This window comes from Podarcis vaucheri (genome assembly GCF_965113315.1).
Source record: "Podarcis vaucheri genome assembly, chromosome: 15".
In the NCBI taxonomy this organism is placed as follows: domain Eukaryota; kingdom Metazoa; phylum Chordata; class Lepidosauria; order Squamata; family Lacertidae; genus Podarcis; species Podarcis vaucheri.
In genome coordinates, this window is record NC_138753.1 from 26,705,871 (window position 1) to 26,777,959 (window position 72,089).

Sequence of the window (72,089 nt, forward strand, 5' to 3'; positions counted from 1 at the left end):
CAGAGAGGTATGAAAACGCCAGCTACATATTGATGTCCTAATTGACTTATGGGGCAAAGGTCTGGATTTGAACCCAGTGAAATAAATAGCCTTAAACTAGAATTATTTGGGTGTAAAGCCAAAGGAATAACGTGGAGAGGCTTATTCCAAAATAAAAATGCAGAAAGAAAACAAAACACAGTCCGAGGACGTTTTTGTACTGAAGATCATCTTTAACTGGGATTTTATGGTTTGGCCTTTTAAGCATGCTGGGAGGTAAGGAAAGAGGGGGAGTATCTATTCCCCCAAGTCAAAACCATTAAAGTAAAAAATGGGTTTCGATAAAGCATGACATAAAAACAAGAAATAACTGTAAATGCAATAGAAAGTAAATGGCACCACCTCCCCCTCCTCCTCCCCCCCAAGTCAGAGCTGCCCGTTGTGACCGCATTTTTGTGGCTGCAACGTGATCGCAATCCGGACCTCATTTCAAGGAATTTACAGCTTATGGTAATATAAAAATGACTCTGCAAGCACACACAAGCATTTCTGTTTTGCCTGAAAAATTAAGCGTGAGAAGCTATTTGGCCTCGCTCCCACCTTGTTCTCAAGCTGAGCAATACTTTACTAAGCTGGGCAAAGTTGGGTATCATTTGTAGATCTAATTTGTTCCTTTTCTGGGTTGATCCGGGTGATTAGTTGAGGCAAACCCCCAAAGCAAAAACATTCGAATTTAAGAGAAAGCACCCTAATGATTCAGCCCAAGCTCCATGTTTCTAGACCACATTGTTTTCAACAGCCTCTGGGAAGCCTCTGGGAAGCTTGTGAACAGACATGCTATGCCAATACCAGCCCTGGGAGGGCATCCATTTTGCCTGCTCACTGTCCATTGGCTTGCTTCTCTTTCTGTGCCCAAACTTCAACACTTCCCAGAGAAATAGGGAGCAAGGCATGTGGAGGTTATGTCTCCCCCTCCTCACTCCTTTCACTGCTTTATGGGCAGGCAAGGCCCAGGAGGCTCCAGGGATTGGTGACTGGCACCGGGAGGGCACCAGGTCGGGTAGTGCTGGTGTAAGTCTCATTCACAATTTGACTGTTTTCTTTTGCATCGCAAAAATCCGTGGCTCTTCCTTTTCACTGAAACTCAGCCTGCTCCAGAGATCTGATGGATGAATAGGCTTCTTAATTTCTAAACTCAAGATGAGGCCCTATTCTGAATGAAGAGGCTGCATAATGAACCTCAAAATAAGTGATTGCCAAAATCCGAAAGCGGAAACACCATGCAAAAAAGGTGGAAAGGGAGAACAGGATAAAAAGAAGAAAGAACGATTTGATGTGCACAGTGGGGCTCTATTTCTTCAACAATGGATGGCAGCTCAACATCCCAGAATATTACTATGCGCCACTTAATATTTCAATGCAAAACTGTACAATTCAGTTCCTCCATTGCGAGAGTCACAGTTTCCTTCCAGGCTGTAATATATGTGAGCTCATCTCCATTGCTGTCACCCACTTGCTGCGGGAAAGGCTGATTGACAAGTGATAATCAGGAGGAAATAAGTTTGCATTTAATATTTTATTATTTCTGCTTGAGCAAATGTGTGGGGTGCTTCATGCTGTGCATAAACGTTCCTGCTTACAGCTGGTACACTGACGAGGGGCAGATGACCTGCTAGATCTGGACTTCAATAAAGGGACACTTTACAAGGCAACTGGGAATCTGCTGCTTTTAAATGGGGGTGGGAGTGATTATGTAGGAAACTCCCTTATATAGAGTCAGATTGTTGCTCCGTCGAGCTGAGTATTATCTACATTGACTGGCAGCAACTCTCTAGGGTTTCAGGCAATGCATATTCCCAGATTTACCAGGAGATGCTGATGGGGACTGGGCCTGGTGCATTCTGCACAGACCCTCCAAGTGTTCCTATTTTTACAGAAGCCACCTTGGCTTCTGGTTCGATCTCAGAATGTCCCACTTTTCCTTAGGACATCCTTGGAGAAATGTTGGAGGGTATGTACTGCATGCAAAGCAGACACTCTACCACTGATGGTCAGATACCCCTAAGGACCTCATTTTGTTTTATATGTTTTAAAATATTCCTAGGCTTCTCTATCAGGAAATACCTATCCAAAGTTGCTAGGCTCTGCCTCCACTGGTTCTGAATACGCTTCTGAATACCAGTTGCTGGAAACCACAGAAGAGGAAAGTGATCTTGTGGTTGGGTCCTATTTGCAGGCCAAGGGGTTTCCCACGGGTATCTGGTTGGCCATTGTGAGAATAGGATGCTGGACTAGACCAGCTTTCTGGTCTGATCCAGCAGCCATGCTCTTCTTACATTCTTGCGCCTTATCTAAACACGACCCCCATCTACCTGTGCTTGTGGCCCATTGTCTTTTGATGCATGTGGCAGCAGCAGCAAGACCCCACATTTGACAACCAGAGAGCCCTGTAGTGTTCCTTATTTAACATTCCAAGGCTCGCCAGCCACCGAACTTCCATACTTTGATGCCGTGCCAGTTCAGCAGAGTTATTTTTTCGGCTGCACGTCGAGTATTAATTTCCGTTAACACTTTGCCCTATTAATCACTTTAACAATCAAATTAAGACAATTATTTTAATGAGCTAATGGATAGTAAAGAGCGGAAGACACACATTTATGACCACTTACAGCCAGAAGACTTTGATAAAAGTCAGCCTTGTCAATAATATATTAGACCATAAATGTGCTCAGCCAGGGGCAGGAGGATGGGATGGTGACTGTGATGGATTTAAATACGAGGGTGCCTCTGTTGCCGCTGTAATGTTTATGGCCTCAGTGACTATTACAACCAAATGTCAGTCATGGGGAATATATATAGGCTGGGATTCGTTCCTCCCGGGCGCTTCGTTTATGAAGGCACATGGTCATACCACTCCTGTCCATCTGTGGCCACCTCTCCTAATTCCTGCTCCAAAACATGCAAGTTCTTACTTGGAAGGAAGGAAGAGATCTTTACTCAGGGAAATAGCAGTCCAGGCTCAGCAACAGACACAGTGCTCAGGAATCACAGCTCAAGAGTTCAAAAGCAAGGCAAGAAATGCAAAACCGGAGAGAAGTGACAAAGATGTCCCAACAAATTTCCACACCCCACCCACCAAGCTTTTGAATTTGAGGCATAGCATGCTCACTTGCAAGGCTCACTAACCTTACAGGAATGTTGGAATTGCAAATTATCACTCAGTCAGGTGGGGTGAATCTGCTTCCATCAGCAAAGGCAGCACCTTGTTATAGGCAACAAGGCTGAACCCCCATGTTGGTCTCCTGTTCAGCTGCTGCCACCTCCTGTTCCTCCTCCCGCTTGAGCCACTGGGTCTGACTCAGTGTAAGGCATGTTCCTATGTTCCTACTTGTAACGCACCTTAGAAGAATTTGTAGCCTCAAAGGTGGGCTGTAAGTAATTATAATGAAGACATAATACAGTGCTTTCCTTTTAAAAAAATAATAATAATATTTATTACTTTTCCAACAATTTAAACACAACAAAAGAAAAAGGGGAAAAAAGACAATACAATACAATACAATACAATACAATACAATACAAAAACACTACATAACACTAACACATTAAACTAACAAAGCAAAACAAAAACAGTTTAAAACACATCAAACAATTTCAATATCTTATCTTTCATTCACTTATTTCAACGACCTCCTCACACCTCCCTTTTTGTATTCCACTTCTGTTAATTGTTTCAGCAATTCCTTTCCATCTTCCTCTGTTTTCTATCCTATAATTATCTTGACACATTCTAACCTTATTTTTTCCTTTAATACTCTATTAATCTATTTATACTTGGTTCCTTATAACATTTCTATTAAAGCCATATAACTTCATTCCAACATTTTTCTAACCTTCATTAATTTTACAGTATTTCTGTAAATAGTCTTTAAACTTTTTCCAGTCTTCTTCCACTGACTCTTCTCCCTGGTCTCGGATTCTGCCAGTCATTTCCGCCAGTTCCATATAGTCCATCAACTTCACCTGCCATTCTTCCCGGGTGGGTAAATCTTGTGTCTTCCAATACTTCACAATAAGTATTCTTGCTGCTGTTGTTGCATACCTAAAAAAAGTTCTATCCTTCTTTGGCACCATTTGACCGACCATGCCCAGGAGAAAGGCCTCTGGTTTCTTCAGGAAGGTATATTTAAATATCTTTTTCATTTTGTTATAAATCATCTCCCAGAATGTCTTAATCCTTGGGCATGTCCACCAAAGGTAAAAGAATGTACCTTCAGTCTCATTACATTTCCAACATTTATTGTCGGGCAAATGGTAGATTTTTGCAAGCTTGACTAGTGTCATGTACCACCTATAAATCATTTTCATTAAATTTTCTCTTAAGGCATTACATGCCGTGAATTTCATACCTGTGGTCCATAACTGTTCCCAGTCAGCCATCATTATGTTATGTTCAACATCTTGTGCCCATTTAATCATAGCTGATTTCACCATTTCATCCTGAGTGTTCCATTTCAACAGCAAGTTATACATTCTTGACAAATTCTTGATTTTTGGATCTATCTAGCAATTCTGCTAGATAATACACTGCTTTCCACATGCTTGGGACAAAAGGGTTTCTTGTTGCAGTCAATGTCTCATTAGCAGCCATTGTGCCCCATCAATGATCAGGCAATACTAAAGATTAAAGGAGTAGTCACTCTGGAGAACAGAACTCTGGGGCTCACTATGCAACCTACAGTGTACCCAATGAATCACTTACCCTTTTGTAGAATCATGGAAGGGCTATCGAAGGTAATCTAGTCCAGTCCTCTTCTGATGCAAGAAATCCACTGCTATAGCATCCCTGATAGGTAATCATCCAGCTTCCACTTGAAAACCTCTAATGAAAGGGAGTCTATGTCCTTCCAAGGCCATCTGATCCACTGTCTCACAACTTGTACAGTCAAGAAGTTCTTCCTAAATCCATTTTCTTGTAACTTGAAGCCACTGAACACAAGACCATGAGAGGAAGAAGCTGGATCAAGCTTGTGACTCATCTAGTCCACCGTCCTGTTCTCACAGTGGCCAGCCAGGTGGCTATCTATGGGAAGCCTACAAACAGGACCTGAGCACCAGAGCACTCTCCCTTCCTGCAATTTCCAGCAACTGCTTTTCAGAGGCAGTAAAGGTAAAAGGTTAAGGGCCCCTGGATAGTTAAGTTCAGCCAAAGGCGACTATGGGGTGCGGCGCTCATCTCGCTTTCAGGCTGAGGGAGCTGGCGTTTGTCCACAGACAACTTTCTGGGTCATGTGGCCAGCATGACTAAACAGCTTCTGGCACAACGGAGGCCAGAGCGCATGGAAACACCGTTCATCCAACAGTGAAGATGGAACATAGCCATCCAGATTGGTAGCCATTGACATTCCTATCTTCCGTTAATTTGCTGGATCCCATTTTAAACTGGGTTTGGGTCCTACCACCTGAAGCAAGGAGAAAATACATCTTGTTCATGATACATGTAACAGTGCTTCAGATGGTATCTTCTTAATTATCTCTCCTCCAGGCTATTGTAGCTCGGCGGATGTATCTGAGCAGCCATGCAGGTGTTGCAGAAAGAATGAATGGCAGAAGCAAAGGAAGGTTGACATTGCCATCCAACCCAGACAGGGAAGCAGATGCTGGGATCCAAGAGGTGCATGCTGATTAGGAAGCATGGAGTGAAACCTCTTGCACCAAGAGTCTGGAGGAGAACCTGCCATCCATGGAGGACTCTTTCTTGCTCTGGGGGCTGGGTGAGAAGCCAAGCACACTTACGCTGGTCCTGGTGCCCTCTTCAGGGTCTTTGCAACCTTTGATGTATCGATGAATGGAATGCCATGAAATTATTTTGGGGAAAGGTGCATATTTAGTCTCTCTTACCCTACCCTTTCAGATACAGTAACTGAGGCAGAAATGATGGATGCCTTACCCAAGGGAACACAGCGAAACTGATAAACTGAGCTGAATATATAAGTCAAGAGCTGCAAATCCTTAGCCCACAACTTTGCTGTGAAAGCCTCAGAAATCATCTGGTGGATGACTGTTGGATAAAGACCACTGGGCAAAATAGGTCCTTGATCTGACTCTCTGCAAAATGTCCTGTGGCCTGTTTGCTGTTTTTGCAAGCAGAAATGTACAGCCAACGGGTTTCATCCAATGCTAGTCCGACTCAGAGTAGACCCTTTGAAATATATGAGCATGACTTAGGACCATTAAATTTAATGGGTCTGCTCTGAGTAGTAGCACAACATGTGCTTTGCATTTAGAAGGTTATATATTCAGGGCTGCAAATGTCCTCTGTCTGAAACCGTGGAGAGCTTCTGACCCAGTCAATCTAGACAAGGCTGAGCTAGGAGGGTGAACACTCTGGAAGCTTCCTGTGTTCCCTAAGAATCCCTTCCCATTAGCTTTCTTCCATTATTGCTTTGAGATCCATCTCACGATGAAATTTATTAACATTCATTTTTAAATTAAGCAACTGAAAGGACACTGTATCCTGGACTTCAGGTTTGTCGGCGGCTCGTGAGCAGAGAAAGTTCCTTCCTACCCATTAAGGGAATTCATTAAATCACATTCATGGAGGTGATGACTCTCCTGATGAACTAAGGACGGGAACTTCTCTTTCAAAGCAACTCCATACTTTTCATAATTTAAGCCCTAGCAGTGGAGTGAGCGGGGACTATAAAATGATTACATTTCAGGTACTTTTTTTGAATTTTCTGCTCAGAGTCTTTCACGCCAATTACAGTTTCAAATCTTGAAAACTTTAACCTTTTTTAAATAGCAAAGTCAATCCCCACCCTGCAGCAATATATAAATATATTGCATGTGTATATGAATTCATGACCACAGAATTCTCATTAATTCGGATCCAGTTTAAATGGAGAAGTTCAGGTGAATACTAGCGAATAGTTTTGTCTATTTTAGGTTGGCTGTTTTAAATTTTTAAGCGCTCAGCACTTTTTCCTACACTTTTGCCAACATTGAGAATTGCTGTGCTTTTTCTTGATCTTCCAGTTTTTGATAGCACTCCAGTATTTGTCTCTAAATGCAGGTCCTGACCCCCCACTGAAATGGATCAGTGTCTTTGCTTTTCTCATTTGATTGTCTTATAAAATGCAAATGTTGCTGGACTGTAAAACAAAAACAACCTCAAAGCAGTTTACAAAAAGAATAAAGCAATGAAATTATTGGTAAAAGTGATTAAAAACAATTATCTAAAACTTTTCAAAAAATACTTAAAATCAATAATAAGCTAAATACCTGATTAAAACACTCAGTGCTTTTTCCCCCTTAAAAAAATGTTTAGGGGTACTCTCATTTTGACTCAAGAAAATCACCATTTTATAGTTCAAATCGGGGGGGGGGAAATACAGTAATGGACAAAAGTACAAAGATTCACAAAATGTTTAGGGGTATGCGTAGCCCTGAGTCTCCCCAGAAAAAAGAACCGAAAACACATGTCAACATTTTACATACCTGGATAAACTTGCAAAACAAAAATGTTTGTAGCAGGCACAGAAAAGAGTACAGTGAAGACATCTGCCTGTTATGAATAGGCAGGAATTTCCATAGTGTGGGTGCTGCCACACTGAAAGCTTGATTTCTTACAAATGCAAAAGAAGTATTATGTGGAACATTTTCTCCCAAAGAATCCCAGGAACTGTAATTTACTCCTCACAGAGCTACAATTCCCAGTAGCCTTAACAAACTATTAGTACGGAAATTCTTGGGCAACGGTCTGATTTAAATGTATGGTGTGTACACAGCCCCAAAGTCTTCCAATTCCTGTTACGTGCTCTAGGATTGGGGGAATCAGGCCCAGCCCACCCACGAGGCCAGGTGAGGGGGCTGCCTCAGGTGGCAAGGTCCCCAGGGACAGCAAATCCCCTCCCTTGTTCCTGATATTGATCTTTACTCATCCCTTCTTCCCTGGTCAGGAAGGGGGTACCCTATTTTGGGGGTTGGCCTCAAGTGCCAAAGTGCCTCTGGCTAGTACTTGAGAGAACATATGCATCAGCTTTGGAATATATTAGATGGGAGGGATACCACCCTATACCATATTGGTCCAAATATCAGCCTCTTCGAATATAAGCCACAGCTTTAAAACTGATGGGGAGGTGGAGAAAAATACCCGAATATAAGCTGCTGCCTTCCTCACTGCTCCTGGCTGCATACTGGATGGGGGGGGGGAGCTGCGCTGTGTTGCTGGCGGCCTTTCCCCTTCCTTGATCTCTTCCTTCCTGGCCTTGGGGGAGAGGATGGGGGACTACACATGGTGCTGGCGCCGCTTCACTGTGCTCCTGGTGCTGTTTGCCCCCACACTCGTGGCTGCATACCTTAAGGTCGCGAATATAAGCCACACTTTAACTTTTCACAGTCGGAATTCATGGTGACAGCAGCAACGAAATTAAAAGATGCCTGCTCCTTGGGAGGAAGGCGATGGCAAACCTAGACAGTGTCTTAAAAAGCAGAGACATCACCTTGCCAACAAAGGTCCGTATAGTAAACACTATGGTTTTCCCAGTAGTGATGTATGGAAGTGAGAGCTGGACTATAAAGAAGGCTTATCGCCGAAGAATTGATGCTTTTGAATTATGGTGCTGGAGGAGACTCTTGAGAGTCCCATGGACTGCAAGAAGATCACACCTATCCATTCTGAAGGAAATCAGCCCTGAGTGCTCACTGGAAGGACAGATCGTGAAGCTGAGGCTCCAATACTTTGGCCACCTCGTGAGAAGAGAAGACTCCCTGGAAAAGACCCTGATGTTGAGAAAGATGGAGGGCACAAGGAGAAGGGGACGACAGAGGACGAGATGGTTGGACAGTGTTCTCGAAGCTACCAGCATGAGTTTGACTAAACTGCAGGAGGCAGTGGAAGACAGGAGTGCCTGGCGTGCTCTGGTCCATGGGGTCACGAAGAGTCGGACACGACTAAACGACTAAACAACAACAACAACAACATATTTGGGCCAATACAGTGGTACCTCAGGTTAAGAACTTAATTCGTTCTGGAAGTCCGTTCTTAACTTGAAACTGTTCTTAACCTGAGGTACCACTTTAGCCAATGGGGCCTCCCGCTGCCACAGCGTGATTTCTGTTCTCATCCTGAAGCAAAGTTCTTAACCTGAGGTACTATTTCTGGGTTAGCAGAGTCTGTAACCTGAAGCGTCTGTAACCTGCGGTGCCACTGTACGGTACTTCTACTCCATCCTTTCCACGTTGCTGTCATGTGCTCAGTAGTGCATTGTAAAATCCAGATCCTTTGCCTTTGGTTTCCTCAACACAATACACTAGTAGGATTGCTCTGTAAGAACTGCAGAATCATCTGGCACGAATTGTTTCTCTGCCCTGTACGCCATAGAACCTATGCCATGAGGCGCTCTGTCTGCCCCCCTCACCCCACATACGTATTATCTTCTCTGCTTGGTGCTGCTGCTTCCCCTGGTGGGAAAGGAAATTACGGTAACCCGTGTCGACCGTTGCTAGGCAACAGCTGAAGGACACTCTCCTCCATCATTTCTAGATCGATAGGGGGTGGTGAAGGAGCACATCCAGCAGGGTTCTAGCAACAGCTGTGTGTCTCGCCTGGCCCTTTTTGGGTGTAGGAGACATGAATAAAGTATACGCATTTATATTGGTGGGGGGCATCTCAGCAGCAGGCTCCTCCCCCTGACCCACATGCATGCTTAGAAGGTCTGCAGAGGGTCACCAGGGTTACAGTTGTGCATGCATAGAGTTATGGAAAGCGCATGAAGTTATGTGCAGTCGGGAAAAGGATTTGGCAAGTGAGCCAAGGAAGGGTGGTCAATAAAAGCAGGTCCATGAGTAGCAGAACAGAACTGGAAGCCAACCTCCAGCTCAACTCTGAACCAATGGCTCCTAAAAGTGTGACAAGTGGCACTCATGGTACCACTGATGAAACAGCTAAAAGCAAAAACAAGAGACTCTGATGATTGCTTTGGTCAGTAACATTTTTAAAATTCAGTATAACCAAAATAGCAAGAGTCCAAGGGCTCCACAGGCGACGCCAACAGTTGTGGGTAGATTTATTTAGATAATCATATATTAAGCTAAATGACATCTTGTGAACATTCAGCTATGCCTGATGTTTATATGCACATTAATTCAGATAATGAAACTGCTGGACACTCAAGCAGAAGGGAGAGACTGAATGGTACGAATTGTATTATTGTATGAATTGCATTCCTGAAAATCAGCGCATACTTTGAAGAAATAGAAGTAGGTGCAGATTCCATGTTTAAAAGAATTCAGGGAAGAAACCCTGCTAGAGCTCACTCTCAAAAAGAAAATTCAGGAAAGATGGAAAGTACAGAGAACAGAGTACTAATAATCATTATCACAATCGCCTATTTTAATGCACAGCAAAAGTGGAGCATTTTAATCTAGCTTTGTTGTCTTGAATGCAATATTATTGTATCAGATGCCACTTCTCTGTAAGTCAATACAGAGTAAATTGACGCTTTGTATTGAGAAGCACGATTGCAATTTCAAGGTCCCAACCCCCCCCCCTTCTGGATTTTTGCCCTGTGGGGGTGGAAGGGCCATCACATTGTTACATCAGGTTCTACTAATATAGTTTTCATTTTGAGTCTGACACCATTAGCTACCTGTGGCGTTGGCATTTCTGTGACTAGTGCACCTGTGTTTTTACATTAACTGCGCACATAGCCAGAGGCTATTCTTATTTCTGCCACTCTAGAGATACAAGGGACTCAGATATTCTCCTCCACTCTTCCTGCTTTCTCTCTGGTAAAAGCTTAATTTCAGTTCCAATTGGTTACAAACCTTGGGCTCATTTGTCTCAATGCTGGCTACCCAGAATCACAGAATTAGAATCTAGAAATTGGTGACAAGCTGCTTTGGTGTGTGTGTGTGTGTGTGTGTGTGTGTTTAAGAAACTGTAAAGGTAAAGGGACCCCTGACCATTAGGTCCAGTCGTGACCGACTCTGAGGTTGCGGTGCTCATCTCGCTTTATTGGCCAAGGGAGCTGGCGTACAGCTTCTGGGTCATGTGCCCAGAATGACTAAGCCGCTTCTGGCAAACCAGAGCAGTGCACAGAAACGCCGTTTACCTTCCCGCCGGAGTGGTACCTATTTATCTACTTGCACTTTGACATGCTTTCGAACTGCTAGGTTGGCAGGAGCAGGGACCGAGCAACAGGAGCTCACCCCATTGCAGGGATTCGAACCGCTGACCTTCTGATCGGCAACTCCTAGGCTCTGTGGTTTAACCCACAGCACCACCCACGTCCCTGTTTAAGAAACTGAGATGGAGCCAATTTCACTGGAACCAATTTCCCTTCATTTGTGTCTGTGTGTGCAACTTTGAGAGAACTTTCAGAGTAAGTGGGTACTCACAGCGGTGGGGCATGTTGAAAGTACCCATGGGTTCTCTCATTGCCCCACACCACCTGTGACTGATCTGTTGGCACTGCCTCTCGCTGACATCCCAGCACAACACTTGGGGAGGGCTGCTGAGGGGCAGCTGCATTGATTCCTGGCAGGGCTGATCACAGTTGCCTGACAGGGGAAGGCAGCCCTGAAACAACCTGAGATGCAGTGATCCCCAGTGGGTCCTGGCAGTGTTACAGGTCTCTCTGGCAGCTAAAGTATATGTGATAACCCTTTCCTCATCCAGTATATGAAGTCCCTGTCCTAGTTTTTGGTAGCTGAAAAGTTTTGCATTTCAGAATCTCAGAAATTACACACACACACACACACACACTTACTATTTTTAATAATGTACATTTTAAAAGTAATAGGAGAGATTCTGTGGTGAATTTTCAAATTGTAGAAACCCAGATTCAGCAGGTATATTGAAAAATCATTCTTGTATAATGCCCCCCAGTATTATATAAAACAATGCATTTGCTTTAAAAATATGTGTGTCACACAAAGAGATTGTAATTGTCATGGCCCTAGGAGTGGGTTCCCCCACTTCAGGGGATGGAATCAGGATGAGAGAGAGAATTGCCCTCAGGGCCAGTCCCAGATGGACATAACCAAGCAGAAGCAAGAGGATTCCATTGTGAGAAAACTTCTCCAGTCAGTCTCCTCTGACTCCAAGGATCCCTGCTCGGAAGCCCTCCTGGAACCACTATGTCCCACACTCCACTGGAGTCAATGATTACTGAAGCAGGCTGGGCCTTTTAAATAAAGAAGCTTCTCTAAGAGAAGGTGGAGTGAACTGCTTAGAGTTGCCACCCCTATTTAAGGCTCAGTGTAAGGAAGACTGATGCTAAAGCAACATTTGAGCTCTGCTCTTATGGGGTCTTTAGCCATAGCACTGCAAGGAGCTGTCCAGGGTGCTGCTGAAGCCTTGCCTCGACTCTGCTGCTGAGGCTTTTTCACCCAACAGAAAAACAAAATTATATTGATCCTAACAATAGTTAACTGAAGAACATTGTCTACTGGCTTGAATACTATTTCCTGTGCGAGCTACATTATCAGAGTTGCAAGGGGCAAAATGAAGAACTTGAATCCAAAGCCTGCTGAAATGTTAGTACCACCACTTGAATGTCAGTGTTACAGAATTTGGAGTTTCATTTTTGGAGATATTCCTTAACTAACCCAGGGCTTACTCATTTCCTAGTCAGCATCACATGCCTTTTTTTATATATTGAACAACCAGCATACAAGGCACAGAAGCAAAATACAAAGTTCCTACCCCAAGATAGTTACAATCTAAATTCACAGAACGTTGCTGATATAATTTACTCCTGAACTTCTACAGCAACAAGAAAACCACACCTCCTTTTCTTTTCTAAAAATAAATAAATAAATATTATTATTATTATTATTATTATTATTATTATTATTATTATGCATCAACGACACCATATTCCAGAGTTTTGGACTTTTCATCTAGCGGCCTTCTGGGGTGTGTGTATCTGTGTGTCATTTGATTTTTCAAACTACTTTTATTAAAAACCCATCTTTTCATAAACTCCAAGAATCCAATGAGGCTCACAGCAGGAGGAAATAATTCTGATTTAAACACTTTGGGGAATATAATTAAAGGAGGGGGAAAGGAAAGAAGATGAAAGAAGTAAGTCTCCTTTTAGGGAGGGGATGATTTCTTAGACATGAAAAGCTTCAGGCTCTAGCCCCCTCCTGCCTTTTGCCTCCACGGCACTTACCATGATTACAAATACAATACTCCACCTCTATAACATACCTCCTATTCCTTAGCTGATTCCCCCACTCTGAATAGTAAAGAACAGTCTGTAAAACACTATCTTTGATATTCTGTGTTAGAGAGCCCTGGGCTTCCACTGCATCTTATCAGGGACACTTCAGTGCAAAAATCACTCATGGAGGACAACCTTTCCAGCTAAAGACAGATTTCCCACTAGTAACAATATTATTTATTTACTTGTAGAGAGTGCCCAGCATTGCCTAGGAAATTGAAGAAACAAAAAATATGGTGATTTTGATATGAATAGGGTAATTTGAATAGGGTAAAAGCAGAGCCATCACCTTGCCAATGAAGGGCTGTATAGTTGAAGCCATGGTTTTCCCAGTAGTGATGTATGGAAGTGAGAGCTGGACCATAAAGAAGGCTGATCGCCAAAGAATTGATGCTTTTAAATTATGGTGCTGGAGGAGACTCTTGAGAGTCCCATGGACTGCAAGAAGAACAAACCTATCCATTCTGAAGGAAATCAGCCCTGAGTGCTCACTGGAAGGACAGATCGTGAAGCTGAGGCTCCAATACTTTGGCCACCTCATGAGAAGAGAAGACTCCCTGGAAAAGACCCTGATGTTAGGAAAGATGGAGGGCAGAAGGAGAAGAGGATGACAGAAGATGAGATGGTTGGATAGTGTTCTCGAAGCTACCAGCATGAGTTTGACCAAACTGCGGGAGGCAGTGGAAGACAGGAGGTCCTGGCGTGCTCTGGTCCATGAGGTCACGAAGAGTCGGACACGACTAAACGACTAAACAACAACAGGGTAATTTGGAGTTTGGGGGCTGTGCAGGCATACATGCAGGCACAAACAAACCTAAGGCTCCAGCCTGACCTGCAGAACACATGACCTTGCCCTGAATCAATTTGGGTGGGTGGGTGCTGATGTTTTGATATGGTTTCTTTGGTCTGCCATCTTGTTTCAAAATGGTGTGTGTTGTCCAAAAGTAGATGAAGATCATTGCCTCCACTCGGGAGCCCTTGTACCGAGTTGCGGAATGATACCTTCATAGGCCTCCGAACTGGTGCAAATTGGGCCCATCATGTCAAAAATTGGGTGAAGTCAAGCCCAAGTCATGTTTTCATGTCTGCCATCTTGATTCAAAATGGTAGTCGGTGTCCCAACAATGACAAAAACCACTGCCCCCACCTCAGGAACTCTCAAGCCAAGTTTGAAATCGGCACAGTTTGGACTTGTCGTGCCAGAAATTGTGTGAATTCATACCAAAATCACACTGACTTGATTCAAAATGGTGGCTAGTAACACAATATTGATGACAACCACTGACCCCCCACCTTGGGAACCCCTGTGCCCAGTTTGCCAAGGATGTCTCAAGAAGTGTCTGAACTCACAGAGAACAAACAAACAGCTTTCCAAAATATATAGTAGATTTGTATTTTTATTTAATATCCTGCCTTTCTCTCAGCACAGGACAATTGGAACAGTTTTCTCCAATATTAGCCAGTTGACACTGCCAGGTGCCCTCAAATATAACTTGGATGACTCAAATAAATGATCAGCCAGCTCTCACACTCCCTTCTGAAGTGCTCCATTAAGCAAATGAAATAGAAATGTTTGGCTTTGCTGCCCTTAAAAAAGAAAGAGAAAAAACTTCTTGGAGATTAACTGTGTAATAAAAATTAAATTAAGAGGGCATAAATTTTATACAAGGCATCTAAGTGACAGGCCATTATAATGACAACAATAAACACAGGTCATATTTCTGTTGGCTGTTGTATTACAGTGTGGTGCCACATCAATTTCATTCCCCAGAGAAACAGCCTCTCGTCTCAACAGTCTTTTAAGACCCCCCAAGAGATCTGTTTTCTTTCAGCTTGATAGGCTTGTCTGATGTGAAGATGGCACTAGATGCAGAACACATGGGGAAATAAGGCTTTAAAGATACAGCAATCCACACTCCATTGCAAATATGGTTGCCGGCATTTATTACGAAGGGCTCCTCTGCCCTTAAATGGCCATCATGTTATCTCCATGCCACAAAAAGCTTTGGAGTTCACACAGTCTGGATTTTGAGTACAAAACTGTATACCTGTAATCCTGTTGTTCAAGCTGTTTGATGGAAAGCTGGCGCTGTTTGCGGTTGGGTGTTTTTTGTTTGTTTGTTTTTTTTAAAATGAAACATCTTATCTGTTCAGTAAATGAGTTTGCACACTTAATGGGATCGGAGGAATAATCTACAATGTCATCCCATTAGGAATGAGGAGTAAAGCTCCATTTCCCCTCACTTCCCTTCCCCACACAACCTACTCTCTATTTTCATGTTAGCTGATAAAGACCAGGAGAATGTTCCGCTCTGTTTGTGGCTCATTGGGATCAAATTAAAAAAAAAAAAAACACAAACCCAGACCTAGAAAGACACTCTTCATTCTAAGCATTATTAAACCTGGTCAACACAGAAACCATCAAAGAACACGCTCTCTTAATGGGGCTGCAAACTTTAATTGATTAATTTGTTAAATTAATCAATTTAAAACCTTTTTTGCAGTGCGACCCTATGTGTGTTTACTCTGAAGTAGGCCCAATGAGCAGGGGCAGAGGAAGGGGGTGCGGTGGGTGTGGAACACCCCGGGTGTCACCACTGAGTGGGGTGACAAAATGCCGGGCGGAAATCACTGCAGGGCTTGCCGCATGCCTGAGCCACACATTTCTCCTGGGAGAGACGCAGTGGCTTGGGCACGTACAGGCTCCCCGCTGCCCAAATGGTCCACCAGCTGCCTCCCCCCCCCCAGCTGTAGGGCGGCTGAGTGGGAGGAGGCAGGCAGACTCTGGAGGCACTTCTCCCCATGGGCGCCCCAGGTGCCCGAGTGGCTTTCTCTGCCGCTGCCAATGAGTTCAATGAGGCTTACTCCCAGGAAAGTGTGTGCAGAACTGCAACCTTACACTGTACAATCCTACGCACATTACCTATTCAAAAGGAAGCCCTGCTGAATACAAAGATACATGGTGTCAGTGCTCAGAACAGCTGTCTGCAAGCACAGCATGCACTTAAGCTCTGTTCAAAGCTTTGGGTGAAATCATGGGGCTCAGGTTTGGGGGTGTCAGCTGACATTGCTGTTAGAATTCCTGATCTATGATTGCAATCACAGGATTGTTGTCTTTCACATGACTCCACAGAGTGGGATGTGAGGGAGACAGGACCTTTGTGTTACTGTGCTCTGTGAAGTGGGACTATTGTCCTTAGTTTCTTTTTCGCTTTGCTGTCTGATGCTAGAGAGAGAGGGAGCCATGTTGCAGTGCTCTGTGGGTGTTTATATGTAAATAAAGTAGATTAGCCAATATGCTGAGTTGCTGAGGTCTGTTACGCAAGTTGCACAAACTCTGCGGATCCCTAAGTGTGCCAGTGTCGGTTGGCATCGGTCGCTGTGATGTTCGGGCAGAAGAAAGCTTATGAAGCTCCCGAACGCTCAACTAGGAGGGAGGGAACATGCCAGTCGGGCATGTGTCTCTGCCAGGGTCCTACTCAAGTGTACGCTGAACTCCTGACAATTGTATCCCTCTCGTGTCTTTGCATTCGTATCCTCAGGTATGCTATATGCTTCTTCATACAGTGCATAGTTGAACTACGAAACTCGCTCCCAAAGGAGGCAGTGATGGCCACCATACTAGGCTGCTTTAAAAAGGATTCAACAAATTCATGGAACAGAGAGTGATTGACAGCTACCAGCCATTATGATGGCTATGTTCTGCCTCCACAGCTGGAGGCAGTAATGCTTTGGAAAGCCACTTCCGAGCTAGGGAGGAGGTGGGGTTGCGGGCTTCACGCCCCTCCCCACCCTCGCGGGGCTGGCTTCAGCCCCGCGATAACCCAGGGAGTCCTCGGACGCATCAGCCCCGCGATAACCCAGGGAATTCTCGGACGCTGGGGGGCATGGTCTAGCGGTTAGGCATTGGTAGGGGTATTGTTCTATTGTTATGCAGATGATGGGTGGGGGAAGGAAGCGCCATCACCTTCCCCCAAAACAAAGGGTAGTCCGGTAAAGGATTCCGGGGGGCGTCGCCTTGTCCTGAGCCTAGGGAGGTGTGGGTCCTCGGCACGCCCCCAAGCGGTAACTCCGGGGGGAGCTCCTAGTTGACGTGCCTCAGAAGGACTCCCTCTACTGGTGGTTAACCCTTACCGGTCTTCAAGCAAGCGGGCTGAAACCGGTTAGTGTTAGGACCAATGCCTAAGCCAATACCGCTCCATTCCTGTAATCAATAAAGTTGTGGCCTAATTCGACCCATTAACTCGAATTCTTGTGTCTCGTGTCTTTATTTCCGAGGGGGGAGGCGGGAACTCGCCACGCAAAACCCAGCTGCTCCAAACCACACGAGGGAAGAGTGCTCTTGTGCTAAGATCCTGTTTGGGGATTTCCCATAGACATTTGGTTGGCCACTGTGAGACCAGGATGCTTGACTTGGTGGGCCATTGGCCTGATCCAGCAGGCCCCTCTTACATATTTCCCATGAGAGGGGCTCAGGACACAGGCTTTGCCATAAAGTTGTTGACAGCACTTTCCTGAAGTGGGGGAAGGAAGGAGCCATAAACACAAAGTAAGGAGAAAGAGATGAAGTATTTCCATCATTGGGTGTTGTTTTTTTTTAAAAAAACCCACTGCCTTAAAACATAGCTTTTAGCCGAGGGAGAGGCACTATTAAAGGCAACTCTGTAGGAAGAAGAAGGAATGATAAACATAACAGCAAAATATCACCAAATGTCACTCACGCTTATTGGAGTTAAGAGTGTTATGGAAGTCAAAGATAATGTTTTTTGAAAGGTTTTTCCCAGATTTTATTTTCTCATCTTCAGTCCTAGAGAGCTAAGCTGCTGTTCTTGCCCACTTTGTGCTCAATTTAGTACAGAGAAGTTTTGGGTAGTTTGCACTAAAGAATGCCAGAACTCCCTCTATATCCTCAGTGCAGCAATTACTTGGGGGCAGTGTTGAAAAGTTTCGAAATTCTCTGGGCTTGATCAGGGGCAGGAAGACAGCTATTTAGCTGAAAGATAAGTTTCACAGTAAAAAGTTTTGAGCTTTAAGACATTAAAAATAAGGTGAATAATCTTTCAAAAGGATAACACAGTTTGTTTCAGGAAGGACTTCTGTTGCAATTATGAAGGCCTATATAGTTATTTTGAGCATGTTATGTACATGCATATTTTGGGGCCTGCAATTGACTGTAGTCAAACAGGATTTGTTAGGAGGGAATGTGAACAAAAAGGTTGCTTAGGTCTGGTTAGTGCTGCTGTGTCACAATCAGGTGGAAGTGGAATTAAAATTGGAGTGGCATATATTTAACATTATTGACAGGAAAATGTACTGGTTGGAATGGGGGTGACGTTTTAAGAAAAATACAGTCATACCTCGGGTTACAGATGCTTCAGATTGAGTGATTTTGGGTTGTGCATTGTGCCAAACCCAGAAGTACTGTAAAAGGTTACTTCTGGGTTTCAGCGCTCGCGCATGCACAGAAACACTAATTCATGCTTTGCGCATGCGCAGAAGCGCCGAATCACGACCCGCGCATGCACAAACGTGGTCTGCAGGTTACGAACGCTGCAGATTGTGAATGTGCCTCCCGCACGGATCACGTTCGCAACCCAAGCGACCACTGTAACATGCTGTGGTGGGGTTTAAAGCAAAGGGTTTTTTTAATGTAGAATTTGGGGTTGAAATTTCAAATGCCCAAGGCTCTAGTTTCAAATATGTTACTGTTAGGAGCCGTATACATATTGGACTCTGTTGTGTTATAATTGGGACGAAGGCTTTGCCATGATGGAACAGGATAGATAATTTATGAAGCTTCATAGCATTAAGTATATGGCTCTCAGGTGAACAATGCTGGGTTTAAGAGGCACAGAAGAGGGATTGATTGCTGTCGAAACAATATTGTTTACAGCTCTCTTTCATAAAAACTCCTAATTGATAGGATTACGGCTTCCGTCTTGCGATCCTGGGTTGTATTAAAAGAATTTTTGCATCTACAGCCTGAGAAATAATTACACTACTGTGCACAGTTTAGGGAACCACTGCTAAACCCAACTGTATCTATACTGGTGCATGTTAAAAACAGAATTCATATTAGGGATGCAGAAATTTGACATTGTAAATGCAAATATAAATTAAAATATGAATTTGTTTGCATTCTAATTTTAACAGTAGTCCATTCTCTCTCTCTCTCTCTCTCTCTTTTTAAATGATATTTATTTTTAAATGATATTTATGACAGTAGTCCATTCTCAGGCATCTGGGCTGTGGACTCACATCATATTAAAAGGACAAAGCCAGATTCAAAGAAATCCCCTTGTTGAGTGTTCAAGCCCCACTGTATATTAGTCTTCACTCATGTCTATGGCTCACACTGGCCTCCCCTTTGTGTGTGAAACTGGGTTCTCTTCTCTTCTTCCTTTTTGCTCCTCCAGACAGAAACTGGCATCCACTCTGTTTTTTCACGTTCAGTTCTTGGCTCCAGCCCACCAAGTCAAATTTCTGTTTTCATCTTGAAAATAAATCCTGCACAATCAAATTAATTTTGAGTCCTGTCAACTGACAGCTTAAAGCATTTCCCTTCACAATGATCTGTCAACATCTTGCCTTGTTATTTTCAGAGGAAAATAGTGGGGAAATGTATGTGAAGATGAGCTGTAAACCCCAGGATTTGGCCAGCCACAGACAAGGCAAAGGGGACTCTGTGTGATTTACCACTTATTGATCTATGCTCATTTTCCTAACCTTCTCTACAGATGGACAGAACAGTCTCTAAAACAGCTCTATCCTGGTTCTGTCATGAACCTAAAGTTTCTCCCATCATTGCAGAGATACTGACAAGTCCTTTTGGGATGAACCACCCAAATAGAGACCCCCATTTAGCGACTGCAGCCTTTACTGGAATCAGCCATCATGCATCAAAAACCACACTCAATGCCATTGCAAATGCAGGGCTTTCTAGTGGAACTGATTCATTTCACATTCTGCAAGTGAAATCATCAAGTGTTGAGCTGTTGAATAATCAGGTGACAAAATATTAAGTGAAGGGTGACCGTAGAATGTATCCTACAGCATACAGTTAATAGGGTTGCCATATTTCAAGAGCAAAAAAATCTGGACACAAAAAGTTGTTAAGCTTTGCTTTTTTACAGCAGGCACCTGATAGCCCCGCCAGAGCTGCGTATGTCAGAGCCCAGGTTGCCCATGCTTGTGCCAGAGCCTGAACCAGAGCTGCCCATGCACAATTTTTTTTAAAAAAAACCAAAATCCAGGATATTTGCTTTAAATTTCACCCCAGATGGGCATGTAGGACCCCCAAAAGAGGACATGTCTGGGAATTCCTGGACGTATGGAAACCCTAGTTTTGAGGACTATCAATTACCAAGCATTTGTTTTATATCTAAGTTAGAATTTATATAGTAAGGCCTCCAAGTAACTGCAGTGGGGAGATGCTATGCAGAGTTGTTTTACTGCAATTCGAACTATGGGTGGCACTGTGTCCAACCGAGGCAGCCAACAGGGCCATCTTAAGCATATCCGGTGCCGTGGTTCAAAGATCCCTCCGCGCCCCCCCCATTTCCCAGAGTTGCTCTCCTCCCGTGGAGGCTTGGGAGGCAAGCTGCATGCCCACCAGCCATATGGTTGACAGGGCACAGCCGGCAGGCGTGCAGGGAAAGGGGAGGCCACCGGCAAAGCCGCGCAGCTCCCCCACTCACTGGGGCGCCCGTGAGAGTCCAGCGCCCTGGTGCAAAGTGCCAGTAAGCCCAATAGGAAAGACGGCTCTGGCAGTTAAGTCTCCGTGTTGACCTGGCCTCTACTCTAAAACAGGCAAACAGTCACCAGGCATCTGCCAGGGCTGAAACTCCACCAGGCATGAGGGCACTCAAAAAGCCCTCCCACTCAGAGCTGCTCCTCCTCTCCAGTGTGTTCACCTGCATCTTGTTTTGGTCTAGGCAATGGTGGTGGTGCAGTAGGCAAAGGAGAATCAGTAGATGCCACTCCTGGCTTGCTCATGGCTGATTGGGAGACCAGCAATGAAGTAGTAGGAATGATGAAGAAGAGAAGCAGCAAAGCAGCAAGACCACCTGGTAATCATAGTGGTGAGGAGGTAGATTCACCACCACAGAAGAGGGGGCACATGGAGAGTATCTTGCCCAAGGGGCCTTCCAAAGCTTGTAATTGATACTGTGGGTACTGTAGATAATGTTTCTCCTGAACCTCAAAATAATCTTCTCCCCCCCCCCACATCCTATAGCAGCAAACCCCATAGCAAAAATATCACCTTTACCATGTTTACTTTTATTCCAAGAAGAAATATATCTACTCAAAGAGGCCTCCAGTAGTGATGAAAACAGAAGTACTTGACAAAATCAACAAACAAAACATCAATGCATTTTAGTACTATAAACATAACAACAGTCAGTGAATAACAGCTGAAAAAAATCCATTCAGTAAATGCAATATAACTTATCAATAAGCATAACATCCTTAATTACATATCCACATAGTCCTTAAATATTGAGATTGTAATTTGTCAAGAAGCCAAGATTTGGGTAGGAGGAGTAGAGTGAAAACAGCCCAGGATGGAGGATGAGTGTGGGGTGTGTGTGGGGTGTGTGTGTGTGTGTGTGTGTGTGTGTGTTTCCTCTTGAATAGAGGAACAGAAGATTGGGAAGCCTAGAATGCTCACATACGTAAGGCAATAACTGATTAAAGCTTTACAGTATTTTCCATTTTGTCACATTTCTCTCTATTGATTTTCTCAGGCAGCAAACACATTTGGGAATGCCATTAATTACAAATTGATTTGCTTCGTGAAAATCAGCGAGGAGTGCTTGTGAATTTCAACAGTCCCTCCCCAGCTTTTTGTCTTCAGTTTATCCCAAAACATTAAGCCCAAAGAAGGCAAGAGATCTATGCTCCTCCACCCCCAAAACAATTCAGAGGTTTCTAATGCCTACAGCATCTCTGACATAAACCAGTTTTCTCCTGTATATAGGTATGTCTCTAACTTCCTCACTTCTTTGGATGGGTCCTGGATCTCATTAGGAGGCCCCGTTATGGTGTCAAAGGTCACACCACCACACTAGCCCCCTGTCCTACAGCAACAGTCCATTTCTACAGTTGCCCAAAGCTATCAGACTCCAGTAAGTCCAACAGCCCAACTGAGTATCTGCCCCTCTCAAAAGCAGATTGTTCTCCTCTATTGATGGCCAAGAGTTGATCTATCAACTACTCAGACACCTTCCTCATTTATAATTGCTGGAAAACACAAATCCAGAAGAGCCCTCACATGAGACAACAGGAATCCCTCTGTCTCCTCTCTGGCATCCCAGAAAGATTGTACCATGTTGAGATCAAATGTCATGGCTTAGCCCAAGCACACAGTTAATAGTCTTCTCTTTGTTCCTCCAGTGTTCCTCATTTGTTTCTCCCAAAGAAACCTCATGAACTAGTTTGCATGAAATTCTAACCTAGGTTCTTCATGGAACTCTGCAAGAACACAAAAGTCACTTTTATAGATTTTGGTGAAGTGCTGCCTGATGCCTGACCCCTTCAGCTGCACCTAAGCAATTCCTGGTAAAGCAGCAGTTGTAGACAAACTCCCAAAGATCCTGGTAACTGTAGTTCCTGGGATTCTCCATGACTGTTAAAGTGGTGTAAGTGTGTTTCACATGTATGATACGGATGTGGCCTGTATCTCTTTACCCTGGCCTGTTACCAGGGAATACATTGGTCCTTGTGGGTTTACCTTTCTGGCTTGCCTTATGTCCCAATAACTCTGCTTCCTCCATACTGTGTTCCCGTGTCCGCCTGCCTTCTTTCAGAGCTATCAGTAGCTTCCAGAAGCACAGCCAGCTTGCACATTCCTGGAATTAAGAAGGAATAAGCAAGGTTCCATTGAAAAACCTGGGCTGGAAGCTAGAAGTTTCACCCATTTCCACCTTTACTCCATCTCCTTATTACAATATGCATGAGGTTCAGTTGCATTCCCTCCTCAGCTATGCATACTGACGTCAATGTGGTTTTAATATAGGGTGCCAGCACAAATACCCTCCGGGGGGGGGGAGTATCTTCTAATCTTCTGACTGCTGCAAGCTATTGCTGAAAATATAATCTCACAGCTGGGCTAAGTCTTAAACATGCCAACCTCTGCCACAGGAGAGGGGCCTCCGTAACAGAGCACAACATCTGGTTCTGCTTTTATGAGGCTGAGCATACCTGCTCACTTGGCACATGCTGTTGAAACAGCTTTACTAAGCCAATCGCTATTTGCATTGCAAAACACCAACTGTTCCCGACCTTTACTCACATTTTCCACCGAAGCAAGGTTGGATGGGGAGGAATCAGGTGGTCCATAAAAAGGGGATTCATTTGTCTTCCACCCCCAGGTAGGCAATACAAATTCTTCATCAAGATAGATTACATGGATTTGCTCATTTTGGCTTGCAATCCAAATTTCACTTGGCATCTCATTGGTTAGTCTTAGAGGGCACATTATGGGCATGATGGAGCTGAAATGAATAATTTTCAAGGCCTATTTATGTCAATGGGAATTAGGCATGGTCTTAAAACCCTCCAGAAGCCCAAATTTGATCATGCTTGTAACACCCCAATTCCCATACGAAGCTTCGCTGCCTGAGGTACCTTGCCCTTCATGAGTACACATTGCTTAAGGCTTTGCACTCATGCGCTCTAATGTTTTCATGCACTCTGCATTAGAGGTGGGAGCAAAATTTCTTCAATTTGCATTTGAACACCAGCCTACCAAATCAATATATTAATGAATTTAACACTTCCTTTAATTTTTACAGTGCAGTCCTGCAGCCACAAAACACATATTACAATGTGTATACTAGTGAACAGTGCACACAAAAATGCACATAGTAGTAAAAATTCGCAAAAGTGGGAAATACTGCTTTAAAAATGCATGTATGCAAGGCAAAGTTGAGTACAAAAATGTGTACATCCCAAGAAATGCACAGGAACTGCATAAATTGGGCCGAAACAAACTTTAGATACAAGAGAGAGAGAAAGAGAGAGAGAGAAACTTAGAGGAACTTAAATCGACAGAATCACCCCTCACTATACTCCTCATGTCCTCCATTCATTTAAAAGCCAAAAGAGTTTTGGACAAAGATATACAAGAAAAACTGAATTGCTTTACTATGTACCATCAACAGCTCAAAACAGATCTCAGCAGCTGTGATGAGTGCAATGGCAGATAGTGCACACTGCATGGTTCTTTAGTGTTTATGCGCATGCCTTACAGAATCATAGAACTGTAGAGTTAGAAGGGAGCCCAAGAATCATCTAGTCCAACCCTCTGCAATGCAGGGATCACAGCTAAAGAATCCCTGACAGATGACCACCCAACCTCTGTTTAAAAACACCCAATGAAGGTGTTCGTGAACATGCATTTACCTGTACATAGATAAAAGTAAAGGGACCCCTGACCATTAGGTCCAGTCGTGGCCGACTCTGGGGTTGCGGCGCTCATCTTGCTTTATTGGCCAAGGGAGCCGGCGTACAGCTTCTGGGTCATGTGGCCAGCATGACTAAGCCGCTTCTGGCAAACCAGAGCAGAGCACGGAAACGCCATTTACCTTCCCGCTGGAGCGGTACCTATTTATCTACTTGCACTTGATGTGCTTTCGAACTGCTACATTGGCAGGAGCTGGGACCAAGCAACGGGAGCTCACCCCGTCATGGGGATTCGAACCGCCGACCTTCTGATTGGCAAGTCCTAGGCTCTGTAGTTTAACCCACAGCGCCACCCACGTCCCTGATCGATAGGCACTAACTAAAAGGTGTACCCAGTCCACTTTCAGATGTTTAACTTCTAGAGTTCCTGGGGAAAGGAGTTGAACCCTGAAGAATGACCATTCCAGCAGCTCACACCACCAAAAGGCACTCATACAAGCTAAGTGGTTGCTGGTGATTTGCCAGGAACAGGGACCAAATCTAGAGACTGTCCCTTGAAAATAAGGACAATTGAGGAGTATTGTTATCTCTTTCATTGAAGTTAATGGGACTGAAAAATGAGGAAAGTGTGTTAGGCATGGTGATGTGACCTCCCTGTTGTGACTGATCCTGCCTCTCCATGTGAATTTTTGAAATATTTATGAAATGGATCAGGACCATTACAGTGTGAGCCTCCAAGCCAAGTCAGTGACCCTGTTGCCTGCTGAGGTCGTGGAACATTGTGGCCCTACAAAATGTGCCATGTACTTCAAAAGATAAAAAGGAAAGTGAGGGTCATACCAATAAGTTAGGAAGAGAAATGGGACAAGAAGTCCCCTCAAAAAAATAAGGTTTCCAGGAACCACCACTTCCTTAAATAAAAATCCCATTAAGCTTTTGATACTCCAGCAGTTTGGAAAAACGATTGACCAGTTGTAGCAGTGAGGGGGAAAGCCTTAATAATTAATTGATGGTTTTAAGCAAAAAATACAGTATCAGTAATAGAGCCTCATAAACACTTCTTTTGGGCAGTTGGAAACGATTAATTTTCATGATTCTTCAGACCGCAAGACAGGAAAGTAATAGTTTGAGTTGTGTGTGATGAAATCTAATGTTGTGGTATAATTTTTTCTCCTATCGATTGGGCACCAACCTATCTGAGGTGATTTATAGGGAAAAATGGGAAAAGGAACTTGCTGCAGTTTTGCGAGGGCTAGTTAAGTTTATGTGCTGTACTGGTGTTCAGAGTTAATAGATTTTAAATTACAGTGTATGTAACCTAACACACACAGGTATGCCTCGGATTGTGATTAAGGGTGAGAGGCGCAGTGAGAGGAAATTAACTCTCAAACCTCTGCAAGGTCTCACAAATATTTTCTGAGGAAATTTAAAGCCAAAAGTACAGTTTGTCTTAGTCCTTGGCATATGTGCTTTTGCTAATTAAGGATCCTAAAATACCGTACACAATATTATCATGAACATAACGTAGCTCCTCTGGAGGTGACAGGCTACAGACTGCTGGAGGTTGCTTAGGCCTTTTGATACAGCTGGAGTTGAAAGCCAGCCAGGAAGTAGATTCTCTAAGACCTAGCCCCCATGTTCTTCTGAGGAGAATTTTGTGGGCGAAGCAGCTTTCTAACAAATGACTTGAACCATGGTTTGCTAAAAGAGACTAGAAAAGATACAGCTGCTGGTGCTTTAGCGGGCCACAGCTTATAGCTTCTGTCATGAGACCCGTGTTTCCTTTCTTGAAACAGAGTGACAACCCATTCTTCCCTCAGATTCTGTTCTCAGAATTTAATGTTTTATTGATATTATGTTGTGTGCCAGTCTCTGGTACATTACATCAAAGAGGTGACCCATCTAATAACAGGATAATTTTACTCAGAACATGGAGACGAGGCCTTAGAGGCACTGTTTCCTGACTGGTTCTCAGGGGTGTCTATGTATATCAGAGGGCTTCGTAGAAGCTAGTTTCCACTGGTTTGTCATCTTCAGAGGGATAATATGAAGCAATTTAGTTCACTTCTTATTAATGCAGAGCCTGTAATCCAGGGACAGGGACCTGTGACCCTTAAAATGTAGCTGGACTTGAGCATGCTGACTGGGGCTGGTGGTACTTGAAGTCCCAATGGCATGTGGAGGTCCACAGGTTAGCTACAGATGGAACCCCTTCATAATCTTCTTTCTCAGGTATCCAAGGGAGGTATTCAACTTTGCAACAGCAATGGCAATCCACCCTCCATTAAATTCAAACCCTACCTGGCATGTTAAAATGCATTTTATTTTATTTATTAAAACAGAGGAAGATGGAAAGGAATTGCTGAAACAATTAACAGAAGTGGAATACAAAAAGGGAGGTGTGAGGAGGTCGTTGAAATAAGTGAATGAAAGATAAGATACTGAAATTGTTTGATGTGTTTTAAACTGTTTTTGTTTGGTTTTGTTAGTTTAATGTGTTAGTGTTATGTAGTGTTTTTGTATTGTATTGTTCTTTTTTGTAGTGTTTAAATTGTTGGAAAAGTAATAAATATTATTTTAAAAAAATGCATTTTATTTATTGGTTTGTTCATTTTAAAAGCTTATAGGTTGCCAGCCCATTCAGAACTCTCAACAGGTTTTTAAAATGACAAAATACAATTTTTAAAATAATACAATTTAAATTTAAAAATCACAGACAGACTAAAACAACAAAATAAGATTTACTTGAGTCAATAAAACCATCAGCTCAGAACTGGGTGGTTCACATTCTAGAAGACCTGCCCCAATAAAAATGTGTTATCCTAGCACTGAAAAAAAGTATGAATTTGTCACTGGATCAGCCTCCCAGAGGAGAATGGTCTGTATAACACAACTGAAAAAAATCCTCTCTTCAGATACAATCCATCTAACTTCAGATGGCAGAGAAATTCAATGGAAAGACTCTGAGGATGACAGTGAGATTTGGGTAGGCTCATGTTTGAGAAGACAGTCCTTCAGGTCATCAAGCCATTTAGGGCTATAAAATTATCACCTCTGCATTATGTCATGAATTCTTCAATAGAAATTTCTTCCTATATACATAAAAACGTAAGGCCCTCATCGCACAGCCCTCATTGAAGGATTTGTGGTGCTGCATCACAATTTTGGATTTGTATGATGTCAGGTGGGGTAGGGGAGCAAAAGAGAAACATTGGCAGAAGTTTAAGTAGCACAGGGATGGGGAAGACATAGAGGGAAATGGCGGTTTAAACAACGGCAAAGGTCTGAGTCAAGTACATTCATACAATATTTGAGAAGGCAAAGGTCTAGAGGGTTAATGTGGGGGGGCTGAGGCAGGTGGGTTGTTGAGCAGATCGAGGAGAGGTGCAGCCCCCAATCTTAATGGAAATTTAAGAACTGGTGAGGTACGTTCCCTTCAGCCTCTTTGAGTTACTTAGCCTACCAACTGTGTTCTGTGCAAACTGTCATCTCCAATAAGTTTTCACAGGCAGCCCTGTGTGTGAAATGCATTGCAGTAGTCTAAAGATGTCCCCTGCCCTACAGAGGCTGCCAAAGAACTGGCATTTCAGAGTCTGAACCCCATTGCTCCTTCTGACAAGGAAACCCCAGTCCAGTCATTTAAGAGTTTGCTCCCCTTTATGTTCTGCCTCCCCAAGCTAGTCGCTTAATCAGCTCTATCTGGAGAGATTGGCTTAAGCTTTATGTTTTCCTTTCCCTCCAGGGGCTGAAAAGGTTGATGCAGACCGATCAGCAACTTGATTTATGGGGACATTGTTAGCATGAGAGTCTTCTGCACTTTATCTCTGTCATGATCCCAGATCTAATGCCGGGGACTTTGCTCACTTGGCAGCTAGGCTGAGCTCGATGGCCTGATTTCTTCATCATGGTTGCCAGGTCTGCAAGCATTTATCATGGCGCCGTGGAGACATCCTTATCTGTGGAACAACTTATCTATAGAACAGGGACTGAATCGAGGGTCAGCAGTGGTCCAGAGAAAGTTGGCATCCCTGATCCAACTTTTTAGATAGAAATATCTCATGACCCAATGGATAATCATGTGAGAAGGGAGTGGACACACAAACGAGAGAGAGAGAGAGAGAGAGAGAGAGAGATTTACTATGAAGTGAAGGGGAGATGGTAGATTTGGCTTACAATAATGGCAGCCAATGTGGTATTTTAGAGGATTTAAAAGCACACCAGCTACTTATTAGGGCTGCATCAGGGAGGAAACACCTCCCAAATTGTGCTGGCGGCCATGTGCATGGTCATATGCCCCCACTGCCCCTATTTTCTCAAACCTGGACATGCCATAAGTGTTGTTAGCAGTCCATGTGATTGCCCCTCTATCAAGTTCCACAGTACCAGTGCAAGATTCAATAGGAAGACATGTAAATCCCAAGGAGGTGTCCAGTAAGATTGCCAAGGGGTCCAGAGATGGAAGGAAGAAATAACCCCGACCAGAGAAGAATGGCAAATCAAGTTGATGGACTATGCTGAAATGGTAAATTAACTGGGAAACTCAGAAATCAAGAAGACTGAACTTAAAAAAAAATATGGGGAAAGTTTATGAATTACTTATGAGACCACTGCAAGGAAGTTAAAACACTGGTAGGATTTTAACCACACTTGTAAAGAAACAGAAAGTATGGATAATTTAGAAGGATAGAAATTTGGATAAATATTGATATGCAGTTGTAAATATCATCATCAGGACCCATGGAAGGGAGGGGGGGAAGTCAGGAGATTCAGAGAAATCTCGATATTTGGACTGTGAATATTGTTTGTTATATTATTTAAAGTCAAATAAAAATTATACACACACACACAGTGGTATCTTGGGTGACAGACGCTTCAGGTTACGTGATTTCAGGTTGCGCACCGCGCCAAACGAAGAAGTACCGAAACAGGTTACTTCTGGGTTTGGTGCTCGCACATGCGCAGAAGTGCTAAATCGCGCTTTGCGCATGTGCAGAAGCACCGAATTGCAACCTGCACGTGCACAGACGTGCCGCTGCGGGTTGCAAATGCTGTGGGTTGCGAACGTGCCTCCCACATGGATCACGTTCACAACCCGAGGTTCCACTCTGTGTGTGTGTGTGTGTGTGTGTGTGTGTGTGTGTGTGTGTGATTGTCAAGGGGTCAAGTGTGGGGCAGAGGAAAGAAGGGGAGAAGGGGGCATTAACATACCTGTGAAATAAGGAAATTTGTTCTTATTGGTGAGCTATTGTCTGTTCTCTTCACATATGCTACCTTTCCATAATGCTGGCAAGCCTAAATTGACAGCTTCCTGGGCTCAAGCTGACATAGTAGTGTTAGCCTCCAGTACTCAGGTGCTGGTTGCTAATTTTTAGGCACCAATGCCTCAGGGCACCTGGCTTTTTTTCCCTTTTCTTTTTTTACCTCCGGCACCAGCAGCAATGCCGTGTGATCCATCCCAGCGCAAGCCTTCGGCGACTGAAGCTGGCATCTGTCTTGGCAATGGCACATGTCTCCTGCAGAAGGGAAGAGCCCCTCACTGGTGCCAAAGTTCAGAAAATAATTCCTGATGAAGTGGCCGAGGTGTCTCCCTGCCAGCTGCCTAATCCATGAAGTTGTCAGAAGGACCTGAAATAAACCAAGCTGCAGACACATTGTGTGTGTGTGTGTGTGTGTGTGTGTGTGTGTGTGTTTGATAATGGAGTGATGGATCTTGGGGACCTGGTGATCTCTAAAAAAATAGACCCGTGCTTTGGAAAGCTGCCTGCAAACAAAACTGAAGGATAAGGCTCAAAAAGCCCTTTCCACTAATCTTCAGTAGAACAATTGCAGACCTGTCTATTCATCCATTCCATACAAGAGACTCACGATCCTTCCCCGCAAGCCCCATAATAGGTGCAAAGGACTGTAAGTAAGTGGACCAGAACTGATTGAGCTGGCTAGCAGTATATTTGGCCTTCATGTGTGTTACACTGCAGTGGCAACCATGACATGCAGCTATACGATGTACTGGTGGTTACATTACAATGAGGCATTCTGAATGAGTGTGGCTAGTATCCTATTGTTTGCAATGAGACAAACCACATTTCTAGTTTTGGTTACACTGGTTGCCATACGTCTGGAATTTCCCAGATGTAGCTGGCAATCAGCCATCAGAAACGGTGTCCTGGTGGAAATTGCTTAAACGCCCTGGGAAATCTGCCAAAAAAATACTTCGTTCAACAGTTTTTTCTTTTTGGATTTTCACTTTTTTTGAAACATGGCAACCCTAGTTACAGCGTATGGCACACCTTGCAAGACTCGCTTGGGGGACTTCCAGTGTGGTGTAGTGGTTAAGAGCAGTAGATTCATAATCTGGGGAACCGGGTACGCGTCTCCGCTCCTCCACATGCAGCTGCTGGGTGACCTTGGGCTAGTCACACTTCTCTGAAGTCTCTCAGCCTCACACACCTCACAGAGTGTTTGTTGTGAGGGAGGAAGGGAAAGGAGAATGTTAGCCGCTTTGAGACTCCTTCGGATAATGATAAAGCAGGATATCAAATCCAAACTACTACTACTCCTCCTCCTCCTCCTCCTCCTCCTCTTCTTCTTCTTCTTCTTCTTCTTCTTCTCCTCTCAGTGGCTGCAGCTGTGCCTTCAAGACAGGTGAAGCAGGGTTTGACACCCACCCACCCCTGGCTCTGCTAGGGTTTGCCAAGAAGGTGCAATGGGATGCCTGGGGAGTGCCACTGAAATCTGAGGGACTCAAGGGTGGTGAAAGGAGCCCCTTTGGGCCTCGAAAGGATGATACAGTGAGAGTCTTGGAGCATGGGGGACAGTGACACTCTCCAACCCTGAACAATGAAATATGTGCCATGGGGACAGAGGTAGGAAATTCAATGCCTCCTGACTTGGACTCAGCTTATGCCCACCTTCAGCTAATCACAGTTTCAGCTTCTTTGCTGCTTAGGTATTAAATGTGTGCCCTTAGTTGGATCAGTATCACCTGCCTTTCCTCTTTAGAGTGGACATGGGTGCAAATGTAACTTCAAACCTGATCTCCTACCTTCCTACTTTGAAAAATTGATGTTGTCTATTTCCTTGTCAAGTTAACCTCCCGCCCACCCCACAGTTGTCATTTAATTTTGCCTGATATGAAGTTGGAGACCAATTTGGAAGTTACACCTCAAGCAAAATTGCCAGGGAAGTTTTAAAGGAAACAAATAATTTTCGTAAGACCAATGAAGTATCTTAAGGGGCATTTCACATTAAAAACAAAACCGAACCCAAGTAGTTAAGGCAAATTGTCCAAGGAGTGAACTTTGCATGATGCATCAAAGCATCAGCTGCCCTGAAAGCTTTTCAACTTATGAAATGAGACGATTTTATTAACTCTAAGCTGCAGAGGTACATCACGTCTAAGGTCTTGCAAACAAACTTAGCACAACTTTACATATGAACTGTCAAGCTGTTTGCATGTGGCACTGTTGCTTAGTTTGGAGCTTTCTCGTTAAGTTTATTTTATTTATTGCATATACCACCTTTCTGTCAAGGCACCCAATGTGGTGGAGGTAGATCTATCCAAGTTTACATTAAAACATGCAGATAGTTCTTGTGGTAGAATAGGTGAGTAAGGAATTAGATACATAATTCACTTGTACTGAGGGGAGAGAAGTTTGCAAAACACTAACATTAAAGCCTTCCCTTTTGTTTTGAGAATTCATTTTGATTTTGTATCTGAATGGACATTTTAACGCCAGTTCCCATAGCTACATGAGCCGAAAAAGAGGGAGAAGAAAGATAAAGTCATTGGAAGTGCTATAAAGCTGGCATCAAAGAAAATATCAAGATGAAAGATAAAAAACAGGGCAGAGAAGTAAACAAGCATTGATGCCCCATTTAGCTCCATGAGCCCGCCTGCAAATGGCATTGCAGTGGGAAATAATTCAAGAAGGAGACAAGCAGCTTTGCTATATTTTATCCCATGAAGAGATCAAGTTGTTTTGTGTGTGTGCGCGCGTGTGTTTAAGAAAAGAATTTGGTTTCTCTTGAGGCATATGGTATCAGGGCTTGTATGAAATGGCCCTCTGCACAAGTTCAGAGACATCCTTCTTTACTGGAATGAGCCATTATATTGAAGAAGTGTCTCTGGTCTAAACTGTCAGTATTGACAAATTTTGTCTTTCCTTGCTTTCTCCTAAGGTTTGTTACGCCACAGATTTCTTGAGACATAAACAAAGGTGCAGAGAAAAGTTAAGGAAACACAGCTTTCACCATTGTACTGCTGCAATGGTTTGAGGAAAATGACTGGAGGATGGGACATGGCAGAGGTGGAATTGACACCTGAGATGTATGTTTTCAGGACCCAGCCTGTTGTGACCACTGGTGGAGGAAGAGGCGTGCGGGGGGAGCATACCGCCCCTGGCAGTGCGATCCCAGTGGGGTGCCATTGCGGCTGTGCCCCCACCTGCACTGGACACCACGCCCCTGTATAATAACAACACACAACAGTTGTGAATGCCAGTGTGCCCACCAGTATTTCCAACATCACCAGTGAAAGGTCTCCGTATATATATCTAATCAATGCACAACAGATTGTTTGCTGTTCCTTTTCAGTTTCTGTTTTCATTGGCTCAGTCTTTCCAACACTTAATATGCCTCCTCAGACATGTCCACATTTCACTGGATAACAGAGCTGGACACTCACTTTCCCATTATTTCTGAACAGAAGTCAGATGCAAAAGCTTTTCCCTGTGAGTAAGCATGGAGGTGGCTGGTGCAGGTGCCTTTTTTCCATTGATGAGGGTGCTGTGGGTGGTGTAAAGGTAAAAAGTAAAGGTACCCCTGACCATTAGGTCCAGTCGCAGACGACTCTGCGGTTGTGGCGCTTGTTATGTACTGAGTTGAATAGGATCCAAACTGCAGCAGTCTGATTGGTCCTAGAACAATAGGATCCAAACTGCAGCAGTCTGATTGGTCCTAGAACAATAGGATCCAGAATGCAGCAGTCTGCTTGGTACAAAGACCAATGCAGCAGTATGATTGGTTGGCAGGAACCACCCAATCCTGCTCCAGATAGAAGTGAATCCACAATCTGATTGGCTTACAGTAGAATTCCAGAATTAGCCAATCATGTGCAGCCCATTGTGTAAATAATGTATATAAAGCAGATACTGTGAGGGGACTTTCATTCATTCCTCCTCACCACTATGAGCTGAATAAAGAGCATGAAATCACTTTGCGACTCTGAGTATATTTCAGCGCTCATCTCGCTCTATAGGCCAAGAGAGCCGGCAACCTATTTATCTATTTGCACTTGACGTGCTTTCGAACTGCTAGATGGGCAGGAGCTGGGACCAAACAAAGGGAGATCACCCCGTCACAGGGATTCGATCTGCCAGCCTTCTGATCAGCAAGCCCTAGGCTCAGTGGTTTAGACTACAGCGCCACATGCATCCCTGGTGGTGGTGTGTGCCTGCACTTTTTTGTGTTCCTGCCTCTTTTTCTGCTCATTTAGCTATGGCAGCCATTTTGTATTAGGCCATGCCCCAGTGGCAGCCATTTTGTGTTATACAGCACGACGCATAGCAGCCATTTTATGATTAGTACCAGTGGAACTCCTTCATGCACTCAAACATTACTCTGACCAAAATCAGGACTTTTTTATTAGGAATTGTAGGTACTGACATTCCAAAGGAACAGAAAATTCTTTTTATATATACGACAACAGTTATTAGCCTAAAGATGGAAAGAAGACAAAAGTCCCTACCAGAAAGGAACGGCAAACCAAGCTGTTGGACTATGCCAAAATGGCAAAACTGACCAAAAAGAAGAAGAAGAAGAAGAGTTTGGATTTGATATCCCGCTTTATCACTACCCGAAGGAGTCTCAAAGCGGCTAACATTCTCCTTTCCCTTCCTCCCCCACAACAAACACTCTGTGAGGTGAGTGGGGCTGAGAGACTTCAGAGAAGTGTGACTGGCCCAAGGTCACCCAGCAGCTGCATGTGGAGGAGCGGAGACGCGAACCCGGTTCCCCAGATTACGAATCTACCACTCTTAACCACTACACCACACCACTACACCACACTGGCTCTGGAACCAAGCTCAGGAACCAAGAAGACAAAAACTTCAAGAAAGTATGGGGGGAATTACAATTGATTTAGGAGACCACTGTAAGCAGACAAAAACATTAGCAGGATTTTAATAACACTTGTAATGTAACAAATACTGTGGATAATATGGAGAGATACAATATATGGACTGTGAAATAATATGCAGTTTAAGATGTTGACAATAGGACCCATGGAGGGGAGGGGGGGAAGCCAGGAGATTCAGAGAAATCTCTATATATGGTTACGTATTTGACATTGTTATAACTTTTTTTGTTTGTAAAATCAAATAAAAATTATTATTTTTTTAAAAAGAAGAAGAATCAGAAGCCTGAATGGCTTCCGTGATTCTGGTATGTCCCAGGAAAATCAGGACAGTTGAAGGGTGTGCTTCCATTCCAAAGGTGTTCGCTGGCCTCAAAAAGTTGGTGAATGCTATGACAGAGGTTTATAAAATTATGCATAATATTAAAACTCAGGGTCATCCAATACTTGAACTTGGGGCCATCCTTGAATGGCAGGAAGTTCAGGCCAGACAAAGGGAAGAGACAGCTTAATGCAGCCCGTCATTGATTTGTGGAACTCTCTGCCAATGGCTTAGATCTGGAGCGGAAAGAAGAGTTATTGCCATCTGTTAAATCTCTGGGTAATTTGTAGGAAATGAGCAAGAATGTCTGACTGCCAGTGGTTTAACAACAGCAGCAAAATAATGACTCCCCCTCCCCCTAAATTGTACTGCTGAAATGAGGGAATCTGGGGATGACAAGGAGTAGGTGCTTATGTGGGAGGACTGCGAGCTCCATTCAGTTCTGGTACTCAGTGCAAATTCCTGCATTCAGAATTCTTTATTTCTGAGTGTGTGTATTTTACACCAGGCTCTAGAGCTCAGGGATCTAATAAAAAGCAAAACAGACTGTTCCCGATGGAAGGTGCCCACCTCTGACTTACATCATTTTAGAAAGGAATTTAGACCAATCCATGGAGGACTGATAACGTCTACCAATGGCTATTACCCAGGCAAGCTAAATTGATCTTTCATGTCCACTGGTGATATGACACTGGATATTATTCAGGAAATAGGAGTGGGAGGGGTTAAGGCCTTCAAGTTTTGTTTGTGGTCTTCTTGAAAGTTTCTCATCTACCACTTTAGGAAGCACGATGTTAGACCATCTTGGCTGTAACTGCTGGAAGGACTGCCTTGCTAGTCATTTCTCACCTGGCCTGGGAGAGCGGGGCTCTGATTGACTGACTCCAACTACAAAATCTGAGGCTTCTGAACAGACTCTTGGGCTGGAGTATTGCTTAGGGGGTTGTTGTTGGGCAGGACTGTTGCTGCTATTGATTATTTCTGTATCTTTAGTTTATATCTTACATTTATGTGGACATTGCTCAATTTGGTTGTGTACTTTTTGATGTGTTTTATTTATTGTTTATGACTACTTTTGTTATGTCTGTAATTAAAGTAAATATTTTCATGTTGTAAGCCGCCTTGAGAATGATTTTAAATAATGGAAAGGTGACATGCAAATATGATTATGGTGAACCAGGTTGTATGGAGCTCTCCAGATCCCATCAGCCTGACCCTTGGCTATGCTGGCTTGGGCTGATGGGAGCTGCATTCCAAAACTTCAAGAGGGTGCCATGTTGGCTATCCCTAGACTAGATGGGCTTTTCATCTGGGCCAGCAATGTTCTTCTAAAGTAGCTGCAAAACCCTTGTACAGTGGTTACAGAACCTTCAGGTTACAGACTCTGCTAACCCAGAAATAGTACCTCAGGTTAAGAACTCTGCTTCAGGATGTGAACAGAAATCGCGCAGCGGCAGCAGGAGGCCCATTTAGCTAAAGTGGTACCTCAGGTTAAGAATAGTTTCAGATTAAGAACAGACCTCCAGAACAAATTAAGTTCTTAACCCAAGGTACCACTGTATAAAGGAACCCTAGAGTAGGAGCACTTTTTAACATTTTGTGGGTCATTCCAGTATCATCATTCTCAGATTTCAGCAGTTGTATTCCTCAAAACCAGCAGGTAACATGTTTGCAAATATAGACCTTAATCCCTGAATAGCATGTTTCCTGAGACTAATGAATAAGCCTTGTATCCTTCCCCAACAATGAGATTTAGAGACGGTAGAGGGTGTTCTTTTTTCCAAAGGTTTAAATCCTTTAAACTAAAAAAAAAAAAAGCAAAAACATGCCTAACGCACACAATATTAAGAGGTGGTTCTGTCAGGAAGGAAAATCAATATTAATTATCACATTGTATATGAAAATAAAAATGTGACAAAAAGCTTCAGCACAACAACGTCGCCTTTTCGTTCATGTTTTATTGATTAATCTGACAGTCTGTGGGTTGCAAAGCCTGTTTTCTTCCCTCGCCTCGCCTTACCGTCAATTTCAGGTAACCTTGTTCGAGCCGCAATTGCTTTGCGCTGCAAATGACTGCCGTGCCTCTTTGCTGACACAAATCCAACAAAGGTCCCCAAAACATTGCTTCACACGCCATTCTCTCCGCTCGCTTGGCTGAACTGAATGGGAAATGGCAAACGTCTAACACAGGGTAAATAATTCCATAAGGTTGGAGGAAAAGCACTCCGTGAATAACTTGAACAGAAGGCCTTGTTTTAAGCAGAGACCTAGCTGAGGTATAATACCTGCTAAGGCTAATCGAGGAAATTTCAGATGAAATGTTTTCTAGTCAGAAAAGGTTATTATTGTCAAAGGTGGTAAGAGTACAAGGGTTATTAGGGGAGAAATAAAAGCTTGGCAAGAGGTCTAATGGGATTCTTGTTCAGGGTTCTTTTGGGCTTATGAAATGATGCAGAACCTGTCAGGGAAAGCTCCGAGAGAAGATGTGCATTACTAATTTAAAACCAGTTTGGAAACAATTTAATCCTGGTGTCCTTCTTTAGAAATTCCACACGAGTTACAAATTTGTGAGAATTCTTCATAAAAAGATCCATAGCCCTATAAAAACATAAGGAGAGTGTGTTGTTTGAGGCCAATAGACCATCTAGTACAGCATGCTGTTCTCACAGTGGCTAGCTGGATGCAAATAGGACCAGAGCACGTGAGTACTTTTCCCTTCCTACGGTTTTATTTATTCAAAATGTTTTTAGGCCACTTTTCCGAGCAACTTCTCTTCCCAAGCAGCTTGCAATAAAACAACAACCCAAGATGAAAAGAACAGTAATACAAAAATGTAAACGAAAACAAAAAAATCTACCACTCAACAGCACACCCCATAATCAATCAATTTTACAGAGGTGCTGTCACGGTCTGGTTCACGGGCGATCAAAGTCCTGGCTGGGGACGTCGGGACCGGGGGCAAGATAGTGGGGTGGGAGCAGGAACGGGAGTCCAGAAGCCAGGAGTCAGAAATCCAAGGGTCCGAGGGTCAGAAAGCAAGGAGTCACAAAGTCAGGGGTCCGAGGATCAAGAAGCAAGGAGTCACAAAATCAGGGGTCCGAGGATCAAGAAGCAAGGAGTCACAAAGTCAGGGGTCCGAGGATCAAGAAGCAAGGAGTCAAATGCAGCAAGGCAGGGAACGTGTTGCTGTGACAAAGGCATTTCCGACCTTGGGAGGAGAGGGGGTTGCGGGTTACCCCCTCCCACAAACACGGGGGCTGGCCTTTTGGCCCCGCGAGATCCAGGGAATCCCCGGGCGTGCCTGCGACCCGGCCCGCCAATCGGCGGGCTGGGGAGGCGTGGCCTAGCATACTTAAGGCCAGGTACGCCTGGGGACCGCCCTCTTTCCCCTTGCCAGCTGAGCGGTTTTCCCATCCCACCCACCCTTAGGCTTAGCTAGCTATGACATTGCTATGGACTCCGGTTGGTCGCGGCAAGGGGCCTGGTAGGAATTTTTCCAATTTGGCGCACTGTCAGCCTTTTGGTTTTTTCGCCTACCTCGTAGCAAACGTCACAACTTCCGCAGTATTGGCGGTTAGGCATTGGCAGGGGTTCATTGTTATGCAAATGAATGGGGGGAGGAAGTGCCATCACCTTCCCCCAAGGAAAAGGTAGTCCAGTAGAGGGGGGCGTTGCCTTGTCCGAAACCTAGGGAGGTAAGGGCCTCCGGCAGGCCCCCGAGCGGTGACACCCGTTGGATCCTAGTTGGTGTACTTCAACAGGACTCCCACGGCTTGTGGATAACCCTTCCCGGTCTCCATGCCGGGTAGTCGATAGGAGCCAGTGCCTAAGGCCAATACCTTTCAATTCTGTAATCAATAAAGTTGTGGCCTTTTTATGCCCATTAACCTTATATAATGTGTCCAGTGTCTTCATTTCACATGGGGGAGGGGACTTGCCACGCAAAGAGCCGAAGGGAAAATGCTGACCTTATACTGTATCCCTTCCCAGCTCTTGCCACCAGGTGCTGTGAGTTACCAATCGACCTCACCTGTGTGGCCGCGCCTTGCCTCTTCAGAACAAACTTAGGAAGGCCCCAGTCCTGCAGAGTCCTATTAGTCACAGGGCCTGGCTCCTGCACACACACCTGACAGGTGGAAAGACTACAATTCAGTTAAACAGGATGCGAGGGCAAGAGCTGCGTTCTCCTCTCTTTGGATTCCCAGCAACTGGTCCCTAGAGCTGCAGATCCTTCTTTCAGAGGTTTACCTCCAAGAAGAGTTCAGGAGAAAGAAGTAAGTGGAGGGGAAGGAGGGAAATGGAAGGAAGGAAGGTAGGTGCTAGGTTGTTTGCATCCAAGCCTGCTTTGTTCTCATCGCCAGGAGCAAGATGCAAACACAGTGCCTGGTCTTCTCCTGAGCTTTGTTGAAGCTTTCAGCCCCATCTGTCTCCAAGTAACCACTGTGACACGGGGCCCAAAGATGAACTTGTAAACCAGGCCAAGAGAACAATGATCTTCAGTGCAAACTTGGGGCAGGGAAGGAGGAGGGATGCTCAGAGAATCCTGGTGTTTATGGCCAATTTTTAGTGACCCCAAAGGCACGCAAATTCCAAAGCCTGCTTTATGAAAGTACAACATGTGGGCAACACATGCAGGGAGAAGGGTTTCATTTTTGCTCTTTTCAGCAGCGAGTGTGGAGAAGAATGGATGTTTCCTTTCACCATCTTGCTGGCAAGGAGTATTCCCTGCCTGCCTCCTCTTTAGCAAGCATCCCAAATTGAGAAGGCCTGTCTGTTTCTGAGATTACAGTCCATGGGGGCTTGTAATTTAGAGTGTGCATACAAATCATATTCATGGAGAAGGGGGTGAGCTACAATCGAAGGTGGTTACCATCTTTATTTTTTTTCAAGCACATGTGCAGAGGTATTTTTACAACCTCTTTTATTCACAAGCTGCAGAGGTTCAGGCCTCGGCAGTACACATTTTTCAGCTATTGGTTCTCCTGCCCCCGGTTTCTGGAAGGTGGGGAGGGGTTTATTTTAAAGTATTATTAACAGGGTTCCCCCCTTGAAATAAAATATGTTCCATATTGAATGTAGCTTTGAAAAGGAATTTTAGAGCCCGCAGGGAGGGATCTGGAAGGGATCTACCAAACAATATAGAGGCATAGAGAAGTGTGTTCAAAAGTGTTGCTCTGTGAGGATTTCACAAGATATTCCTGCAGAAATAAAATACTTTCCGGGGGGGGGCTGCACACGCGCACCAATTCATATTATTCAGATGTTTTCCTACCCACATGTAGCTGATCATAATCTTGTTTGAAATGATCCACCTCAAATGGCAATCTAACCAGGTCCAGAATCAACATGTAACAGATTTGGAAGTTTTGAGCTGATTTCACTTCAGGGGACGGCTGTCATTTCCTCACAATGCCTCAGATGTTGTGTCACTCTGTGGCATTAAAGCGGGAAAATGGTAGTCGCTGGGTAGACTGCCATATTTTTGTGCTGGCTGCCATTTTGTTTTTTCTGTCAATGACTTCAGCTGAAGCAAATGAGGCAAAATTGCAGCTGCTAACATTGAAACACACACAACATTCCGCAAAAGTACACCTTAGGCTTTCAAACCTTGGAGGCCTCTTTCAAAGAAATGATGAATGTAACTGCTGTCCAGAGCAAGAATTGTCAAATTTTCTGGGCTAGTGGACACATTTTCAAATTCTGAGAATGCACTATGGGTGCCAATCACATAATGACTGGGGCTGATGGAACTTGTAGTCTAAAACATATGGGAGGCTCCAGTTGGTAAAGGCTGGTCTTGGGTCTCCCATACTTTGCAAGTGTACCATAAAAACCTGGAGGAATAAGGTGACCATTTTTGACACCATTATATTGTGCAATTTCACACCAAGATCTTGCCCCCCCCCCCAAAATGCACCTTTCAGGGCTGTAATCTTGCACGGCACCACAAAATGCATGGTTTTGGATACCGCAAGAGCACAGTCCTGGAAAAAAGCATGTCTTTTGGGCTCCATGATCATGTGACTCACAAGGGAGCCTGGACAGGAAGACTCGTTTCCTGGTTTTTTGACTCAACATGTTGGAGGGCATCCCTGTGGAAAGTTGATTTAAAAATACAAGATAAGGTCACGAGGGTTCATAATTAGGTGCACGTTGGAAGTTGCCTGGAACTTGATATCATACCAGCTAATCACATCTTCCTTTGTGATGCTTCTCATGGTAGAGGCTGTGAGGGTGTATATATTGTCTCTTGCCATTGGAGAGAACTCATTTCACACAAGCCACATTATTTATAACCTGGCCTTTGCATCCCTTGCAAGGGAAAAGGACTCTCTTGTTTCATTTTGCATCCTTTAAAACTGGTGACTTTGCATCCTTTTAAAGTGGTGACTTTAGTAATATTTAAAGACACCAGCAGTGTTTCAGTAAAAGCTGCTGAAGCATTGCTGGTGTGTTTAAATATTACTAAAGTCACCAATTAAAGAGGACCAAAGGAGGAGAGACTACAGTCATACCTTGTGTTGCGTTAGGTTCATGTTGCATCTTTTCGGCTTGCGAATGCAGCAAACCCAGAAGTGGATACTTCTGGGTTTCACCACGTGTACATGTGCAGAAGTGCTCTATTGCGCTGTGCACATGTGCAGAAGCAGCGCTCTAGTTACAGACTTTTTGGGGTGTGAACGGCATCCTGGAACGGATTGAGTCCGTAACAAGAGGCACCACTGTACTTTGAATAAACAAAGCACTGAATTGTCATTGCATATGGCAGATGGAGTTCCTTGTAGGCCTTATCCTTCACTAACAGATGCTTGTTCTTCATATCTTTTGAGGATGGACTAAGTCAGGGGGACATTTTACACCCAAAACGGATAGGGAAACTAGTTTTTCTTAACTGTCATAACATCATATTAGATAGTCTAGAGCAGTTGGGGTGGGGTATTCTGAACTTAGAAAGAAGATCACTGCTGCATGTCAGGAATAGCCTGACCTTAATTTCTAAGACAAGAGGTGTTGGGGTACTGCAACAAATCTTTTGATGGCAGCTAAGATTTGCATATCAAGGCATGGGTGGGTGGGAGAGTAGGTAAAAGCAGAGCGAGAGAAATGATCAGTTATCAGGCAGGGCTGGGAGTGGCCCCTGTCCCACATTTCCACCAGTCAGCTTAGGCAGTACTGACCTAAGTGGACCAGTGGTCTGTCTCAGTATAAGGCTGCTTCCTATCTGTGTCTCTGTGTGATCCGAGGAATAATTCCTCCAAAAAATGGATCACATCTCAGCTGCAGCTATGGTGCAAGGCCCTGCCCATCTGCTGTTCCTTCAGATGCATCATCAGATCAGAGGGTTAATTGAATTTCCAGGGTGCAGCAGAAGCAGCAACCCATCCATGGATACCCTTTTAAGGAGCAAGCGTACATTGCTTTTGCTACCCTCAGCTGTTATACAGTCAAAAATCTCAAAACCGTTTCCAAACACGGCGGCCAATTCCGAGCGTTAATAGCTCAAAGACTATAATTTACTACAACCTCCCACTTGTACAGCTGGTTACATTTGGGCTCCTGATCAAGTCTCAACTGAACAGACTGTGTGTCTTGACTTTGTATGTGAACGAGGGAGCATGCAGCATCGTGTATAGGGGGAGAGCCTCAGTCACCATATGTGGTGGGGACATAGCTGTCAACCGTCCCTTATTTGGCGGGAAACTCCCTTATCCCAGTGCTGTGTCCCACTGCTGTCCCTTATTGATGATGTCCCTTAAATTTCCCAGGTTTCAAAGGAAGCAGCTCCTCTCCCTCCCTCCCTGCCAGCCAGGGAGGAGGGAGGCTCCAACTGTGTTGCTTGGCTGTGTTGCTCACCCAATAAGGAGTCTAAGAACGACTGGGGGTGGAGCTTGCATGCCTTGTGCCGATCAAATCGGCTGCATTGCCTGGGGACTCGCCTTTGCTCAGCGCTTCCCAGCGGAGAGGTGACGGTGGTTTTCCTTGCTGCATCTCCTTTGCCAGGTTGCTGCGCTGTGGGAACCACCACTTGAGGCTTCATTTGGCTGCTGGCTGGGCTTTCTGCCTTTGGCTTGGAGGGGCTCAAAAGTTGAACATACCTGTGCCCTGAAAATCCCTTATTTTGGCTGCTGATCCCTTATTTTCAAATCTGTAAGTTGACAGCTATAGGTGGGGACATTGGTGTCTTCCTCCCCAGATGTTGTGAGCTGTTGGGTGTACTACAACTATTGATTCTTCCTCCATCCCATCAGGCCTTGGTGAAGTCTGCATGGCACATCATCTGAATGTCTGTTGCCTCCTCCCACATACCATCTCGATAAGCTAACCCTGTGGGCATCACATTGGTAACCCCTGACCTATACAATAAAAAGTAAATCCAAAACAAACAGATTAAGAGCAAGAGAATAAATGGGTTTTTCAGGATGCACTGAAATGCCATCGATCTGGGCACCTGCCATAGCTCAGAGGGGGGATGTTTCCACAACAGAAAAGGCCCTTCCCACTGGCTGCTACCTGATGAACTTCTGCCACAATATCTGACCTCCGTAATTGGGAAGAATGATATAGAAGGTGTTCTTTGAGACAGCCTGGCCTCAAGTTCTTTAGGTCTTTTTAGGCCCTGGTAGCATATTGGCAGCTAGGGAAGCTCTTTAAAAAGAGGCATTATCAAGGCCTGCCCAAGACATTTCAATGCCTGAGGCAGAGCAGCAAATGGTGCAATCTCCTCCTTCCCCACCCATAAAAGTGTACAGTACCCAAGGCCAGCCAAGCTAATTTTTGAGACAGAAAATCCCACAGGTATCTCTTACCATTCCTGGCAGTAAAAATACTGTAACACCAAACTATATACAGTAACCAGTGATTCGTTTCCTTTTCATGACCCTCAGTATTGATGCAGGCAGCTCAATCTGCCAAATGGTAGTGCCGGCCCTTATCATTACATGCACACAATAAGTTGGTAGTTTAGGTAGCCTAGGAAGTTTGTGGCTGAGGTGAGGTTTGAATCGGGAGTTTCCCAGCCAGCTCAACTAGCAATGTTGGAGAAAGCCGACAGAAGGGGATGTGGAAATTGCTGCAGTTCATGTGTTCATCTGTGGTCAGCAATGGAAATCAGTCAAGCGAATGCATATCATCTACATCACTGTTGTTTGTCTGCAAATGGTACATAATTAAGGACTCTTCTTAACATTGTTTAGATGTCTCCATTACACTGAAATGAATGTAGGTTATGTAAGTTACATAAATAGTTATTTGACACACATCACTTAGGTTAAATAGCAAATTGTGAGATGAATAACATAGCATTGCGAGGGAGACCAAACTGCAGAGGAAAGGAAACAGCACTGATTGTGATAAATGCAGGCTGAAATTGCTGCCTTTTAACACCCCCTATCTCACTCTCAAAAGGGTGGGATTCAACTAAGGTTTACTGAGAGTAGACACATTGAAATTTGTGCACATGGCTAAATTAGGTCCATTAATTGCAGTGGGTCTACTTTGAGTAAAACTTAGCTGAATCCTACCCACAGTTACTATGTGCCACCAGCTTTTGAATAGGAACACAGAGTGTCAGCAGTGCAGCAGCCCCTGGAGTGTTGCTGCAATCCACAAGCCAGAATTTTCTTTTGTTCCCTCTTGATGTATTAAGAATGCCAGAGATCCCAGTAGAAAGTCAGATGCTAAGAGAGACACACACAGATTCACGCTCACACATTCTCCCCTCTGAACCTCCTGCAAAGTCTTCATGCACTAATGCGTGGGCGCCCATGACCTTTCTGGCAGCAGCTGGGAATACTAATGTGTTCTCTGGTACTGTGCGGTGGAGAATGGACACTAAATAGAGGGCCACAGTGGAAATTAGGGCTCTGTGCCAACAAAATCCATCATGGTTGATGCGATTATGGCGGAGAGACCAAAGGAGGTAATTATGATTTATCCTGGGCTGGGAGACATTTTTGCTGGCTGGATTCGGGTCACATCGTTCACCTCTGACCATTTCGGAGGATGCTGATATGGAGTGGGCGAGAGGGGTTCTCTGCAGATGCTCTCAACCCAACACTCACCTTCAACATTGTTTATAACCCCTGAGGAAGGACAAGAGAAGGGAGAGAGAGGCTGCAGACTGCGCAGACCCTAATTAACAACAGTTCACTTCCCAAAAGCAGCACAAGGGCAATTTCCACAGTGAAATCACCATAACTCACTGCAGCCATGCATGGACAATAGCTTTTCAGAGCATGAAGTTGCTATGCTAAGACCATCATTGCCCACAAATTTAGGGATGGGTGAACCTGTCAATATCAGTTCCATGTGCTTTCCCCCACTGTTAAGTTCAGAAATCTGTGTTTTCATATCAGCCTAGATATTTTTTTTTTAAGGCCTCATGAAAATTCATCGGCATTTTAGTGCAGATTCAGCCTAACATGCACATTTTCTATGCAAGTTGGCCTAATGTACTCATTTTTATTTTTGCAAAGCACTTTCCCCTAATATAATGCATTATTGTAAGTTGCTTTCATGAATATATTCACTTTACCCTAGCATATGCATGTTTGCTCACATTACTCGGCCAGAGATCTACATTGCAAAAGTCAGAGAAGTGTGAATTTCGGAGGATGTCTGTGTTTTAGTTTGCATGTGGTTTTTTTTCAGAAAGTGTGGATTTAGTAGGTTCACCCTTAAATTATGTAAACTGAATTGAATTTTCCCTCTATCCCTGCCAGGATTCAGTCAGTTGCCTTTATTCCATCGCCCTGCTCCAATCTCCAGTCAAACAGGCTTTATGGGAGACCACAAACAAGTACAAAAACAAAAGAGCAAACCGGTAGCAGAGGTGGCAGCCTTCGCCTCATTCCGTGCAGTGTGCCGGGGGCGACAGGGCTGTCCAATCTTTTCCACGGCCATTTGCAGCTCTGTTTTCAATCAGCACAGCATGAGTGGCACTTTCTAGCCGCTCTAAAGTGGCTATTCTCAGCTAAAGCCGGAAATGAATGAAAAGGCAGCCCATTCGGACCACTTTGCGGAAATTCTTTGAGGGGTGCAGATTCCGACCTGTCTGGCCTGCCTGTTGGTCCAGGAGGTGTGGTTCGGGTGAGTTTGCGTTAAAATCTCAAACAGATTGAATTGCTTCTCCATCTCTGAGAGAGAGGACTTGCTGGGATAAACTCAGCCTGACTCCTGAGTTTCCTGCCCCCCCCCCATACGGCCCTCATTCAGCAATTGTTGCTTGGTAAAGCTTTGCCTTCTTCAAGGAAAGCCTTTCTCGCCTGCCCTCCTTTTTCTGGATTTGCCCTGATGCTGAGGACTCTAACCTCTCCTCCCACGCCAATGCTTTCCCACAGATCATAAGAAAGCATAACTTGCTTCCTCTCTCTTTCTATGCATCCCTTGCCAGCTTCCAGGGCTTCAGGGGCCCCCTCTGCCTCCTCCCCCACCTCGAACTCAGAAGCACCATCATGCAGCCAATCTTGGCTTGCTGCCACCTCGACTCTCTCCTTCCATATCTCTCATTCTCCCCCTCCCTTCTGGGACAAGCCTTCAGTAATGTACCTTGCAACTTGTCTTTTGTTTTCTCAAGCAAAGCTCCTTTTCAGGGAAAGCTCTGATCTCATCTCTCTTGCTCCCTCTCAAGTTCCTTTCAAGGGCGCTCTTCTACCTTTGTTCCTAAAGCTACACACACACGGTGCATTGCAGCAAGTGCGCTGGTTTCTGGGCCAGTGCTAGACAGGTGGGTAGCCTATTATCCAGCAGAATTGAACCGCAGAGGGAGCAGTTCCCCCAAGCACTAGAGATCTTTCTCTAGCCCTTTCTCAAAGGGCTTAGTCCCAGAACATGGAAATGCAGGTTTCCGGTGTGTATGGATCCGGGCCGGCTAACCTCTAACCCTCCAGATGTTACCGGAATATAATCATGTTCAATAACCATCTCAACAGACCCATCTCAACAGACCCAGATTCAGGGATGAAGGGAGTTGTAGTTCTGCAGTATCTAGAATGCCACAGGTTGGCCACCGCTGGCATAGCAACACATGACCCGAGCAAGCCTGGAAATGCTGATACCTAAACGAAACCTCCATGCTCAGGGGTAGAAAACCACATGCTGGAGCAAGCGACTGCACAACTGTGCTGTGTTGGTGGGTTTTCTTGGAGCATCTGCCTGGCCTCTCTTACCAGAACGCTGTTCCAGATGGTCCGATCCAGCAAAGCTCTTCTGATGTGCTTTTACTAAGAAGCCCTGGGACAGGAGAGTGGATGTAATGCAGACTGTCACACCGGCTTCTCGCAGTCAATTTTAGTTAAAACGCATGCAGCCAAAACCCTGCTACCCTCCCTCCTGCAGCCTCTTTCCAGGGATCCAGAGCCCAATGCTATCTGGACAGATGGCAAGAGAGGTATTGCAGTGGTTCTGCCAAGCCGTCTCAGAGAGCCGTCCTCCTCTTCTCTCTCCTCTGCCTCCCCTTTGGGAACTCTGCAGATCCTGTTCGCTTTGCACCAGACAAACATCCCTTTTCATCTCCAGCGAAGTGGTGCTTTTAGGAGGGTTCTGTGGCTCACAGCAATAGCTGTGATGTGCCAAGATCTGGGTGAAAGAGGGCCCTTGTCCGCCACCCCTGCAGCCTCTGCCGCTGTAAGAGGAGAAATGAATGCCAGCGCTGTCCCTTTTTTGATTGGCTCCATGCCTCCGAAGAGCTAATTCTGGGCATTTAAGCACCTGCCTTTATTCAGAGAAGAAAGCCAGGTCCTTTTGCAAGCGAGGGTGAGGCTCTGGGAGATGCAAGGGCATTTGAGCTGCAGCAGGAAGGGGCAACTACATACATTGAGGGCCGGAGTGCATGTGGAGGCCACTCTCTTATTTGCATTTACTGGACAATGGAGCTGGAGAGAGGGGTGGCCTCATCTGCGTGCGAGGGCACATCATCTGGACGGGTGGGGGGTGGGAGAGACACAGGGTCTCAATTTACGTAGTGGAGTGTGGCATGCGAGGGAAAGCAGCACATAGAAACAGAAGGAGAGCCTGCAGGATCAGGTCAATGACCCATCTAGTCCAACATTCTGTTCTTGCTGTGGCCCCCCTGATACCTGGGGGAAACCCTCAAGGCAACTGGTGTTCAAAAGCATTACTGGCCCTGACCCTGAAGACAGAGCGTCATCTCTCAGCCAGTGTGGTGTAGTGGTTAAGAGTGGTAGACTCATAATCTGGTGAACCGGGTTCGCGTCTCCACTCCTCCACATGCAGCTGCTGGGTGACCTTGGGCTAGTCACACTTCCCTGAAGTCTCTCAGCCCCACTGCGAGGAAGGAAGGATGTTAGCCGCTCTGAGACTCCTTCAGGTAGTGATAAAGTGGGATATCAAATCCAAACTTATCTTCTTCTTCTTCCATCATGGCTGGTAGCCATGGATGTCCTGATTATCCACGCATTTGCCCAACCCTCTTTCAAAGCCAAGCAACCAGGTAGCCATCACTTCCCCCTGCTTGCCCCTTTGTAGAGCTGCAGTTCTCTGCACCTGCTTGGGAGTTTTGCCAGAACTGAGGCCTATTCCCCCCCCCCCAGCAGTGATCAGACAAGCCTGAGAAAAGATGTGGAGAACAATGCTATTTAAAGCTTTTTATATATATCAATAGGGACACGGGTGGCACTGTGGGTTAAACCACAGAGCCTAGAGCTTGCCGATCAGAAAGCCGGAGGTTCGAATCCCCGTGACGGGGTGAGCTCCCATTGCTCAATCCCTGCTCCTGCCAACCTAGCAGTTTGAAAGCTCGTCAAAGTGCAAATAGATAAATAGGTACCGCTCTGGCGGGAAGGTAAACGACATTTCCGTGCGCTGCTCTGGTTCGCCAGAAGCAGCTCAGTCATACTCGCCACATGACCCAGAAGCTGTACGCCGGCTCCCTCGGCCAATAAAGCGAGATAAGCGCCACAACCCCATAATCGGCCACGACTGGACCTAATGGTCAGGAGTTCCTTTACCTTTACTTATATATATATCAATACTTTACGGTGCCCAAAAGGCATCAAGGTTCTAATTTGCAGAGGGTCTTGGATATCCTCTGCCCAGGTGTTGGCGTTGCCTGTATCTACCTAACCCCCAGAACTCACTTGGGCAAGGATGTGCTTGACAGTGCCACTAGGACGGTCCTCTCTCTAGATCCACCTTATAAATTATGCCTTATTACTAAGTCGGTGTTGATTGTCATACCATTTTCACAAAGCCTTCCCTGGCCTCCATTGCTTAAGAGCACTGGGGTCAAATTCTGTCTCCTGGGTAAGAATCATAGCTGTGTGACAGAGCAACTGTTTTGCATGCAGAAGGTCCCAGGTCCATCCCAGGTGTCTCCAAGTAGGACTGGGAATGCCCCACCATCTGAAGAGACCACCAGAGCTGGGTATAGGAAGCAATAGGGGCTTTTGAGTCAATATTTTGAGTCAGGGGCCCAGCCCTCCTAATATTGAGGGGTTTGACAACTCCTGCCAATACTGGGCACCCTCTGCACACCCCAACCCAGGAGCCAGGAGGGGCTTGAGCTGAGTGAGGGCAAAGATTGCCCTTTGAAAGGGTGAGAAATTCCCTCCGTCATCAGGCGGGGGGAGGAGGAGCATGGCATTGGGCTCCTCCTCCTTCTCCCCGCAGCATGTCCCACTGTGCAGGATATGTCACATGACATCATGTGACATGTCACATGATGCGCCCCTGGAAGAGACACTGCTATTCAGGATCAATGATACTGAGATAGATGGACCAAGAGTCTTAATCAGTGCAAAACAACTTCGTTTGTACCTATCTCTGCCTTGGACCCGCCAGCAAGAAAGTTCCTCCTTGTTCCCGGTTTGGGGTTGCTGGAATGGGAAAAATAGGGAGCAACGTAATAATGTGGCTGGATATAATGAAGGTTGTTATAGCAAGGGGTGTGCCCAGCATTAGACCTATTGAGGCAACTGTCCACAGGTTCACTTTTCCTGTGCCTAGAAAGCACAGTTCTGAGAGGTTTTCTGTTTGCCCCACCACTTTACTCTAGAAAACCAGCTCCTTAGCAATAAATCAAAACAGATGGAAACCCGATTGCTGTTTGCTCCATTTCAGCAGTGGGGCAAATGGACGTGTAGATAAGCCCTCGGGCATCTGATTCTGGGAGGCATGCAAATTAAATACTTATTTAATTATTTAGAAGAGTTTGGATTTGATATCCTGCCTTTCACTCCCTTTAAGGAGTCTCAAAGCAGCTAACATTCTCCTTTCCCTCCCCCCCCCCCACAACAAACACTCTGTGAGGTGAGTGAGGCCAAGAGACTTCAGGGAAGTGTGACTAGCCCAAGGTCACCCAGCAGCTGCAGTGGAGGAGCGGAGACGCGAACCCGGTTCCCCAGATTATGAGTCTACCGCTCTTAACCACTACACCACACTGGCTCTCTTCTTCTCTTCTATTTAATTATTTAAATAATTTTAGCAGGAGGGGAGATGTGTGTGTTTTTAGGGGGGAATATTATTCCTCAGGCGTGAAATTAACTTGACCCATCTTTTGGTTCTATGGATGTTAATGGGGGGGGGCGGCGGTGGCAATCACACAGGGTCCCCAGACGTTTCACCATCTATTGGTCCCTATACCACCACTATATTTCTCGCTGCCACCTCCCAGGCCCAGACTCAATACTGAGTCCAGTCAGGTTTAAATTGGAACATAAACTTCTGTTTATTTATTGCAGTTTAACAAGTGTGTGGTTTCATAAACGGTATTGGTCAATTACAATTGTAGGGTGCCTATCCAGACCTATAACTTCCACTACCTGCTCTCCCACACTAAACCACCTGTCAGTTATTTACTTCTCTACATAGCTCCTAACTGTTCCTGACTCAGCTTATTTCGCTACACTAACTCAACCTACCCGCATCTATCCCAATTCTCTCCCACTCCAAACAAACTCCCAACAAACTCTTCCCCTCCCAGAGCTGGTTTTATAGTCCCTATGACTCCATCCCCCAGGTTCTGATTGGGTAACTTGTTTAACTGTTTCACCTCCAGCACTCTCATATGTTAACGTCACAGGAGGTGCCATTTATTGCTCCAGTTCAGGAAGCAAAATGGATTAGGCTGGCCCTGTAGGAAGAATAGAGCTCTTCCATGCATTCGGGTATTTAGGTGCACCTCTAAAAATGGTAATCTGTGAAAATGTGACCGACAGGTGTGTGCAGGCAAGTGTCTCAGCCAGGTACCTTGATTAAGGAGCTGGAACCATTTGCAGTTCTTGGGCACTAATCTGGGGCTGCCGCTATGCAGGGGGAGAACGATTCCCCAGCTATAAAACCAGCACACTCTTGGGTTAGTTGTGACTCTGAACACACTTTGTGTCTTTTGTAATCAGTTGGGGAAAGTCTCTACACCCTTCCTCATCAGTTTCTACTTTCTGAGTGGGTAAGATCAGTGGATTTGCCTTGCTTCAACCATCATGAAAAAGGAAGAGGGAATGACTGTATTTTCCTTCTCCAAATTGTTTCAAATAAGCCTGTTGCTTTGCTTGTAGCAGCTGCTTAGTAATCCAGTGTGTTTGCATCACAGCTGGGGGGGGGACTCTGTTGTTTCTGCCTGGCCTCATTTCCAGGTCTGATCCTGCTTCTTATGCAAAAGAAGATGCCTGTAAATCCCAGTTTATCATGGATCCTATTTGAAAAGGAATTCACATCCAGACCTCTTTACAGGCTGGTGGGTTTAATTTGCTGTGTTTCTTCATGCAGAACAAAATGTGGGGTGGGTGGGGAAGATGGAGATAGAAGAGCTTCATTTCTCTTTCACAAGAATAACGAGGTCATACCTTCCATAGATTCCTGGGGTGTGGGGAGATGAGGATGATGGCAGGAGGGATCAAGGAAAGCTGCAGGCAGATGCTATGATAGGAGCAAACTTCAAGTGGGGCTGCCGCTCACATAGCACCCCTTTCTGAGCCAAGATAGAATGTTTTCTTGTCTGCAAACGTACACAGTGGGAATGAGAACGAGCATAAAACAGAGCTCTATTTGTTTGTTTATTTGTGAAATTTTGCATGGCATAGAGAAAGTGGATAGAGAAAAGAGTTCCTTCCTTTTTCATAACACGAGAACTCATCCAATGAAGATGAATGTTGGAAGATTCAGGGCACAGGAAAGAAAGGACTTCTTCACACAGCATATAGTTAAGCTATGGAACTGTCATGGGCTGGCTGGACACAGAGGAGTGGTGGGAGGCACCAGCTGGGGAACCCCCAGGGGAAGAAGGCTCAGGGCCCAGGGGTTGGTGGTGGGACAGCAATAAGTGATCAGAGGGAGAAGAGGGAGAAGCATGGGAGGAAAAGGAGGTGTCATAAACTGAACACGTAACAGGGTTTAGTGAGAAGGGGGAGTCTGTGACAGAAGAAGTCCAGAATCAGAAGCTGATGCTGAAGCAGGAGAGGAGAGAGGCCATGAGGCAGAGATCAGTCAGGCTGCTTGAGAATCAAGGATGTTTCCCGAGAGGGAGAGGGAAAGAAGGAAAGAAGGAAAGAAGGAAAGAAAGGAACTTGAGATTTTCGTGGTGCTAATTTTCTGTGTTTGCATGAAATCCCAGACTATACACAATTCATGCATGCCCACCCTTTCAAATAATAATAATAATAATAATAATAATAATAATAATAATAATAATAATTTATTTTATTTATATCCTGCCCTCCCCAGCCGAAGCCGGGCTCAGAGCGGCTAATAACAGTAAAATAATACAGCATTCTAAAATCAATTCATTATAAAATCAGTTCAAATCAAATTGATGGCAACCATTGGGCTAGAGTTCTGTGAAGAATTACCAAATGAGGGGGTCAGGCTGTGCACTGGCGTATTTGTCCTTCTCTGGAGTAGAAAATAAGTAACATGTCCCGTTGCTTTTAACAAGGCATAGACAAAAAGACAGATTCCAAGTAGGTGTGTAATGGATCCTGACATGTGCACATTGTTCTTCACAGCCCCATTGATTTGTTGTAGGTCACGCTGATGGATCTCCTCACCCTATGATGACTCTAAGTGGTTCCATTTTGCTGTGAGATGAGAGCTGCACTCTCAATACGTATTTTTTCCTTAATTGCCACTCAGAATTAGAGAGGGGCGCCTTTCCTCTGAAAGGTTCAAAATACTAGAGGACTAATTGCTAATATCTCTTGCAGCTTCTCTTCTCTCTTCCACCTTCCACTCCCAGAGTGTGTTGAAAGCATTTATTCAGTGCCATGTTGACAAAGGGGCAGCAAGGCATTGTTTTCTGCACCTCAGTCTCTGAGCGGCAAGAGACTCCAGGAGTTCCAGCACTTACCCAGAGTTCAGTTTCCTTGACATGAAGGTCAATTGAGAATGTGTTGTTTTTGTGACATACGCCTTTGTTTACGCATATACACAACCTGAGCATGGAATGGAAGGGCTCACGGCATTAAAACATCAACAGATCTTGCCTTCTCGCTGTGTTCCCAGAGAGATTCTCAAGCCAAAGCTTTAGGTCCAACACACAGAGCTAGACAAACTTCTGTGTCTCCAGCTCCCAGGATCAGACAAAATTTTTACACACATCTCCCTCAATTCATTGCTAGGAAGATGTAGCATCTAGCCAAGTGAGGTGGGAAAAGGAACACCCCTTTGTTTCTATGGCAACAGAGCAACCTCTTTGAACATGTAAATGGCAGTACTTAACTGGAAACTAGTCTCACCTCTTCAGCAGGTTTCCTCTGATAAATTCTAACCTAACAAATACAGGATCACAAGTTTGGAAGGGGCCCGCATCTAGGCTGACTGACCTCTGCACAAAGCCTATAACAGCATTCCTGTTTAGCTTAGTTAGTTATTTTTGGGTCTAAGGTTTGGAGGGCTGACCCTGTGTTCACACATACATGAGTCATCACTGGATCACTGTGTTTGTGAATAGGCCAGAAGTAACATGACTGCAACAGCAGATGCCATTTTGCAGCTTCAGTAGAGTCAGTTCTTACTATGGATGCTTCCCATTCCCAAAACTGGTGATCCATAATTGGGGAGAGGTCAATTTGTCCCATTCCAAAACTAGGGGTGTGTTTTCACTTTGGTTGGGATTGGGAATTGGTGAATTTGCCCATGTTGGTTTTGGCACATAGAGCCTTTATCTCTGAGATTCCAAAAGCATTTGTGACCTTTTTATGCTGCCCGCCCCTCCACTATTGCCTGTCTCATTTCTCCATCTATGTCCTCAGTTATACTTTGATAGAGGCAATGTTTAGTTCCGTGCCTCTGCAAACAGCCTAAAATAGGAAAAGCTGTCACTCAGCACTTGAAGACATGCTTTGCCTGCAGAAGGTCCCAGGTCCAATCCCCGGTGCCATCAGGAAGGGCTGGGAAAGACCCTTCCATGAAATCCTGGGAAGGTTACTGCCAGACAGTGTAGACAATACTCAGCTGCATGGAGCAATGTTCAGACTCAGCATAAGGCAGCTTCCTAGGTTTGTTGCTATGAATGCAGAAATCGGGCTGCAACTCCCCCCTTCCCAACCCCTCTTTCTTGCTGTGCTTTGGCGAGGACAACAATAGCTGCCTTCTTTCAGAAAGGGAAAGTAATGAAACTTTGGGTACCACTTAAGGGTAAATATTGAGTGTGATGTGCTGGTAATTAGACCATTAACACTAATGGGATCTGTCTGTGGAGCTAATTTCTGCTGCGGCATTTGTGTTGAACGGTTTATCCTTAGCATTTGCGGAGGGCAGACCCAGTTGGAGAGCGATTTGCTCCTACCATTTCCTCCCTCCTCCTCTCCCTCCCTCCAACAGCACCAGCACGCGAGAGAGTCTGCATCTCTTGTGGATGCTGTCAGGGAATCTGGGACTACAGCCAAGAACATCATAAATGATATTTATGGCATCATTTATGATACCATCATAAATTTTGTTTTGATTTAAGAATCTAAATTCACTAAGATGCTATACAAACCTGAGGAACTGAAGCTTGCGGGGGGGGGGGACGGGACGACTGTGCACTCGGAGCCTTTGTTTTATTCGTTTGAGGCATGTTTACCCTGCACTTCAGCCAACAAAAGTTGCCTGATCAATAACAGGTCCATGCCCTCTGGATTGCAATCTGCAAAAGACGATGACACACAAGGAAACAGGATTGGGTGGAAGGAGAAAGAACACGCCCGATCTCATCTGATCTCAGAAGCTAAGCAGAGTCAGGCCTGGTTAGCACTTGGATGGGAGACCACCTGGGAATACCAGATGCCTTAGCTTTGTTAATCAGCCTGGTTATCTCAGATGGTTGGAGTGTGGTGTTGATGATGCCAAGATTGCAAGTTTGATCCCTGTATGGGACAGCTGCATATTCCTGCATTGCGGGAGATTGAACATGATTCTCAGGGTCCCTTCCAACTCTACAATTCTATGATAAACTGAGACACTAGCTCAGGGGCCAGCAAACTTTTTCAGCAGGAAGCCAGTCCACTGTCCCTCAGACCTTGTAGGGGGCCGGACTATATATATATATATTTTTTTTGGGGGGGAATGAATGAATTCCTATGCCCCACAAATAACCCAAATATACATTTTAAATAAAAGGACACATTCTACTCATGTAAAAACACACTGACTCCCAGACCGTCTGTGGGCTGGATTTAGAAGGTGATTGGGTCAGATCTGGCCCCCGGGCTTAGTTTGCCTACCCATGCACTAGCTCTTAGCTTGCAAACTGAAGAGAACCAGCAAGGAACAGTGGGGGCTTTTGCAGCCTGATTTCATGCCCACATTCCCCAGCCGATGTGCCAACACAATATGCATTTGGACCTTCACCCTGATGTCCTGCCACTGAAGCAAATGCAACACTGCCCCAGCCCCACATGTCTGCTTTGAGACACTGGGGGTGGAGTGAGTTTCTAACTCATGGGTTACTATGCCTTGGAGGTCCTCCCCTGGTGCCCACGAAACCCCTGAGCCCTCCACGCCCCAACACATGCACACACTCCCTGCCCCCTTGGTCACAAGGTGATGAGAGTGGCTGCTTTTCCTCCCTTTAAAAAAAAGTGCACAGAGATGAAGGAAGAAGTTGGGTTAACGACACTCTTCCCCACTTCCTCTTCCAGCTCTATGTGCTTCCCAAGGCTGTGCTGTAACTAAGCCTACATACAGGATGTGACTTCTGTACACAGACCCCTTGGGAAAGCAGTGATGAAATATACTCAGAGTCGCAAAGTGATTTCATGCTCTTTATTCAGCTCATAGTGGTGAGGAGGAATGAATGAATGTCCCCTCACAGTATCTGCTTTATATACATTATTTACACAATGGGCTGCACATGATTGGCTAATTCCGGAATTCTACTGTAAGCCAATCAGGTTGTGGATTCACTTCTATCTGGAGCAGGATTGGGTGGTTCCTGCCAACCAATCATACTGCTGCATTGTTCTAGGACCAATCAGACTGCTGCAGTTTGGATCCTATTCAACTCAGTACATAACAAGTGAGTAGGGAGAAAAGTCACTAGAGGGGGGTGGTTCTCACTTGCTCAAAAATCTAAATGTGTCACTGGGTCTGAAAAGCTTGATGACCCCTGTTAAAGGCTGATGCTCTATTAGGGGGCATAGCCGACAATGGAAATCCTTTCTGTTTTTTAACTTTGCCTGGAAATTATGCCATATCTGCTGCTTAAAAGGTGTCCTATTAAGGAAAATCCTCCCCACCTCTGCCCCTCCCCCCACAGTACAGAAGGGGAGTTTGGACTCCAAAATCCTTAAGCTGAATCTCTAGCCCCTTGGAAAGTCGGGTAAGCACCACAGATTTCTAAAAAGAAAAATAATTTTCCCCACCTTGAAAATCCATCAATCTTCTCTCCTGATGCATCTGCCATTACCTCACAGTCTCTTTGTCTGAAGCAGTCACATTTAGGCAAGTAACACAGTGCCTGTGGGGGGGAATGGAGGCATTTCAGCCTAGTCATCCCACTTTCTCACAAAGTTTCACATTGCAGCAATTAGGACAATCCAAAGCAAACAGAATGTAGCTGGTTTCTCTGATGTTACTGTTACTAACCATCTGGAGAACCAGGGTAAGCAAACCTGTTTGCTTTGCAGATGTCTGTGCACATAATATTAAACTCAAATATTGATTCGAGGGAGTGGGGGCGGGGAGAGAACCCATCACTGGGAGCACTTGGTCTCCTCTTTAACCTGGATAATAAATAGCTGGCTGTGAATGTGAATTTTGATCAGGTGCATTGCAAACAAAAACCCAAATCAATGTTTGTGTGGTTTGGTTGCCACATTTTGCCCACTGACTCCCACCCCTTCAAATGGAGGCAGACCTATGTATCAAGCTGTCATCTTCACCTTGAGAGTTTGCAACCTTTAAGCAGGTGAGGAGAAGGGAATAGAGTCTTTGGGCCTGTCTCCTGACACCAATGTTCCTGGCTGGGAGCAAAGAACGATGATGAATCAATATCTGCAAAAATAGAAATGAGACACGATGAAAATAACCAACCTGGCAGCCTTAAGAGCTATTATTAGAATCAGGTGCCCTTCACGTAACCTACCATTGTGGCTAAATCCACGAGGTGGTGCTGTGAAACACAGCCTGCCATCCCCACCCCAAATGTGTGAACAAATGTTCGCTGTAGAAGGCAGGTTGGCGTGTCGGTTGGCCTTATGCAAAGTTCTGTGGGTGAGCACCAAGCCAGCACATGCACCCACTGGCATTTCCATTTTATAGATGAGGAAATAAAACCGGAAAAGCAGAGACTACCCAAAGTACCCTTCAGGGGTGAATTGACACATGCAAAATGCCCTTGTTGGCGTTGGGAAAGGACCAAGGCAGAGGACATAAAGGTGACATTCAGTGTTGTTTTTCTGGAAAAAGAGGCGCTCACCATGAACTTCTCCCTTGTTCTCTTAGAATGTCAATGGTGCCAACCTGAGAGGTGCCAGAGCTCAGTTCCAGTGCGCTCCATCTGAAAACAAAGCCTTGGTTACACTGAGTTTCCCATTGTGTCTTATTCTGTCTGGCAAAGTTTAATGGACATGCATCCACCTGAATATTGAGATACCATATTTTTCCGTCTATAAGATGCCCCCATGTATAAGATGCCCCCTATTTTGAAGGACTCAGATTTAAGAAAATGGAGGGAAATGGCTCTGTGTATAAGACGCCCCCTAATTTTTTACATTATTTTTTAGGGGGGGAAACCTAGTCTTATAAACAGAAAAAATTCTGTACCTCTTCATAAAAATGTAAGAAAAGCACTGCTGGATCAGACTAAAAGCCAATCTAGTCTAGCATCATAATCTCATACTAACCACTTAGATGCTTGTGCAAAATCTGCAAATAGGACCCATACACGAGAGCACCCTTCTTTCCCGTGATTTCCAACTGGTATTCAAAAGCATTACTGCCTTTGACTGTGGAGACAGAGCATGGCCATCATGGCTTGTAGCCATTGACAGTCTTCTCCTCCATGAATCTGTCCAATCCTTCCTTAAAGCCACAGAAGTAGGTGGCCATCACAGTCTCCTGTTGGACAACCTTCATAGTTTAACTGTGCTCAAAAAAGTACTTTTATCTGTCCTGAATCTTCTGCCATTCAGTTTCATAGCTCTTCATTGTTTCCTTCTTCCAGAGCACCTTCGTCTCATGCTCTTCCCTCTGCTATATAACTGAAGTCAAACTGAAGACCTTCTGTCCCAGATTCATGTCCGCTTCTCTGATAGGCACCAGAACTTCAAAACCAAACACTCCCTTTTCAAGAAGAAAAAGCTGGGTGAGCCAGCCAGGAATCTTCTTTCCACCACTATGAGAACTGATTATGATCCTCAGCAGGCAGCAGAATTTGGGGGGGGCAGGGGGAGTTGTGTGGGGCTTGAGAACGCTTGGAAGGCAGCACTGGAGACCTGTGAGGGTTGTGTGTGGCCTACAGCTGAGCTTATGGGTTGCCCCTATGTGGACAAAGGGGACCAAATGAATAACAGTGATATTGCATCAGCTAGGATCATAATCTCCAACTCAGATAACTCTTTTCAAGCAGTTAAAGCAGGGTTGATGGCGTTGGTGGAGAGAGATCAGGGGCCTGCTGTCCTTTCCCTGTGTTTACACAGACACTCATAACAGTAATTTCCGAATGTAATGTAACATATGCTTGAAAGTTGTCTGATTGTGCTGGCTGGGAACTGTTATTGGCAAGTCCCTGTTGCTCACAGGGCTGAACTCAGAGAGCCACGTATCTGTGCTGATTAGCTTAGCCGACAGATCAGTCAGTGCCGTGCAATCATTCCTTTTATGGGCAAACTTAACAGAATTTGGCCGGGGGCGAGAGAGGGGGGCCTCAAGCTACATACATGCCTGAGAAACAGAGCCGCAAAAGAGATTGTGCACTGGAAGGCCCCGATTCAAAGCTGGTACTCAGTAGACTGGCCCATACACCCAAAAGCCCATGTGAGGTAATATTATTACACGCACTCCCTCATTTTCCATCATGGTGATATGTTCCATTGACAGGAAAATTTGGGTTGGTCTTGTTTTTAAGGCGGGGGGGGGAGCTCTATAGACTTTTGGGGTTCTATCATATTTTGTGTTGTTTTTTTAATGAATATGCAAGTACACCTGCCTGACGTGGATGTAAGTAACTCTTAGAAGGCATCAGACCCACTACCCCACATCAGATCTTGATCTTCAGAGATCGACATACTGAACCATGCTTCCAGTTTTTAGCTTACTGTGCACGTTCTCTCTCTCTCTCTCTCTCTCTCTCTCTCTCTCTCTCTCTCTCTCTCTCTCTCTCCTGTCTCTCTCTGCCTCAGATTGCTGTTTCTTCAGATGCACACCCACATACAAAAGCACATCCCCTCCTTTCCTGAGATGAAGAGAGGGAAGTGCCTCAGCTTCCCCAAACTGTACGTGTTTCTCATCCCAGACATTCCTCAGAGGTCTTTGTGTATCAATAAACTGTCTTCTTACAATTAGCTCCCGTACAAGGGCATCCACTGGCCTCCTTGAACCTTTAAGAAGTATTATTCTTTTGTCAAAGCCTAGGCCGTGATCAAATGCTGCTTTCAGGCAATCTGCAGTGATGGCCTCCTATAACCATCTCACAGCAATTCTTGGATTGTTCTACCTTACAGGGTTCTTATACAGAGTGGCAAAATAGGTGCCAATTTATAATGATTGCGCAAATGAGGAGTTGCTATCATGGCAATCGCAGGCACACATGAGCCCACAGAGCCCTTTCTGGGTGCCCCAACGTCCTCCCGCCCTCACTGAAATTAGGCTTGAAATAAGCTTTCTGTAGTATGCTTAGTTGTGGAGTGTCCACAACAACCTCTCTAGTTTGCAAATGACGCCACATGCCCCCCACATGACTCCTGGTGTAAACAGTAAGTAGCAGCAATAAGAGCAACATCAGAATGGGTGCAATTGCTTGAACATATTTAACTGAAACTGGAGACGGTGAACAAGGATGTACCATTGGAAGACAGACGTTCCAGATTAATTAACAGGGTACTACCGAGATGGGACACGGGTGGCGCTGTGGGTTAAACCACAGAGCCTAGGGCTTGCTGATCAGAAGGTCGGTGGTTCAAATCCCCGTGACGGGGTAAGCTCCCGTTGCTCGGTCCCTGCTCCTGCCAACCTAGCAGTTTGAAAGCACATCAAAGTGCAAGTAGATAAATAGGTACCGCTCCAGCGGGAAGGTAAACGATGTTTCTGTGCGCTGCTCAGGTTCGCCAGAAGCAGCTTAGTCATGCTGGCCACATGACCCGGAAGCTGTACGCCGGCTCCCTCGGCCAATAAAGCGAGATGAGCACCGCAACCCCAGAGTCGGCCACGACTGGACCTAATGGTCAGGGGTACCTTTACCTTTTACTACTGAGATATAAGCTTTATACCTGTGATGTTTTCAAGAAGCTATAAACCTGAGGTGGAAGTATGCTTCAGGACTGCTCCTGTTTGTGTCAGGAATTTGATTTTTTTAATTTTGATTTTTTAAGCCAAGCAACATGGTTGTCAGCAAAGAAAACTGACAGATTTTCTTCCAAGGAGGCACAGGTGGCTGCCTGAGATAGCTTCCACCAGCTCGCTGCAGAATGTCCCTTCAGAATGTGGCACCTTGACACTCTCCCCAAGGGGTCTTCGGCTGCCCCAGAGCTGCCAGTTAGGATTGCCTGATCGACATGTTAGCACTTTGGGGCACAGCAGTGTTGTAGCTTGCAGGGAAGTGATAACTCTTCCTTCAGCAGCAATAACAGCAAAGTCTCACTTGGGATACTTGCATCTGAGCACCACAATTCACAGGAACTTGTTTTTCTTATATTAAGCTGGTGATGATTATTATATTTTGTCATTTAATTTGTTTGTGAACCGCCTGGGTGCAAGGAGTTTGATTTAAAAAAACAAATGCTTTGTGCATCCATGTCTAATCTTGCCTCCTTTCTAAAAATTATTTATTGGTGTGTGTTTTGCTCTTTTGAAATTCTACCAAAGAATAAAATAAAATAGAATCGGGATTAAGGAATATTCTCAGGACTGTGGAGGGCATGTGTGGGCATGTTCCGTTGGTGTAGGTGGTGGTGTAGAGGGACGCGGGTGGCGCTGTGGCCTAAACCACAGAGCCTCTTGGGTTTGCCAATTAGAAGGTTGGTGGTTCAAATCCCTGCAACGGGGTGAGTTGCCATTGCTCTGTCCCAGCTCCTGCCAACGTAGCAGTTCAGAAGCACACCAGTGCAAGTAGATAAATAGGTACCACTACAGCAGGAAGGGAAACGGTGTTTCCTTGCGCTCTGGTTTCCGTCAAGGTGTTCTGTTGCACCAGAAGCAGTTCAGTCATGCTGGCCACATGACCTGGAAAGCTATCTGTGGACAAACATCAGCTCCCTCGGCCTGAAAGCGAGATGAGCACCACAACCCCATTTGACTGAACTTTTTTTAAAAAAGGTAAAGGACCCCTGGATGGTTAAGAGGTGGTGACAGGAAATGTGGCAGACAGGATGGGGAGCATCAATGGGCAGGGAGTTAGAACTGTCCCTATTTTCATCTGAGGAGTGTTGGAGGGTATGCTGCAGTTGAACTTGCTTTGCTTTGCTTGTGAAAGTGCATGGTTTTTAATGGAACTGGAAATGGTGTGGCTTCAATTTGGAACTTGCATGCATGCACAGCATGGTGCTGAACCAACCACTGAAATGCAACTGCATAGCACGGCTGGTCCTCTGTTCTTACAGGTGCTTCTCTGTCCTGCCAGGAAAGTCTTAAGAGGCAAACGGCTAGCGGGTCACCACTTTCTGCACCTCCTAAATAAATTGAAAATCAGAGACAGGGTAAATGACCCAGAGAACTCCTTTCAGCTCTGAGATTCTGTGATTTCACCCTTATAGATGCTTTAAAAATAGTAGACACCAGCCGTGCTAATCACTTATAACACTGTAGCTTCAGGGCTAGGTTTTGAAAACAGCAAAATATGTGCATGTGTTGTGGCAGGAGGTCTCTCAGTGCCCTCAGGCATGCATATTTGCGATCATTTATTCATGCTGCAAGGAGAATGCATTAGAAATGTTGCATACAGTGGCATGTGCGTGCGCGCGCACACACACACACAATACCACTGGAATGAGCTACCAAAGGAAGAACTATTCAACCTAGCTGAAATCCAGCTCTGGTCAGACCAACATCAGCCCCATGTAAATAGTCATGAGGTCTGAAAACTTGAATCAAAGAAACGTTAGTTGATCGATTAGCAAGGTGTCAGTGTAAACCAGCAATGAGCAAATTATTATTATTATTAAATTTATACCCCCCCCCAAATCTGGTTAGGTTTTCCCAGCCACTCTGGGCAGCTTACAACATATATAAAAACACAACAAAACATCAAACATTAAAAAACAAAATATCCTATACAAGCAACAAACAAACCAATAGAAACTAATAATAACAGAAATCAATAAATCAATAGAAACCAACAACAACAACAACCAGTTTACAGTTATACTCAAGTTAAAATAACTGTCTACCCCATCTAAACATTTAACCAACACCAAACTGGCAGAAACAAAACAGGAACCAAAATTAGAACCGTTTAAAACATTTTAGGCAGTTGCCCCAACCCAAGAGCTGATTGTTTACATTTCATCTTTGTCCAAAAAGATCATAAAGCAGGTTAAGATACACAAATATAAATCTATTGGATTATATAATTATCCCATGTCATCTCTAATCAGCAGTGTCTAATGATTAAGGGCAACCTTATTTATCTTTTGAGAACCAAACTGCATGAAATGATGGGGAGCCATGACCCAATCTCTCTTAAACCTGTGTAAATGCTGCCTGCCACCCACGCACCCCAGATTTGGGTTGAGTCCACTATGCTGGGGGAGACACAGTGGTTAGCGCGTTCAAATGGGACTAGAGAGACCAGGCTTCAAATTCACACTCAGCCACGAAGCTGGGTGACTTTTGGGGCAGACACTGCATCTCAGCCTAACCTATCTCACAGAGTATGTACAGTGATAACTCAGGTTAAGAACTTAATTCATTCTGGAGATCCGTTCTTAACCTGAAACTGTTCTTAACCTGAGGTCCTGCCAACCTAGCAGTTTGAAAGCACGCAGTGCAAGTAGATAAATAGGTACCACTCCGGCGGGAAGGTAAACAGCGTTTATGTGTGCTGCTCTGGTTCGCCAGAAGCGGTTTAGTAATGCTGGCCACAGACCCGGAAGCTGTCTGTGGACATACGCCAGCTCCTTCAGCCAGTAAAGCAAGATGAGCACCGGCAACCCCAGAGTTGTCTGCAATTGGACTTAACGGTCAGGGGTCCCTTTACCTTTACCATTTTAGCTAATGGGGCCTCCCGCTGCCGCCGCGCTGCCATGGTGCAATTTCTGTTCTCATCCTGAAGCAAAGTTCTTAACCTGAGGTACTATTTCTGGGTTAGTGGCATCTGTAACCAGAAGTGTCTGTAACCCGAGGTACCACTGTAATAGGGAAGCACCTTGGAGGAAAGGTGGGGTGAAAATGTAAATAATATATAATATAGCTGCCACCAGCCCCCTCGCTAAAACCTTGTTAGATTATCAAAATGAAGTATATGTGCCTTTTCCCTGTTGGGGGAAAAAGCAGCTTTATTTGGTGCAGGCTCGAAAGAGGAAATCTCCTATCCCAAATTCAGTTCTTGATCCAAATTCGGATATGGATTTTTTTGTTTCAAGACAGGAAATCCAATCTCAGATCTACGTCATCTCGCCTAGCTCGGCTCTGGAGCTATTTTTGTTCTGGTGTTACTGTAATGGGAAATTTTAAAAAATGGAAATGCTAAAAAGTGACCTTTTCCTCCCAAAAAAGAAGTGACAGCTTAAAGCTTAAAGTTTAATCAACCAAAGTCATTGAACACTTTCCTCACTATCTCCAAAGCAGACACTTACAGTAGTGTGTGTGTGTGTGTGTGTGTGTGTGTGTGTGAGAGAGAGAGAGAGAGAGAGAGAGAGAGAGAGAGAGAGAGAATATGCAATTCATTTAAATTTGAGGAGCTGGTTAATTGGTTTAAAGCTAATTCAAGTCATTGTGGTGTGGTGGATAGAGTCTCAGACCTGGCAGACCGTGGTTCAAATCCCAACTTGGCCATGAAGCTCACTGGGTCACCTTGGGCCAGTCACTCTCTCAGCCTGACTTACTTCACAGGATTGTTGTGAGGATTAAATGCAGAGGGAGAGAACCATGCACACCACTCCTTGAGCTCCTTGGAGAAACAGGTGGTCTAGAAATGCAATTAAAAAACCAAAGTCAGCCGCTAAAAATTCTGCCATCAATTAACAGCCCTAATTTTAATGGGGGGGCCCCACCCTTTCACTGGTTTGCATGATATCTCCCTCCTCATGTTTTTATCTGGGGCCATCTTTGGATTCTTCACTTAGGTCCATCACACAAGTGGCTATAATACCACTCCTCTGGCTTCCAAAAGAGCTTGGTAAGCTAACTGGCCAGCCAGCTCTGGCGTTGGCTGCCTCCGGTTAGCTATGGGTCAGGATTTGGTCAGAACAACTGTTTACAGTTTCTGTTCCTTCTCTTTCTCTTCTCTCCCCCTTGCCTTTTTGCCTCTGGTGGGTGGGCTGTTTGGACCCTGGTGATTACAAAGGCCACTTTGTCCTGTCTGAAGATGAATGCCCTGATGGATTCAGAGCTCATTTCTGGAAGTCCAAAGTGAATCCCCCAAGTCTTTGGAGCGTCTTGGAGGAGGAGGAGGAGGGATGTGTCAGATGGCAGGTGAAAGGATTTGTGGATGTATCTGGAGTTCGGAGTTGCCTTGGCACATGCCCACAGATGGCCCCGCCAAAGTTCAGGCAAATTAAGAGTCACTGGGAGGCAAAGAAATCCTCTTTCTTCTTGCTTTGCTTCATACCAGCTGATCTGAAGGCAGCCTCCTCCTCCTCTGCATCACTGTTTTCAAGCAGGCGCAAAATTATAGTCTTTTGTTGGATCTGGCAAGATGGTGACATCAGGGCATCTGCTGTGTGCATCAGGAGTCTCACTGGCGGAGGGGGAGTTCGAGAGAAGAGGAGGAAGGGAAGACAATTTCAGCACAGATACAAGGATTTAACTGTGTCCAACAGCTACCAGCTGCCTGCTGGAATGCAATGTTTGTCAGTGGCTCCACGATGGAGAATCTTGGAATGGGAGATGGCATCTCCCCTGAGAGCTATTTGGCTCCCAGGGTTTCCTCCGGGCAGCAGGGCTGGCTTAAAGAGCTCAAGGCAGGCTGTATCTCTCTCTCTCTCTCTCTCTCTCTCTCTCTCTCTCTCTCTCTCTCACACACACACACACACACACACACACTGTGCTCTGTCTTCCAAGTTTCAACAGACAATGCAGAATTCACACTGCATAGCTGTTGTCAGCTGAGCTATGCAAGATGCCCCTGGTTCTTCCTCAAGGAAATTCTTACAATTCTCTGGGCAAGATTCCACCATTTTATTTTACTGCAGTAACTCTGCAAATGAGGCTTGGTGGAGAGAAAGAAAGAAGCTTGGCAATTGCTGCACACCATCCCAGGCCCTGGGCCATCAGTGCCAACTCTATAGGGCTGAGGTGTCTGCAGCCCCCCCTCCCCAAAGTCTATTGGCTGAACCACCCCCCAAAAAAAATATATCTTGAGGAGCTGGACTTTGCAGCGGTGGTGGCAGGCCTCACAGCAGTACTAGGCCTCACTGGGCCTCGCAGCCTCCACCTGACAATGTGACATCATACGTGTGCATCACATACATGACATCATACACACACGACAGCCCCCCCCCATTTTTGGTGCAACTCAACGCCTTGGGCATCTCCTGAGGATGGTACCTGAAGATCCACCTTTAGCAGATGCTATCAGCTATCGCTATTGACCCAGAACTGTTTGTGTTTTCTTGTACCTATCTGTGGAAAAACACAGTTCCGCTTCCACCTTCTGGGGGGGGGGGGCGTTTCTTTAATATTCTGTGGATGCTCAAAAACAGGCACTGTTTTCAAGATTCAGCTCCCTTTCCCAAGAACTCTGGTAGCTGTGTGTGGATGCATCTCGATAATGATATGCATGGATGCAAAATGCGCATTCATGGAGAAGAACTGAGGGAATGGAAGAGCAAAGCAGAACCAAAAGACTAACTCATATATCTTCCTATGTAGGTGGGTCTGGTGTCCCTACTGGGTTTGTAAAGTCAGGGTGCTTCCAGACTCTTGCTATTTTCAAGTGGGATTCGTATTGGAAAATCCAGGCTACATGATTAAAGCTGATTAGCGCTCCTGCATAACAAGCCCAATGCTCACCTCCCCAAAATATTTTTTCAATGCAGAAAAAGATAGGAAAACGCACTAAAACAAATCAGACTGGGTGATCAAGAAACAGTCAGCGTTGTGCAAAGGCATCGGGATGACTGCGTCATAAACAAGTCTAAAAATGACTTCAGTCCCTGGCTAGATGGTAGAGGCCACCACCTGCAATTCCATGATTTACCACATGGGGCAGCGACACACAGATCAATACAGTGGTATCTCAGGTTAAGTACTTAATTTGTTCCGGAGGTCCGTACTTAACCTGAAACTGTTCTTAACCTGAAGCACCACTTTAGCTAATGGGGCCTCCCGCTGCTGCTGCGCCACTAGAGCATGATATCTGTTCTCATCCTGAAGCAAAGTTCTTAACCTAAAGCACTATTTCTGGGTTAGCAGAGTCTGTAACCTGAAGTGTATGTAACCTGAAGCGTATGTAACCCGAGGTACCACTGTACATGATGAGTTCAAGCCCCAACAAGGAATTTAAAGAGAGGGATTCTTCTATGCAGCTACAGCCTTAAAGGCGAGAGAGCTTTGCCTTTAGAGAATAGATGGGGATGCTGTCTCCGTAACTGCCTATTCAGAAAATAAGCACTGCTGTTATTCTCGAAGAAGTAAACGCCCCAGATTCAATGTGAAATTAAACATTGTTGCGTTTCAGGAAAGTAAACAGTTATGGTCAGTTTCCTAACACAGCTTGCTGCTGAAGCCCTAGCAGGACAGAGTAAACAAATACTGTACCATCCAACAACAGCTGGGGAACTAACTGGCTCTAAGAAGAGGACGGTCAAGTCGTGCTACTTATTTTGAGGACTGGAGTTGTATGTGAAGACAAGAGCTATAGGTCTTGCTTTATGTACTGGGGGGCATGCATGCTTAAGAGCCAAGAGACTGGATTGTCCAAGCACTTCTGGGTCGCCTTCTGATTCTCTGCACACAGCTTGGACAAGATGGATAGATTTCAAAGCGGCTGCTGTGTAATTTCTAAACCTCAGGAAAGACCTGGGAAACTCTCCTTGCAGAAAGCAGCCTGTGTTGCATGCACTGTCTGAGACAGACATGGAGAATCTCAAAGCTCTGTAGGTCCGTGAATTGACAATTGACCAGAACTCGGAAGGGACAAAGAAGGTGGTGAAGACTTAATGGTCATTTGGACTATTATGAATTTGATTTGGGCTGTTTTTAAAATCAACGTGTATGCAATTTAAATCAGATTTTGCTCAGGGGTTCCTTGCTAAGGAGGGGCTTTAAGGGGGGTGTTATACAGCCACTGCTGCTTTTGGCCCCTAGGTCAGGGGTAGCCAACCCCCTCCAGATGCTGCTGTACTCCCCATCAGCCCCAGACAGCATGGCCAATGGTCAGGAATGATGGGCGCTCTGGGATACCTCCCAGAGCTTAAATTGTATTATGAATCTGCTTGTTTGGTATGGATCAGGGACTGGATAAGATTGGATAAGCAAGAGGCATTAGAACTAAAAGGGCATGACAACAGATTCGGCTGGCACGCATACTTATGGTACGGGAAAGGGAGGGTTCATAGAAGTTTTTACAACCATATAATCAGGAAATCACTCATGAGAGTATGGGAGAGATACAAAGACTTATTGGAACAAAAGACCCTGTGGTGGCTTTCACCACATTGCTCAAACCACTTGGAAAGAAAGGAAAATGGCTCACATATGTTGACTTATCAAAGGACCATGATGGAAAATGGAAATTAAGAGATTATGATGAGATTAAAGACCACTTTCAGAGTTGGTTGCATTATCGACAACTATATGAAACACATAAAGAAGATAGCAAGAAAGGATTCAGTTATACAAGATCCAGGTTTCAAACGGAAGTGATTGAAGTGAAAGTGAAATTACTGAAGGCAGCATACAGCATATTATTAGAATGGGAGACAAAAGATGAAGAGGTAAACAAGGATGATATGTTTTTGGATAATATGTCTTGTTTTAATTTTGAATAAAAATTTTAAAAAAAGAAGGAATGATGGGCGCTCTAATCCAACAATATCTGAAGGGTACCTGGCTGGCTACCTCCGGAGTAGTGTGCTATTTTTCTGTGTTAACTGCCCCATAGGTAGGGACTGGACCAGGGAGATTTCAATCGCACGTACACACAATTTCCAATGGGCACGAGCACCAATTGTGATGCCATTGCCAGGTCTGGCTATTTTAGATGTAACACTTGCTCAGAGGGTCAGTGAGTGGTTACTCACCTTCTATGCAATCAGCGTATATCAAAACTCCTTGGTACCTACCCCACCCCAACCTGAGTAGGGAAGGGGGGAGGGAAAGACTGAGGTGCCTTACCAAAAACATCCTGAAGAGGTCAGCATTAAGTCTGGCTTTTATTCACACTCTCCTGTCTTTTGAACATTGAAGAAGTGGGGAGGCAGAGGGATCATTTTAAAAAAAACCCACTCTTCGAAGTCACTCATTTTAAATGGAAATTAATTTGCAGACTCATTCACGAAAGATCCTAAAATATTGTGCTGTGGTGGCCGGGATGCAAATACAGAGACGTCATCATCAGCTGTGGCAGTGCAGTTTGCATGCATCCATTTGCATCATGTTCCCCTTAGCAGATGGCTGTGTTGTCTCTTTTGTTCAATCTGGCAGTGACTGTGCTCTGGTCCACGAGGAGATCCTTTGCTCCAGAGTCAAACCAGCCATGATATTATTTTTTTTGGGTGCTTCTTTTGTAAGCCACTTTGAGACCCAGACTACGGCAGAGGTGTGGAAAGTTGAATAGAGGCTTCCCTTGAAATACAAACAACAGCAACAGAGGTATGATTTAGTATCCAAACCCAAGCAGGAAGGAGAAGAGTTAAGCCCCTGCTTCTCCCCTCCACCAAGGTGATAAGACTGTTCAGGCATCCCAGAGACTTCTATTTACAGAGCATACAAATCAATTGCACTGAACATTGTTTTGTTTTTTAATTTGGCTTTTAATTGATTTTATCTGCCTGTGTTTCATTTTGGCGTAAAGTCACTCTGAGACTTTTTTGTACCATGCAACTTACATTCTTATTATTATAAATAATATTAATAACAACAGATATAAAAAGTTACATGTAATAACTAGCTTGGTATGTTGTACTTCTCTGGCTTTGTCATGCTGATCCTGAAAGCATCACCCCAGGCCTTTAAAGGCTTGTAATAAATTTGAAGACTGCAGATACTTCCCCCATAAATTTGTCCCACCTTTCAATTGCCCCTCCAATTACCGCCAGTTTTGGTATGTGTGTTGTCACAGATTTGGAGCCACCGATTTATTCGAGTTCCCATATTTTTCACCTATCCCTGTGTGCTGCTACTATTTCTTCATCCCCAGCTGTGCTGTCCTGCTTTTATCCCAGCTGCTGCATGGGCCTAGGCCAGGCATAGGCAAACTCGGCCCTCCAGATGCTTTGGGACTACAACTCCCACCATCCCTGACCACTGGTCCTGTTAGCTAGGGATGATGGGAGTTGTAGTCCCAAAACATCTGCAGGACCGAGTTTGTCTATGCCTGGCCTAGATGATACTAATTCCCAACCTTTCCACTGGCTGAGATCAGCCTGCCTATGAGATGATAGCAAAATATGCTGGACTCTATGCCTTATTATTGGTTTCCTTTCTCTGTTTTTTTATTGCAAAATGAATTCTCTTCTATGTATTTATTCATAAAGCAACATTGCCACGAGCAGGCCTGCAAGGTGACTCAGCTTCTGCCCGTGCCCCGCCTAGTCATCTGTCATGCTTCGGTTTTGGTGACAGGGGGGGCACGCTTCCAGCCCCCCTGAGAAGCCACAGTGGAAAAGGCTCGTGTGTGTTAAATGGGCATCTTGCTGTTAAAAGTTTCTGCACGCCAGAGTGCTTTTTCAAATGGGCCTCGCGGGTGAAATCCCCTGCCTCCCTGGAGGAGTGATCCACGTTCCCCACACTGCAGACTGTTGCCTTGGAAAGTGGCTTTCGCTGCCTTGAGTGTGGCAATTTCTCCAGCCCCTGTTAAAAAACCTCCCAGGCCTGAACAGAGCATTTCTCAATGCCCATCCAAGCTCAGCACGGCTCTCAAGCATGGATCCCTGCTGATCTTCTCATTTTTAATTTCCCCTCCAGCCGCAGTTTCATTTGCTTGCAAAATGCCCATCATTTTCTCGGATTTCATGAGGGACGTGTGCTGGGGCTGAACTTAATCTTCTTCCTTTCCTCAGCCTCCCTTCACTTCCCGAGGGGCTGAGCACATCGCTCAGATCTGAGGCAGACGGCTGAATAACAGTTTACACGGCCTTAAGGGAGCAGTGTTGTTGTTGCCGCTTTAATGATGGCCATGGCACCTGCAGCCTCCCGGAAGCAGCCCATCCTCACAGCCTCCAAGGAAACAACGCCCAGATTGGCACACCTTGCAAACAGGAGGCCTTGTCAGCTGAGAAGCCAGTGGGCTGTACATTTACAAAGGCAGGTTTTAATCAGCTACGGCGGGCAAACTTGAGCCGGAGATGGCGAGATGTGGAGAATGTGCTCCAGCTTTCCCGACGCTCGGGCTTCTGTTTCAGGAGATAATCTCTTTGCGATTCCTTCCCCCCGACTTGCGCTCAGAAAGCAGGAGCGACGGTGGCGCCAAGAAATAGCCAATTAGAGAAACAGCATGGAGCACAGCCTGCCATGGGCAGAAGATGCTTCTCACACCGTCAGGCAAACCGTAGCTCTGTGCTGGCATCGAAACCATAAGCAGCCAGTGTGGAAGCAGGCAGGCAGGCTGGCAGCAGGGGGTGAGCCCTAGGCAAGGATGGTGCCGATGTCCAGACTTCAGGATATTCCCAACCCTCCAAGTGTCCTTATTTTCCAGGGACAGTCCTGAATTTACAGAAGCCGTTCCGGTTTCTGATTTGATCCTGGAATGTCCCGCTTTTCCTTAGGACATCCCTATTTTCATCAGAGAAATGTTGGGGGTTATGGCATTAGGTGACCCCCCCCCCCCCGAGCCAAGGAGCTAAGTAACTATACAGTGGTACCTCGGGTTACACACGCTTCAGGTTACAGACTCCGCAAACCCAGAAATAGTACCTCGGATTAAGAACTTTACCTCAGGATGAGAACAGAAATCGCAGCAGGAGGCCCCATTAGCTAAAGTGGTACCTCAGGATAAGAACAGTTTCAGGTTAAGAACGGACCTCCAGAACGAATTAAGTTCTTAACCCGAGGTACCACTGTACAAACTTTAGAAGACATCTGAAGGCAGCCCTGTATAGGG

The 72,089-nt window shown here is 45.1% G+C and overlaps 2 long non-coding RNA genes across 2 annotated transcripts in view; both read left to right on the plus strand.

The window, feature by feature from the left end:
- LOC309519874 overlaps window positions 1–170 on the plus strand; it is a 5,286-nt gene extending 5,116 nt beyond the window's left edge. The window contains exon 3 of the long non-coding RNA XR_014214038.1: window positions 1–170. This exon is cut by the window's left edge and continues 149 nt beyond it. This is a non-coding gene — a long non-coding RNA (uncharacterized lncRNA).
- Window positions 171–30,979: 30,809 nt separating this feature from the next.
- LOC309519685 lies at window positions 30,980–33,479 on the plus strand. Its single transcript, XR_014213965.1, has 3 exons — window positions 30,980–31,483; window positions 32,150–32,222; window positions 32,799–33,479. It is a non-coding gene; the product is annotated as an uncharacterized lncRNA (long non-coding RNA).
- The last annotated feature ends 38,610 nt before the right edge of the window (window positions 33,480–72,089 follow it).